This window comes from Centropristis striata, chromosome 12 (genome assembly GCF_030273125.1).
Source record: "Centropristis striata isolate RG_2023a ecotype Rhode Island chromosome 12, C.striata_1.0, whole genome shotgun sequence".
Lineage (NCBI taxonomy): Eukaryota > Metazoa > Chordata > Actinopteri > Perciformes > Serranidae > Centropristis > Centropristis striata.
The window spans coordinates 21,283,231-21,354,893 of record NC_081528.1 but is presented as its reverse complement, the minus strand read 5'-3'; the positions used below and the strand labels follow the sequence as shown (position 1 = coordinate 21,354,893).

Genomic DNA, 71,663 nt, shown 5'->3' with positions numbered 1-71,663 from the left:
TATTATTGCCAATTAACTTATTAATTAATCGATTAAAACTTAAAACTGCGGGAAATGAGCAAATCATTTCAGCTACAAAATGAACTACAATAGATGAGATATGAAGATAATATGATAATAGAACTTAAATATTATTTCATTTCACAACAGGAAATCCACATCAGCACAATGATAGTAACAGTAACACATAGAGGCTGTTATGTTATATAACTAATAGTTTAACTTTTTTTAAATGTGCTATTCAAAATAAACAAACTAAATAAAAAAACTTACAAAACATTAAATATAATTAAATGGGTGCATCAAACTAATTAAAAATTTCCCATTCTAGGGGAATTGATGCGACTTTAATTTGAAATATCTTTAAAAATGAAATAATATACTATCATCTGTAAGATTTATTTCTCAAAATTAAATTTTTCCATCTATAATGTTGCTTTTGTGCTGCATTACTATTCTCATTTTTCTTCTTTTTAAAAAATAAACAGTTAAAGAAAAAATAAATTAAATTACATAATTTAACAGCTCTGAAGTTGCAAAATCTAAAATTTTCCTCTTTACCTGTAACAGGAGAAGCGAAATATAAATATATACAGTCATATAATTTATGGTTTCACAAGAGAAAGCAGGTTTTCCATACACAACATACACAAAGCTAATACTTTATAATGCCACACAGCTTCAGAAGAACAATATTCATGTTAAAGTATAATATGTTACAGAGTTTCAAAGAGGCCATATAAGAAGATATTTTGAACACAACAACATCAGGGATTATGAGACTGTTTCTGGTTTCATTCCCTCATTTTATACCAGAATAATGAATCCCCAAACACACCGACTCCAGGGTGATTTTATAAACACGAGGATCAAGAGAAAAGCCACCTACAGCCTCCACAGTTACCACATCTGTCACATCTTTACATCACTGAACCTTTACAGGAAGTCCAAGAGCTGAGGAGGATTTCCACTTCCTTTATCCCTAAAACACATCCAGGATTTCCTTCCTGACCAACAGTCCGCTATTAGACGAGACCAGCTTCAATACGTGTGTGAGAGCAATGAGAGCTGGAGTGAAGCTGCCAAGCTGTTAAACACACACACTCATCATGCGATCTCTCTCTGGTCAGTCTAGAAAGATATAGAAATTATCTGTTTTTTACATATCCTATTACAGGTCTACGGAAGAGAATTCAAGTTCTGACTTTAAACTCATAATTTCTGACTTTATTCTTATAATATCTGACTTTATTCTCAGAAATCTGACCTTAAACTCAGATCTCAAATACTTTTTTCATGTGTGGCCCTAATCCTCTTCCGTACAGGTAAAAAAAAAAACGAGTAAGAAATAAAAACATCTCCCCTGTGGGCCGACTGGTTCTTTATCAGAGCAGAAAGAGGAAACTGCGCATGCTCAGATGGGTTACCTACATGTCCCTTATCGTCCATCTCGTTGTTGGTGAGTTTGACCCGGTCGAAGCTGATGACCTGACGCATCCACGTCTCTCCTGCGCACGGTGAGTCCGGGTGCACGTAGAGCCGGGGGGAGATGCAGGAGTGATCCGTGTTTCCAGCCACCATCCACTGCGAGCTGTGGTACACATACCTGCAGCGGTGTGTGCATGTCAGTAAATACACTGAGAGATAAATAACACGCGTGTGATTAATATAATGCACACCTGTAGCGTTTGGAGTCCACTGGCATGACGTCCATTGCGATGTAGTACTGCTGGCACGGGTCCAGATTGCGCACTTTTACGCGCACAGAAGGAAACATCCTCCTAACGAGGGAGGGGAGAATAAGCACTTTTATCATGCTGTATCCCTTATGAATTTAATATATATTTTAAACTTTGCAGCAATCTGGTATAAAAGTGTGTTTAGTCGTCCTGGATTTGACTTCCTAGAACCCCACAGAACCAGATCAGGTACAACTATCCCGAGCAGAAACTCTGCTGCCTGCAGCGGCCAAGTTCAGAGGGAGGTTCAGGGTCCTCCAGGGGCCACGGGGGCACATTCACTGCCGAGATTTATAGCGCCTGTTCTCCGTCATTGAATAAACGGAACCTAGATTTCAGCAGGTAGTTATGTCCCAATAACTCATTTTTCGGGAGAAAAAATAAATCAGAACGCACATGACCATCAGAGCACATTTATTCCAAAGCTGGAAGATAGAGTTAATTATGAACCTCTGTCACAACGTTTCATTATGTGATTGATCGATGGTGAATCATACTTAATAGGTTTTCTTTTGTTTTTAATTTGTTAACCTCGACTGGAAAATTGGATTTAAATTTATCGGACAAAATGTAGCTAATAATTCAGACAAACTTATAAATCTACACCACGATACATGACGTGTGTACTAAGTTTTTTTTAATTCAAAAATATCATTCAATCAAAACGCATTAAATTATAAGTATTACTACAACTTAACCCAATCGCTGGACAAAGTAAATACAGCTTGTATCTTTATCAAACTGCAGCGCGTTCAGAGCCGTTATACACCTGATAAACGCGCACCTGTGACCGCAGAACAATTAATGTAAGTGTATCATGTATCATACCAGTGATATCCAGCTTGTATTTTATGCATAACTGACATTAGAACACGGAAACTAACATGTAATTATACCGGCTTGAGAATAAAAATAATATTTATTTTAAATGTAAAAAATAAGGTTTATAGGTGGTCCCTAAATAGGCAGTGAAGCCAGTGCTGCAGAGTGTGGGGCCTGATCATATTTAATGTGATTAAAGTGACTTGTTATTATATTGAGAGTATTAGACCATATGAGTATTTAGATTTTTTTTGTTTGTTGTTGAAATAGTAAAGGACTCGATTCCAAATCTCGTCAAATTAAAGCAGACTATTTTTGGTTTTAGCTTATGTGTTTCCATTTTAGAATAAAATCTTGCAAACAGGCCATATATATTATTATGAATAGATTCAATAACCGCCTTTAAATTTGGTCCTCCTGTCCCCGGTTAAGTCTGTAGTTTTTGCAGGATACATGATGCATAAAGTGTTTAAAGAAGAAGCTAAAGGCCAGAGTTTACAGTATCGTAAACTCCAGAAAAGAAACTGTCTCCTCCAGGTTTCGTACCTGCCAGCTTTGGTGATGATCATCTCGGTGCCGATCTCATAGAATCTCTTCCACAGCTCGGAGCCCTGCAGATCGACCCGGACCTCTCTGTCCAGGCGGCAGTCGCTCTCCTTCGGCTTGCTCTCCTCTCCGCTGGGTTCAGACTCTTCAGTCCCGGATCTGACTTTCTGTCTGTCCGGGTCACAAGAAGTGTCCTCTGCCCTCCTCGGTGTTGAACCTGCTTTCTTCATCCGGCTGACTGGATACTCGTTCAGGCCTATGAAGGGGCAAACGCTGGGATCAGTGAGCTGCTGAGAAAACAAGTCTGGTAGGTAATAAATGCATTTATGTTAACATTTTGTTTTTAACAACATTTACAAGTATTTTTTATTTATTTAAAGAGGCTGTAAATGTTGCCAATGATTAAAAAGAACAAAAAGGTTGCTCCAGTGTGACAACTGACAGAATATTTGCAGGTTTTTCCCCCTTAAAAATAATTATATTTGATAGATCTGAAAAAAATATTAAGACAACATGTAAAGGGAATAAATTGATTAAATTTAAGTCTGATGAAGCAAAAATAACTTGCAAACGGCCAATTCTGCCATTGGTGTTATTGTTCCATCTTGTGCGTAAAATGCGTAAAATCAGTAATGTGTTCTCCAAAGTCCAGCAGTCCCTGTGCCTCACCGGTGAAGATGCTCGTCTCGCTGCCGGTGTCTCCAGCTGAACTTGACTCGTGTCCTTCGGACACTTTCATCCTCTTGCACGGTTTCCCGACCAGCGCCTCCACAGAAAACGCATGAGCCCTGGAACTCAGACCCTGCATCTTGCCGCAAGGTCCCGTCTTTCTGCGCGTCGTATATCCGCCTGAACTTTGACTTTGTCCCGCACAGAGTTCAGTGTCCCGGCGCATTCAGGGCAGGACGGGGTAGAACAGGCAGCAGCAGCACCTCAGGAAGCCCTTCTGCTCTCACGGCGGCTCCGTGACGCTGCGTAATTGATCCGGTGTCTTTCCATGTGTTCCCCGAGTCGCGCGCCCTCATCCAAAATCCTTGATTACTGGCACGCCTCTCCTCCTCACTACAATAGTTCCCTCTCTCTCCCTTTATCCGTGTGTTTCCCCTTTCCTGTCTGCCTCACAGAGGGCTTGTTCCTCTAGTTCCCCTCTGCGCGTCACGGAGAGGGCGTGCATTCCTTCACATGGGCCTGCGCTGCAAAAAATATCCATCCTCGTACTTATCCAGGCCTAAGATATAGTTTCCGGAAGCAAATCATAGATAAATGTTGCAACAAAAGTGAAATAAAAGCGCATTCTCTCCTAAAGCAATTGCTTTTTGTTCCCAACACTTTGCAACAATGCCAAATCAGGAAAATCATCAGAATCAACAGGTGTTTGATTCGATTCAATACAGTTCTTTAATTTGGTTTATTTGCATGAAAACTCGTTGAAGTGTCCAATCAACTAACATTTTTTACACTTACTGAAGTAAATTAATGAGACTCAGTAAATAACTACACTTTTTTTTTTTGCAGTGTGCGCTGTTTCAATGGACTTTGCGCATCCAGAACAACAGCAGCAGCATCTTTACGCACGGTGCCATGGTGGGATCATGATACCGTTTAGGCTGAACGATACAAGTTGGGTTTAGTTGGTGGCATTCTGTAATATAATGCCGTTCAGAAGATTTAATTAATATTAATTAATTAATAATAACAAAAACATCAATAATAATAATAACAATAATAATAATAATAAACACCGTACATCTTAAGGAAACACCATAAAGCCATATGAAAAGTGATTTATATCAAATCTGTGGAGCACTTCTCAATTTTTTGGACAAACGCGCTCTTTGATTAATCTGCGTGTTGTCCATGTTGCTTCCCTCCATTCAGACATCCGATAGATAAATAGAATGAACATTTTAGAGCTGGCGGGGGAGTCCAGGCACAAATATTTAAGTCTTTTAATTCGGACCATCTGGAAGGTAAAATATCTCCCTGCTGCATTTTCTGTTGAAGCTAACATTTCCTATATTAATTTGAAGGCTTTCCTTAAAGCCTCTCTTGTCTCCCGTTCCTCCGGTACTGAAGTGGGATTTTTTTCTTCTTTGCGGTGCCCGGTGAGGGTGTGCGCCAGTCTGGTTCTCATAAGTGCGGAGATCAGATGGAGTTCGGCGCACAAGGGGGGGAAACTGGGCCGTAATGACAGCTCAGGATTATTACATTACTGCTCGACATGAAATAGATCCGCTTTACACAAATAAAAGTCAGCGAAGGCTCTATTTAAAATGTTTTTTAATCACATGATATAATTGCTGTGAGGAGAAAACAAATGAGGGCTGTGTTTACGGCACGGTTGGTTTGGTTGGTGATGGAAATCTCTGACAACAGCCGGGAAATGGATAACTATGACCAACCGGAATCACATGCGCTCTGTCATCATAACCTGTTTCAGGACTGCGGCTTGGATTTATGTTTATTCTTTCCTAACTTGTCGTTTTCTCTCGATACTGTGCATTCCAAACACACGGGCCGGAGGGAAGAGCGCAGCAGAAATAACTGTGTGCGCTCAGGCCTGCACTGGAATAAAAGACAGTCTTTCCATCCACTCAAATCCAAGAGATTATTTTCCATGTTGACTTCAGCCATCAACTCATAAATCTTCGTCACGGGATTATGGGATGTCAGCCGAAGTGACGGCGGGCGTGCAGGCCGGTGACGCCTGGCTGAGCTCAACACAACAGGAAGCTGCGGACTATACTTGTTTTATGATTCCTGATCCAGTGCAAATCTGCATTTGTCCCGTCCAGGGATGTTTGGCACACGTGTTTCCTCTTATTAGGCACAACACGCACGCTCGGCGGAAACAAGAGACTCAAATCCAATTTAGCACAGGCTTCAGGTTTCCATTAATGCGGAAGTTTGATGACTAGCTGCAATTAGGCTTTCCGATAATTTTTGCGCCTGCAGGCCCGAGAGCGTGCTGTTGATTTGCGTGTCCACACGCTCTGATTAATAATCATTGGTGAATAATTGGTTTGCAATTGAAGCTTAGTGGAAGACCTTTAAATGCAGCCGCAGACTGAGAGTGCAACATTAATCATGATAGGAATTTAAGATTTAGTTTCTTAAAGGGACAGTAGGCCTACATCTCCAAATAATCAAAAATACATATTGGTCCTTTTACCTGTGGTACTATTTATCACTCTAGATTGTTGTGGTGTAAGTTGCTGAGTCTTTGGATATCAGTCATATAGATGTTGACACCTCTCATATAATGGAAGTAGATGGCACTTTGCTTGTGATACGGAAAGTACCAAAAAAAAAACTATTTTCCTTCTAGAATAGTTAAAAGGCAATCTAGATGAATAAATAACACATAAGTAATAGAAACAAATATGTGTTTTTGACTTTACGGTGAACTGTCGCTTTAAATGGTAATTTTGCTATTTATAAAATATAACTTTAATGGATTAAAAAGAATACTTTGTTTATTGCTTGATGATTGACACTTAGGCTGAAGTTTACGTGTGTGTGTGTGTGTGTGTGTGTGTGTGTGTGTGTGTGTGTCTGTGTGTGTTGCTGAATGCTGGTGCCCAACAAGTAATCACGACCAGCCGCACACTCATGGTAGGCGTCTGTCTGTACTGTATATGTGCACACTCTCACAAATGAGTGTGTGTGTGTGTGTGTGTGTGTGTGTGTGTGTGTGTTTGTGTGCGTTTATAAACAGGCCTGTCTGTCTGTTGCTCAGCGCTGAGTGGATGTGACGGGGCCCCCTGATGGTTTGTTTTAAGTTGGATCCTGATGCTAAGTTTGTGTGTGTGTATGCGTGTGTGTGAGTGTGTGTGTGTGTGTATGAGGAGCTTATTCTGGGCATGGGCAGCTGGAGCGGATGCCCACTCACTGCCAAACGTCAAACTTGCACCACCCGTCTGCCGTGACATATGTAGAGTGTTTGAGTATGAGACGCTGTAAACACTTTGTGTATTGTGGCACTAATGGGATGTGAATGCTCTGTATTGGACATGAATGGAGGCATACCTGGAAAACACAGTCTATATACCAGGACAATGATGTGCTAATTGTTTCCAACACTGGTTACATAAATATGATCTTGGATTTCAAGTAGCATGTGGGCTGTTTGTTATTTACTTGTGACTGTTTCTACTAGTTTCACTCTAAATTCAGTGCAAAACATCCTCAGCTGATGTGAAGGAAAGTCGAAGAAGAGAGCAACCAGTCAAGCTTTTTACATGACCGATTACAGAGTGACAAATTCCTATGACCCTGACATGTCATCAGCTCCATGGTGTGTGTGTGTGTGTGTGTGTGTGTGTGTGTGTGGTGTCACATCTGCTACTCATAACCCCCTCCTTGTCCCTCTCTGGGGGGGTACAGCTGTCTGAGGTCCAGAGCGTCTCTCAGACTGTCGAGTCCCTGCAGGGATCCTCTCTGTGCAGAATCAGAGTCTTCTCATGGCTTCTGCTTCTGCAGCAGCTCTAATGGGAGAGTCAGTGACACCGTGATCACGTCCATCCTTCTCCACCTGTTGGGTATTGATAGTGTCTGTCCACACAGTTGCATCTTGCCTCTTGATTTGCTGTTGAAAAGCATCCAGATTCTCCCCTCCAATCAGCTATTACTGAGAGAACTGTACATTTGATCTGATTTGGCTGCTGACGACAAAGAGGAAAATCGAACCTTGTGAACTGCACAAGAGTCAAGATGGTTTCTGCAGCGTGATTGTGATGTAATCACTTTGATTGAAGTATTTCTTAGTCCCCATCCCAGATGGTATGGTTTTATGTGTCATGTTTGTATCTTATATATTGGAGAAGCCAAAGACAAATTTCCACCATGGTGGACAATAAAGTCTAATCTATCTATCTATCTATCTATCTATCTATCTATCTATCTGTCTATCTGTCTGTCTGTCTGTCTGTCTGTCTGTCTGTCTGTCCGTCCGTCCGTCCGTCCGTCCGTCCGTCCATCCATCTCAGCTTCTGCAAGCCTGCTTTATTACCACACTCCTCTATTTCACAATCTATCAAACTGTTTGTTTATCATCTTTATGAATGCAGGTTAGTGCAGCTTAAAATGCTTCGCAGATTATTATTTTATAACAGCATATGATACCAGAACCTGTGGGTAAAGAAGCCTTCTAGCGTTCATTTGTAGTCTTTTGTAGTGCGAGTAGTATCGAACAATCACATTTGAGCTGGCTTTGGTTGCATGTAGGTCAGTGGTGGAAGAAGTATTAGATCTCTTACTTCAGTAAAAGTACTAATACCACACTGTGAAATTACTCCACTAGAAGTAAAAGTCCTGCATTCAAAACTTATTGAAGTAAAAGTACAAAAATATCAGCATCAAATGTACTTAAAGTATCAAAAGTAGAAGTACTCTGACTGTTTTATATATTCTAGATATATTATTGGATTATTTTATTTATGTAAGCAGCATTTTAATTTCCTCAGGATAGGACTCATTTTAACTACATAATATACTGTTATGAGGTTTAATAAAAAATCACTTTAAATTTATTATGATTTTATGTCAAAAGTAACTAAAGCTGTCAGCTAAATGTAGTGGAGTAAAAAGTACAATATTATTTATCTTAAAATGTAGTGGAGTAGCAGTATAAAGTTACATAAAATGGAAACACTCAAGTAAAGTACAAGTAGCTCAAAATGTTATTTAACTACAGTGAGTATATGTACTTAGTAACATTCCACCACTGTTTATATGAATGCTATATTTAGAATATGTCCACTGATTTTTGTTGCTATCCACAGCTGTTTCATTTGGCACTACTTTTACTCAACCGTAGAACTCAACTGTATTCTTACACCATAGCACACCTCCTCTACCAATCTGCAGCAGTGCAAAAAACATATAGGTGCTTAAGTGTAGGAACAGGAAGTTCAGCTCAGCTGCTCTCTGGTCCTCATAAATTTTGTGTAAAGTGTGCAATGAGTTTCCGATTAATTGCAGCTAATTTATAACATTAGGAGCATTTCAATAATGAAAGTGTTAGTTTTCCGTGTAACTGCCCAGCACCACTCCTCTCCCTCCGTGCAGCACCTCTGCTCTCTGCTCTCTGGGTCTCTCGGCTGGCAGCGTGTGAGGAGCCTGGGCACGAGGCCTGGTACTCCCGCCTTCCTCCCTGCCCACAGTGTAGGAAGATTTAATGGCTCATGTGCCACGGCATCCAGCCTTTACTGGCTCCTTCTGCCTCAGCTGGGTAACGAGGGATGAGGGCAGGAGGAAAACAGGAGAAGAGAGTAACATCTCTGCCAAGACGCAGCCTCCTCCTCTCACCACAAGTGTGTTGTGAATTATCCCCCCCCTTCCCCTCCCTCTTTCTCTCTCTCTTGCTCTTCCTAAGCCTTTAGTTATCCCTTGCTACTCACCCTCTTCCTATTAAACACATATAGATCTTCATCTGTCTGCAGTGCTTTCATGAGGCCCGCTGTGAATCCGGCTCCATGGCACATTCATCTCACTTGTTTGGATAGCTAATTCTTTTTGATGAAAATTGCCCTTTCTCTATCTCTCTCTGCCTCGCTCTCTCTCTCTGACTGCCAGTAACTGTGTGGTTAATGGTTGTGGTAAAAAGAAACAAAAACAGGCGTAATTGATAATGAGAATCAGACTCTGCATGTGAGGATCTCAGTCAAGCGCCTTTTTTCTCTCCTCTCCTCCCCGTCTCGTCAGCTCCTCAGAGTGATGGCCCAGAAGGCAGCTCTGCCAAGCAGGACCCTTCCCAGAAGGATGTCAAGGGGTGGAAAACTAATCCGCAGGGTGTTAGAGTGCAATTTCCTAATACCATAATGTGTAACTCGCACATTATGTTGGAGTGAAAGTCTACAATGCAGATCAAGCATAAAGACACTTGCAGATTGTTAGCTGACTCAAGCGAGAGTTTGAAATGTGTTGAGGGCTCCTTTCGGTTGTTGTTAACATGCATGGTGAGGGGAAGTAGTAATTATTTAAGGGGAAACCATCGTTTGTGCCTGTATGTGGTGGGAGGTTGTCGAGGAACCCCACAGCTGAACACGTCTTTATCTGTTTTTGTCCCACTGAGTGCAATCATTCTGAACACAAATATTTTTTATCAAAGCCTCGCCACAGTGGAGGGGAATTATTTTTAGAATGCCCTGATAAATGATGGGTTTCATATATCTGGATGTGGTCGGGGGGGAAGAAGAGTGAAAATTTAGGAGAAAAGAGAGAAAAGAGTTGGGGGAAAAAAATCTGGCAGAGCCACAAAAGCTTTAAAACAACATGTGAAAAATGTGCAGTACTTTAACAGTTAGCTTGTCATTTTTATTTGCCTCTTCAGATGGTGGCAGCGGTTGTCTTTCAGGCCGTGCCAGCTGGGATTGGCTGCTGGCTGGAAGGCGCAGGCCTGGCCCCGGGTAGCACTCTTATTATCATCACCACACACTGTAATTCACATGTCAATCACAACTCGGAGCAGCGCAGTGCCGAGGGGAGAGGGGCTGGTTAGAAGGGGCCGCTGGCTGGGGTGATGGGCTGGGCGGGGCGGGGGCTGCATGCTGAATACTTCCAGCAGGCCCTAATCGGACCTTTCATTCCCTCATCTCTGCAGAATGGGCCTGGATAGCGGTATGATTGGTTATACAGGGCTGGCCTGAGCTGGACTGGCTGCTGTAAGAATAGGAGCGACCTTTGCGGAAGGTTAAACTGTCAGAGTTTGGCCCGTCTGGCCTGGCCCGAGCTCGACTGTAGCCGGTAGACAGGATGAACTGAGCGAAGAATAAGAATAGAGGAAACATTGTTAATCTCGCAGGAATTCCATGTTTTTAAGCCAACAGTTACAAAGATGAAAATGTCTGTTTAGGCTGAGGAGCAGTTGGTCAGACTGTGGTTTTAAGACAAAGACTTATACTGTAAGACCGTGTATCCGCCTGAAATGATTTGGTTTAAAAGTGAACTGTTGATTTTGTATTAGATATCCTTTTATTCCAGAGTTTTGCCCCAATAGAAACCCTGAAACCTACTCCAGATTGCACCAGTTGAATGAGAATCAGTTTGAATGATTGATACTGTTTATCATGCTTCTTTGAGCTTCATTACTAACTGTAAGATGTCCACTCACCATTGTGAATTATACTCTCGGGTAGGATGGCCTGCTCTGGCCACTCGAAGGGCTAGTCATTGGTATACTTTCATTTATAAGGCAATATTGGGACTGCTGCCTTCGTACATTTGCACCTTAATTACTGTGAGAAATGCTGGATCTTATTATCTTCGTTCACAAGATCAATTGTTGCTTCCTGTCCCTTCTGCTCGTACAGAGTTGTTAAAAGGGCATTTGTTTACTCTGCACCTTATGCTGGAATATGCTGCAGAAAGACTGGAAACTAACTGACTTCATTTCTTTGAGCACTTTTAAATCCAAACTAAGAGTTATTGAGGCCAATTCCACAACATGCACTTGTTTCTCATAACACGTTTAAGGTCTGTATCTTATGTAAATATGTAACTGTATTTTTTGTTTGCTGCCTCTTGGCCAGGGTTCCCTTGAAAAAGAGGTTCTTAATCTCAATGGGATATTCCCTGGTTAAATAAAGGTTAAATAAAAAAAAATAAACCAGTTGCACCAGCTCTACTTTAAACTTATTCTATTCATAACAGAGTTGAGAATTATGTATCATTAAATAAAAACATTTTTACCCCCTTAAATGCATCCTTATACACAGATTAGTTGTGACTGAACATTTGCACCCATTACCTGGGTTACTATCATGCAGCCTGCAAAACTAACCTAAACTTTTTAATGTACCTGTCCGACTCTGCCGCTGATCGGCTAGTACTCAGTGCCTTTGTTGGTTTAAGTTTTAGGTTCGGTGAAGGCCTGAGGAGTGAGATTGGTTAGGGTGAGAAAATCAGGGAAAACCAATCAGAGGAAGAATATCCTTTGTCATCTTCTATAATATTGCGATTTATTGTGTGTTTAAGGCAGGCTAAAAGAGGTTATATGGACACAGCTGACACTTGATAAAATGCTGCTTTATAATGATGTAAACTAGGAATACTCTAACTTGTATTTCACCAAGTAACACAACACAACCAACAAAACCTAACTGGATTAATTTATTCTAAACTGAATCAATTCTACTAACACTGTAACAAACAGTCCTATTCATCTAGATGTTGTAAAAATACCACCTACATTTACAAATGATTAGCAGTTAGCAACTGTAATGTGATGAACTGGGAAGGATTTTATGATGCATTTTCCAAAATTGTCACTACATAACTAAAATTAAGAACATTTTGCGACATGACTAAATGACCTGGTTAATAATGCTAGTTAGATTATCATCATTTTATATTTTCCACTCATTCTTAAGTGCTTCAATTCAACTAACTGTTACTACTGCTTAGTCTAACTAATTTAAAAATGAGTCCTTCCCTGACTTCATTGATTGCCTGTGGACTGATTTCTTTGTGAAGGACTTGAAACGATTTTGCCGGGAAAATCCAAATGATGTGGAGTTAATGCACACTCCAGAGTGTCTTGCCTCTTTTCAGCTTCCCTCCATCAACAGTGTAGCACAAGCTAACGATAGCTTAGAAATGAAGTCCGCTAATGTCAACAAACAACTGGCCTCCACAACAACACAAAAAGCACAAAAAAGACAAGTCAGCTATCAACATGTTGTCAGTTTGTCAGGATCAGTCTCGTGTCTGGCAAATCACTGATGCTGACTGCAGTTCACTGAATGGCCACTAGTGTCATTAATGGGCTTTCTGGAAATTTCACATAGCACCTTTAGCTTGTATCTTTAGCCCCCTAAAATGTTATTCTTGGAAGTTATTTTGTGCTACAGATGTTTCAACCAATTTACACAGTTTAAATCCGTATTAGCTACAACAATCCAGAAGTTTAAATGGTGCAACACAATTCAGTAAATATTAAAGGGACAGTTCAGATTTTTTTGAAGTGAGGTTGCATGAGGTACTTAGCCACAGTCAGTGTATTCTGTGTAGTAGATGATGCTCTGAGCGTTGTCAGTTTGGAGATCCAGGCAGCCCACCTGAAAAATATTATTCCAATTTATACCAATTTCTGTTGCTATCCACAGCCGTTTCATTTGGATCTTCATTATCTCTACCGTAGAACTTCCATGTTCCTAAAACTCTAAACTACAATTCTACAATGTCATTTAGCAGACGCATTTATCCAAAGCAGCGTACATTTGAGAGTTAATACAACACAAGCAAAGATAAAGTTGGGAAACAACACAAGAGTGCCATTTATTAAGTCTGAGTCCATTAGGACTTTTCAGTGCGGTCAATGCAGTTTGTTTTATTTTATTAATTTATCATTGTTATCTGTGAAGATTAAGTGTGAAGGTGTTCAATAAAGAGCTGGGTCTTCAGCCTCTTCTTAGAGATTGATAAGGACTCAGCAGATCGGATGGATCCTATGCATAAGCGCTGCAGATTGGCTATAAAAAAAACCCTGGTGGACATATCGAATATAGCTTGCACATAAACGGGTATAATAAACATTTTTAGGGCGATCTTTGTTTAGGGGGCAGGCCCCGTCTGCAGTCTGTTTCCTGCCTGGAGCACGCTTTTGGTTCTCCAAACTGCACCATCAACTTCTACACAAAATACATTGACTCTGGGTAAGTACCTCATACAACCTCAATTAAAAAAATCTGTACTATCCCTTTAAGTTTGAAACTAGTTAGTACGTAGAAAAGACTTTACAGAAAAGGGAATGCATTTCCGAGTACCTGGAACTGAAGCCTCTTTCACTCCCTCTGAGTGCCATCACCAGTGATAGACTGTGACACAACACCTGTGGGCATGAAAATCCACATTCACGTCTTTGACACTGATATCTGTAGAAACTAATTGATCCTGCTACTGCAGCATTTAAGTCAAACTTCGGAAGAAAAATCTGAGTCATCCAACATCTCTTCAGCCTGCTCCAGATTGTCCTCACTTGTATAGAAAAACATTTTCACTTTTCTGACTTTATTCCCACCCCGAGAGACTTTCTGCAGCTCTGCAGAGACACTATAATTTAAACGCTGCCGAAATGGGAACTCAAAAGACAACATGCTATTTCAATCAAAAGCCTAGTTCTAGCCCCATCATCCTGCCTGCCAAAGCGTGGTGTACAGTAACTCACACACACATACACAAACACACACACACAGAACTCGCCTGCCAACGTGTGGTTTGCATTCACGATGCCTTAATGCCTTGTGGTTAGTGCTCTATCAGGGCCATGAGAAATGATTTATTAGTGGCTCCCGCCTGTATTTATAGATAATGAGCCTCCGTCAGTGTTAATAAAGAGATCCATTCTCAGCCTGGAAACACGGTACCTCTTTAAGGGATTACTGTCACTGCTAAACAATAGCTGGTCCTCCAAAGATAGCCTTGTAGTGTGTGTCTTTAGCAGTGTGTAAAAGTGTGTTCATGTATGTGGTAGGAGGGGGGTTAAAATAGCGCCAGACCGGAGCAGAAGAAACAGTCCCTCTGTCTTTGTTAGCACAGGCTCATTCATTAAGACACACATTGATGTTCACTCCTAACTTTCCCATTATTGTTGTAGTCAAACTTCTCTGCAGGCTCTCCGCTGATCCGCTTTTATGGAAGCCGGTGTTGGCAGCTCAGTATTTGGTGTGGCTCAGATGTTTGAGAAGAATCATGAGTGAGTGTTTCTCTTGAAGGTCTAAGTTTGCACTTTTATCTGTCTATGTGTCAGTCATATGTACAAGTGTGTGTCTGTGTGTGTGTGTTGATGATGAGGATGAAAGGGAGACGTGGAGACACATGAGCACTCTGGCAGTGAAGTGTGTTTGTGTGACATCATTCTGTCTCCCTCTGGTTCCAATCAGTCTCTCCTCCTCTGTTAATGACACCTGATAGATTAATGACTGATAAAGAGTGTGTGTGTCCGCGTGTGTCCGTGTGTGTTTTGTAGGGGCCCAACTGAAAGCCCGCAATCAGACAGCTCTCAAATTAGCGCTCCATAACTACATCCTGAGCAGGGCTTAGACTTCTGAAGCGCAGGAAAAGTCCTTCCAGACAATTACACACACACACAGAAACACACACACACACACACACACACACACACACACACAGGCTATCACTTTCATCCACAGTGCATCACATCACATTTGTCTTCCTTCTAGCATGGTGAACTTTGACATGGTGAGAAACAGGGGTGGTGTTGGGGATGTCATCAATTTTAGCAGCTTACTCTTATATCCTCCAGCCCTCGCACACACACACACACACACAAACGCACGCACGCACGCACACACACACACACACACACACACACACACACACAGTATTACTATACCAATAAACAATGGGGATTTTAGGTATAATGGATTAACACTTTTTGTTTCACTCACCCAAGATCTTAATCTTTAAGTAGAAGCGGTAGTAGTCATAATTATATAATAAATATAATATACATGATATAATAATACATGTTTGTTGGTATATGTTATGTATATGCATATATAGATTTATATGTATGTATGTATATATATATGTATGTATGTATGTATGTATGTATAGATTTAATACATGACAGCTATTTTTCACAGTTTTATATTTTATATTCATATTTATACTTTATTTATCTGACATTCCATGGTATCATTTCGTTCAATGTGATTATCTTATGTTTAACTGAATGACAATAAAGTCTGTCTAAGTCTATCTATTACAAATAAAGTTTAAAAAATGAATAGATAAAACAAACAGAGGGAACGCGTAACAATTATAAATCCGGAAGTTAATATAAAAAATATAACAATTTAAGATCAAGTAGCAAGGATAAAGACAAAAAAAATTGACCAAATGCAATAAAAAAAATAAGAAAAAATAAAAAATGTCATTCACTTTAAGAAGAAGTAATCATCATTTTCAAAAAGTTTAAGTTCAAGTTTAGGTGGACGGTGAAGTCCCATGCTTTCTACTGTACGTCATGATTTATTCACTAAATCTGTTTCATTGCATTTTCTAACATTTTGCTTTTATTGATAGGAAACTTTTGTTCCTCAGCCAAATATTGAAACTTTTCTGTGGTACTGTTTTTTTTCCCTTCTTCTAACTTTTGGTGTAACCACTCGTTTTTGTTTTTCCCACAATTTGAAAATGCTCATTAAAATAGCTGGATGGAGACGCACCTCCAGTCTCCTACTCTTGACCCCTTGGAGGCGTTGTTAGAGTGTAAAGTGCATTGCTTCAGCAATAGCTGCTGAAGTAAACGTCTGTGTCAGTTTTCCCTTATTGTCCCAGCCTGGGGGAGTGAACCAACAGCCTTCTCCCTAACCTCTGCAGACTACTAAAACCTTTTTTATAGGCCTTTAGAGTCCAGGTGGGACTGTAGCCTCGTGGCTTGTAGCCATAAGAGTTTGAGTCTGTCGGTCCTGTGCAGTGCCCTCTGTGTGATGTGAAGATAGTTTCTCTCTGAGTTCAATAAAGAAGCTGGAATAAAAAGCCTGGAAATGACCTCTGTGTCATAATTGAAGAAAAAATACAGATCAGGGCATCATCCTCTGGTGGAAAGGTGGTGTGTGTGTGTGTGTGTGTGTGTGTTGTTTCTGCTCCTCCTGTGAACCTGACAGAGATGACGTCACTGAATCTGGAAGTGATTCGACCAGGCTATGATGCTATTGGCCACGATTCAGAAGAGTGTGTGTGTGTGTGTGTGTGTGTGTGTGTGTGTGTGTGCTCTACTGACGCAAAGTCAACATGGCCGGAGCCTCCATGTAGCGCTGTGGAGCAGCCTCATGATGAGGTAATTTCCCCAGAGTTTAACCCTCAGGAATATAACAGACATGCGTCCATTTCTATCCCTCCATTCTCCTCTGTGCTCTTTCATCCTTCTTCATCCTATTTGATTCTTCCATTTTCCCTTTCTACGTGCGCCAGTTACTTACCTTGAGTCGTCCTTCATTACACACACGTGTGACCCAACATTTTTCTTTCTTTTGGTAGTAACTTTTGTCCTCTCCTTCACTCCCGTACTTCAAAAATCCTTCCAACCATCTCTTCTTCTTTTGGCTTTTCACCACGACTTTGATACTTCAAACAGACAGACGTGATGTGATGGCAACATTAGGTCACAAGTTTAGAGAAAAACAGCCATTCCTCTCAAATATAGTCATATAAACTTATATTGCATGTTACGTCATATATTATTTTAGCCCCAATAAATGACTCCAACAGCTCTTACAGAAGTGTGTTCAAATCCAATGTGTTAGGAAGTGATAGAGAGAGTTTAGCTTCATTGTTTAACCAGGTCTTTGTGAGTTCAAACTTACCTTAGCTATACCATAAGAGTTTACAGTTGTACCACACACATTTCTGATGTAGAGATTAGTTGTTATTAATTATTTACACCCAGTAACAGCCGTATGTAGCATTTAACAAGCTAACTGAAGCTGGCAAAGCTGGAAAAGCTGGAAAAGCTAGCCTTAGCCAGTGGTGGAAAAAGTATTCAGATCTCTTACTTCAGTAAAAGTACTAATACCACACTGTGAATTTACTCCACTACAAGTAAAAGTCCTGCATTCAAAACTTACTGAAGTAAAAGTACAAAAGTATCAGCATCAAAATGTACTTAAAGTACCAAAAGTAAAAGTACTCATTATGCAGAATGGACCCACTCAGATTGTTATATATTCCAAATATATTATTTGTATTGATGCTTTTATGTAAGCAGAGTTTTAATTTTGTAAAGACTGTTCTCAATAAAAAAAAGTCTAATCTCTTTAAATATATCATGTTTTTATGTTAAATCTCGACCTGAAAAGTAACTAAAGCTGTCAGCTATAGCTGATATCTAGACATTTGTGTGAATGTCTAGATATCAGCTCTTCAATTAAACTCTCATGAGCTGTTTTTGTTGTTGTCATTATATTTGTCTAAACAAATGTAGGCTATTTCTAGTTGTTCCAGGCATTAAAATTAACAAAGAATTAAGAAAACAATGGTCTAATATTTTTTTCCATGACTGTATATACTTAGAGGTTATACCATAAAATGGAGTGTAGGGGTAATGTTGTAAATATACTGTCAGCTGATACATCGATACCAGAATTTTTTACTCCCTAGTATCTGTATCAGCCCCATAAGTCCAATATTAGTCTACTAAAAACTAGCTAGCAGTAACAAAGAACTTTAAGCTTTACACGCATGCTGTGTCTCAATTCAGATTCACTGAACACTGTACACTGTGTACACTACTTACCTGCATAGTGCGTGAGTTGTCAAATCATGCACGGCCAATATGCACTTACCAGAATGCTGTCCACGAACATCACGGTGTATCGCAGCGATTAAATTCAGACTGGTAAATTAACCCAGAAATGGCTTAATGGGAAAAAACATGATATAACTTAGAATTGAATCGCAAAATCTGCAGCTTCCTGTCAGCTATTTTAAGTTTTAAATAGGTTGTTGGTCCCATAGTGCACTGTATTCTTCAGTTATGATGAATAGCTGGCACAATCCAATCCTGACATTTATTGTGACGTTACCACCCCAGCTTCCCCCTGCAGAGCACCTTCAGCATGAAATTATTACATTTCCCCTAGGTGAGCTGAGCTGAGAGGACGAAGACAGACAGACAGGCGGTGCTATGGGAGACTGGAGGTAGCTTTAGAAGCTGATACTCACAGGAAAGACTCATTTGTCACCCTTGTCTCAAAGCCATATGTGTTTGCCAAAAGTGTGTGTGTGGTGGGGCAAGGATCACCAGAGTGTGATGCACGCTGATTTTTGGGAGGGAATCTGAAAAAAGGCTTTGAAGCAGCATCACTGCTCTCCGCCACATGTACTATATACCCATGAGATCTGCGCTTCAATTTCTCTCTTATATTTTCTCTCTCTCTCTCTCTCTCTCTCTCTCTCTCTCTCTCTCTCTCACTCTTTGACCACTAAATGTTCTCCCACTCGAGGCACATGGTGATTATGGTGGGTCCACATGAAGACATGTCAGTGACGTTATGAAGCACTGAGCAGTGTCTAACTTTTTGGTTCAACGCAGATCTGTGGCCAGCTGTTACCATAGCAGTTTCTGGGACTATGTGTGTGTGTGTGTGTGTGTGTGTGTGTGTGTGTGTGTGTGTGTGTGTGTGTGTGTGTGTGTGTGTCTGTACTGTAAGTATGGCTTGGGAGCAGTGAAAGGGACAAAGTCATTTGTCACTTGCGGCTTCACATGTCTGGTATTGAAATTGATGACAAATCTATGAGGTGTGTGTGTTCATATTTGTTGGCTGGTGTGGGGGTGATGTCATGCATGAGAGCTTCTTTTTCTCACACTTCATGAAGCCAGCTCTGCCCCTGCAGACCTTCTCACTTTGCTGACATTGCAGGCGAGCTGTGTGTGTTTGCGTCTCCATGTGCGTGTGTATTTTTATTGCTTTTATTGGACGTTCGCTGCAGACCACAGGGAAACACTGGCATTCAAACTCCATCATACATGCCTGCCATCCAACATTATGACGCCTGCTGCCTCTGTGTGCCTGCGCATGAAAAACATGGGTGTCCATTTGTGTATGTTTTGCTCTTTTGAGCCTTGAGAGGCAAAGAAATTCTACCTAGCAGTCTCGTTAGGAAGTTTGAGATGTAAACTGGATGGACGGCGGGTTTAATCTGCCGTTAATCAGCTCCTCGGAAAACTCACTCAAGCATCAGACACTGCAGATTGCTCTGCCTCTCCCTGTAACTCCCTCTCCGTGTTTTTCCCAGTCATCACTTTACTCTCCCCCAGAATCAGTCCATTTCACCCCCACCTGCCTCCACGCTTCTCCCCCCCAATCATCCCCTGTTTCCCTCTGGAACGAAAGTGCGGTCGCCTCCTGGCTCCCTCCTCGACTTTTTTCTCTTCCTCTGTTGTGTGTGATGCTGAGAAGCCCTCAGGATTAAATCTAAGTCTTTTGTTTATCATCTCAGCTATTACTGCTAATGCTGGCTCTCCCTCTCTCATGCTGCGTGTGTGTGCGTGTGTGTCCACGCATGCATGTGTGGGCAAGCTCTCAGATCAAACACAGCGTAAGACGAGCCCATAAACAAGCCTTCAGGACCACTTAGGGTTTTCATGCAGAGTCAGTTTGGGGGGGTAGGCGGAGGGAGAGTTAGGTACAGAAATCAGCTGCTCTGTTTATGTACCTTTCAGTGGTGATTACCGGTCCAATCTGTCTGTTTAACAGAGGAAATATCATAGCCTCGCAGAGTGCGTGTGTGCTTATGTGTGTGTTTGTGAGACTGGGAGATGCATATGGTACAGTTGCAGTGCAGAGAGCTGGAGAGATGCCACAGAGTTGCGTGGAATTAGAGCGCTGGTGCAGCAGTAAGTGTTTATTTACTCATACATACAACCTTAACCGAGTCAGGAGAGTGAAAGCAGAGGAAGCAGAGGACCACCACAGACCAGAGGATTGAGGATATGTGTCAGACATACAGTATGGCCTTGGCACTGGCCCGAGTTTCCACACAGTGCAGTGAAGGCGGTGTACTGTGTGTGTCAGTGTGAGTGGGCAGACGCACTGGCAGGTAGTACCCGGCCTGTAGGAGGGGATATATTTACAGAATCACTTTACAGAGTGGAATATTCACAGAGATGAATGGGCTACTTTATACACTCTAAATATAATTTTCATTACATTACAGTGCATTCAGTGCAAAATTGAGTCATTTTTGTGTAATGTGCTGCAGAGCAGAGGTTCTCCGTCTTCTTTCAGCCAAGGGCCCCATGAAATATATAATATAATAGAATATACAGGGGACCCCTCAGGTAGTTTGTCTCATAGACTTTATGAATAGTAAAGGATGTAGTCACCATGAGGTCCCTCTTGATTTGTGGACTCCCATCTCACCATCTTGGTATATGGCTGTCACCATATTGATATTTTGCAACCAAAAACTGAACAAGACATTTAAAAATAGTGCACTGTGGTAGAGACTTTTGTCAATCAAAAGGTAGCCATGCCACAAAGCATACTATTTTTCTCTAGTTTGGATCATAATGTACAAAATTATCATCTTGCTGTATTGAAGAAGACTTGAAACTATCGATTGACACCATAAACTCATTAGGAAAATGATAACTGAGGTAATAAACGAGAAGTAAGAAGTAGGGTCATTTTTTCATAGCCTTCTATACAGTCTGACTTTTCTCTTTGTCCCCTGCTGGGCTTAAAAAGAATACAGGTTTAGGACAATTCAGCATTGGCTTCAGTTTTCAGGCCCAGATGTTGCCGCTTTGTTTGACCCTTGGAATAATTTGACGCCTTTTTTAAAATTAAATAAAATGTGTCTTCTGATTAATTTAAAATATATATAATGTATTGAATATAAAACATGTAAAAATAATGAATAACATAAACAAGAACAATAATTGGCCTATCCTGGAACTTGTGTATAATATGTCTACAAAATAGTTTAATTCATACAGGTCATCAGTGGTGGAAAAAAAGTATTCAGATAAAGTAAGTAAAAGTACTAATATCACACTGTGAAATTACTTCACGGCAAGTAATGTAATGTAATTTCCCAGCTTGGGATAAATAAAGTATATCTTTCTATCTATCTATCTATCTATCTATCTATCTATCTATCTATCTATCTATCTATCTATCTATCTATCTATCTATCTATCTATCTATCTAAAAGTCCTGCATTCAAAACTTACTGAAGTAAAAGTACAAAAGTAGCAGCATCAAAATATACATAAAGTATAAGTAAAAGTACTTTTTATGCAGAATGGACCCACTCAGATTGTTTTATATATTCTTAATATATTATGACATAATTTGTATTGATGCTTTTATGTAAGCAGTGTTAGGACAGGGTTCATTTAATTACTTTCAATACTGTTATAAGATTTAATTAAAAATAAGTCTAATCACTTTGAATTGATCATATATTTTATGTTAAATCTCGACTAAAGCTGTCAGCTAAATGCAATGGAATAAATGGACAATATTTGCCTAAAAATGTAGTGGAATAGAAGTAAAAAGTTACATAAAATGTAAATACTCAAGTAAAGTACAAGTACCTCAAAATTGTACTTAAGTAGGCTATAGTACTTGAGTAAATGTACTTACTTAGTTGCTTTCCACCACTGCAGGTTTTTCATTTTTCAGGAACCATCAGAGAGCCATGGACCCTTGAGGGTGACTTTGAGGTAAAGGGACACAAGTTAAACTGAAAGTGTAAATAGTCTTGTGGTAGGTTTCAGTCTAATGCAGGGATGGGCAACTTAAATGCTGGAGGGGGCCATAATTTTTCATGGACACTACCACAGGGCCACATATAGGAGCATGCACTTAACCAGATATGACAAAACTGCAATTTTAAATATGTTTACAGTGCAGTAACTTAACATATCTCATGCTGAAATGCATGTATAACAGTATAAATAGGAATAAAAAAGGTTTGAAGCAGATAAAAAATAACCTTACTGTGATTTCTTTTTTTTTTCAGTGCAAGAACAGCAGACCAACATTAATTGCAAGAAGTAATTTTATGCATTTTACAGTGCACTTTTAAGATTTCATGCTCAAATGCATGTAGTTGTACTGAGGGCCACTTCAAGTGAGGGTGTGGGCCGTATGCGGCCCCCAGGCCTCCAGTTGCCCATCCCTGGTCTAATAAATGGAAGCGGATTTTTCCTGATGGGAAGCATTTCCATTACACTAAAATATGGGTGACTTCCAGCTGTGACCACTAGATGACGCCAAAGCTGCATAAATTAACTCCAGAGAGGATGCTGGAGGAAATAAATGACTTGAGGCAATAAATGGTTTCAGTGGTTTCTGTCTAACCAGCAGTAACAGTTACGTCTAAATCATCCGGATGTTTATATATTTAATGCTGCTTGAAGTTTCAGTAGTTTTTCCCAGCTTCCGTTTCGGTTGCCATCTTAATCCCCTCCAGCCACCGGAAGCTCTGGATAAAGCCGAGGTTGCAAAGTGCGTCACAGAGCGGAGCTGCAGCAGCACAGACACACACGCACACACGCTCTCTCCTCTCTTCTGTTTGCACAAGAAAGCCGAGCTGACGGTTCCTCTCCAGCATGGTGAAGATCGCTTTTAACTCTGCTCTGGCGCAGAAGGCGCTGGGCAAAGAGGTGCCAGCCGCTGTGAAGGTGAGCTATCGGGCTTCAGGGCGCCGTGTGATCCCGGTGTCCGTGTTGAGGCTGGTAGCAGGCCTGCACCGGCCGCACACACTCAGCCGGGACCGTGGACATAGTCTCTGTGTGTTTCATATGCTTGTTATGTATTCTCTTGTATCTTGCAATTGTTACATTAAGAGGTTTCAGTGTTTCTTTGCATAATGCATGAAGAGCCACAGTGCACCTGATGCAGCAGTAGGACCGCCCATCTTCTCACATCAGCACAGCTGTTCTGCACAGGCCAAACATTCAATGGGATTAGAGATTGTTGAGTCAAAGCTGTATGTGCTGAATGTTGATATTAAATGCATGCATTATTATGATTTGCAGCAGATTTGTTGACAGTATTGTGTACATGTATGTGTGTGTGTTTAGGACCCTGAGCTGGGCTCTGCTCCTGCGGGCAGTGAGGGCTCCACAGGTCGCTGTCTGCTCACCCTGCTGGGCATCGCCTTCATCCTAAGCGGGCTCATCGTTGGGGGAGCATGTCTCTATCGATATTTCACCCCAAAGGTAAATATGTGTGTGTTTTCTTTAAGGCTGCAGTACTTTAGTAGATGGGCAGAAAATCATCTGAACATTTTTGATTATTAATTGGTAAAGTAGCCTACCTGATTTCTCTATGCAAAAAATGTTGAAAAGGCTGCTTTCAGCATCTCACATGTGGAGATTTCCTGCATTTTCTCTGTTTTAGATCATATTTTTTTCAAACTTTGCTTTTTATTGATTTTTGCATATATAAATGAAACACATAATAGCATAACTAATTACACTGCAAAAAGGTGTGTCTAACAGATAATTTCACTTGACAAGATGTCTTAAATTAAGATTGTTAAATCTAGAAATAAGCATGTTGAACGCTTAAAATAAGAAATAACTCTTAAAACAAGTTAAATTATCTAACACTTCTAAATCTAAAGTTGTTTTTTTTTTAATCTTGGTAATAAATGAATAATTTTAACCTTGAGCCAATTTCTTTTGATAGCTTTTCTGCTAGCTGTGAGCAACACTTTGGCTAAGTCATTATCTTCCTTTAACACCGCATCAGTTATATTCCCTAGGTATCAAACTAAACATTTTTTGGGAACTACATACCCTTATACCTCATTAGATACTGCATTCACTCTTTCCCAGAATGGCTCTGTTTTTGGGCAGCTTCAGATGATATGTGAATGGTTTGCATCCATATGCCCACATTTCCTCCAACATGTTTGCTGTCTTGAGCGTTATTTACTTTTTATGCAGGTCACCTGACATGTAAACTCTGTCACACCCCCATGTGCTGCAGAGTTTATGAAACACTTACAAACACATGTATGTATGTTTTAGGACAGTGGTTCTCAACCCCTGTGAAATATTTTTTCAGCCAAGTACTCCCTAACCAGGGCAAAGCATTTTGGTTGAAAAAAAGAAGACTTAAAAACAGAGCGCTGTGCCATCAGTGTCTGATTTATTAAACTTTGAAACTGATAAACACATACAAAATTCAAACATTTGAAAAAAAAATATTTCAAACATTTTAAATGTTAATGATCCATGACTAAATTAATTGCAAATATTTCTCATCACTAAAATGTAGTGATTCAAACTAATGTAGTAAAAACAGTGAGCATATAACCATTTAAAACTATAACTGCTACGCTTCAACCACGACTCCATCTTTGAGTTTTCAAGTGATTGACAGGTGATGTCAGGTGGCATATGACGGGTTGGGTCAATCCATTTTATGAACTTATACTTATATTTTCCTAAAATATTTATTAGATAATTATTTTTACAGGATTTTTGCATGGATGTTACTTTTTAAATGTATATTTAAAATCTCACGTACCCCCTGGAGTGCCTTCACGTACCCCCAGGGGTACGCGCACCCCCATTTGAGAACTATTGTGTTAGGTTATGTGTCATACACAGTCACTGCAATCTGCCTTGACTCTGCTTTGATTTATTCTGGGGAATTTGCCCTTTATTTCCTTCCTGTATCTAAACTGTCTAAGCTGTCTCATCCAGGCAAATATGTTGAAACTTAATCTTTAAAAAAAGCCATGTTGTGCGATGACTGTAAATATTTTTAAACTGATGTTTATCTGATGTTGTTCCTCTTCTATATATTGAAAATAGCACGATTGAAAGTATGTATAAATGTTGACATGTTGGCTTCATTCTTGAGGGGTTTTTTTCTAAAATCATATCCCCAGTGAGACTGTGTGAGCAGAGCCGTGTTATGTGGGTTTGGGAGGGTTATTAAAGCTCCCTGTGACTGCTGATGGGACACTCTTGTCTTAGTGGGAAACCAGAATGCTGACTCTTGCTCACTTCCGTCTTGAGAGAAAGTGCAGACTAAACCTTTTTAAATCTTGCAGTGTTGTCAGCGAGAGTGCCTCACGTTTAATAAACTATCTCTGAGCCTTCAGGGGGTTTCCACTCTTATGCAAATGAAGCAGTTTTGAAGTAGGTTATTAAACTATTAATACAGTGCATAAACACTTCTCATATCAAAAGAAATTCAGCCTTGTTTGAGAGTTCCACCTTCCTTATTTTAAACACTGAACCTTAACTTGCCATAATGGATTTCTTTCTGGTTTATAGCTAAATATTGTATCTTGCTGTTTAAGGTTCCTTTCAGCACTTATCAGTTTTGATATTTTTCTTAACATATCATATCACAGATACAGATTGACTGCAGCATATCATTTTATTTTTTGTCTCCAGATAGGGTTCGTTGCAACTACTCCAATTCCCAAAAGTTTGGAAGGATTTGCAAATCATTGCATTATATTTTTATTTTCATTTTCAGTGTGCCAACTTTTTTGGAATCAGGGTTGTAAAACTTTCTACATAACACACTGTAGCTGAAAAAATGTACACAGCAACAACAAAAGAGTACAGATATCTTCTTAAAAAGTTACGAACTTCGATGGAATAGTGAGGTAATTTCTTGCCCTCTAGTGGTCAAAAATCATTCAGTCCTGATGTAGATGCACTGAGCTGTTGTCACTCATGAGGAAACCTTACTGCTGCAGGATGTTGTTTCTTAAGTAAGGCTAGTGCAGTTTGTTTGCAGGTAGACACTGGAGCTGAGCTGTTTGTGGTTACAGAGGTTAAGACCCAGCTCACCACATGTACCTTGGTTGCACGTGTTGTTTTTCCTATCACATATATAAACAAATATGTGTCGCAATGCAACACCTCAATAAAATACCTTTCGTGTGGACCAAGGTTATTATAGTTAATGAAATAACGAAAACTAGATGTGAAAAACATTTTCATTTAAAAAAAAAAAAAAGATAACTTACTGAAACTGTATTGTTTGGTTAGAAAACAAACTAAATCTAACTAAAAGTGAAATTGTCCTTCGTTTTCACTTTTATCAACTTTTTCACACAGGAACACATTGGTAAATCTGTTTATTGAGACTGGGATGTTACACGACTATATGAGTCGATTGTCTTCAAAAAGTTCAGCTCTTCACTTGAACCAAAATTCAAAACAACCGCAGCTGCGGGAGTTAATCACCTTATGAGATGAGATGAGATTCAAATTTATTGTCATTGATCAGAGTAACAAGTACTATGACAACGAAATGAGCCATCATCCCGTCCAAACGTATACAACACACACAAACAATAAGACAGAGGTGAACAGGACAGGAAGACGGAGGAAGAGAGGGAAATACAGCACACGTGAGGAGAGGAAAGGAGGAAAAAAATTGGGAGCTGCTCTGATTTTCTTTTTTTTAATAAAAGCCTCCTTCAAATAATAGCCTGCCCCTATTATTAGCCGGGTCCCAAACTGATTTTTTATTAATAGAAGCCCCGGCTACTATTTGAGGAAACACGGTGATCTAATTCCATATTACATTTAAAAATATATCGATATATCTTTCATATGGATATATGACTCATCAGAGTGATTCACTCTGCTTGCGTGTCTCCAGAGGCTGTATCACGGTGCCATGCAGTTCAGCGACGTGTCACCTGGAGCTGGAGGGGAGAACCAGCCGTACTACCTGCCCCGGGTGGAGGAGGAGATGGAGATCTCCGACAGCATGGCCGTCATCAGCGTCCCTCCTCCCCGTTTCAGACCCGGGGACCCCGCTTACATCCTGCATGACTTCAACAGGGTAACACTCACTGAGAACTCCCACTACTGTGGATGCTGCTGCTGCTGTTCTAAATCTGCTCTAAATCCTGTCCTCATTACTTCACGTGTGTGTGAGTAGAAGCTGACGGCGTACCTGGACCTGACCCTGAGGACCTGCTTCGTGATCCCTCTGAACACCTCGGTGGTGCTGCCCCCTCAGGACCTGGTCGACCTCTTCTCACAGCTCATGGTGAGTAGTGATCAGAGGCAGAGAAGAGGCCTAGATTTAATGATGGAGGAGAAACTATACCTAGGCCTGTCTCCATAATTACTATATCGACTTATTGTTCGATATATGAAAACGGACACGATAGTTTTTTCTGGACTCAATATATTGACTTTTTGTGCTTTTTTGGGGTTGTGTTTAAAGTAATGGTGCAAATGTTTGACAGGCAGAACAAATTGCCGAAAAAAACCCTATATTTCCCAAGCAGCCATTCCAGCTTTTTATATGTTATTTTAATAATAATAAAAATAATACATAATGTTTATCTCAGTGCCTGACAGTCTATTTTATTTGTTTTGGTTGAAATTTATTTATTTATGCTTTATTTATCTAGGATATTTTAATATTTCTTTTCAACATTTCAATACCAATGTTTAATATTCTCCAGGTTTTAAAAATTCATTGAAAACTAAATTCATTCATTGATTCAAACTAAAACAACATCGATACAACGATACTATCACTTATCTTGTTAGTTTCTGAGAAAATATATCGTCCTAAAAAATGTGTTCTCGTGACAGGCCTAACTATACCGACTCCAAACGCTCACATGTATAGGTCCTGATATGAAGGGCTAAATATTACCTGGGGAAATCCAGGGGTTTAAAATAATCTGTGCTTTAATCCTGTGCAAGTCTGTAATTTGTAGAGTAAAAATTTCCAGCACACATCATCATCTCCCCCTGAGACATTCTGTATTAGTAACACTGTATGAGTAATCACCACCAGAATTAAGTACTGGCGTTAAATATGTGATGTGCAAAAAATGTTATTAAATATATAGCAGAAGGCTTTAAATGCCATTAAATCATAAAGTTAACCAGACTAAAAAGATCAGAGCCATGTTGTAAATGGACTAAGACACAGCAGTGACTGAGGTAAAAGATAACACTAGCATGCTAAAATACACATACAGTTAAAATTAGAGCTGCAACAATAAATTAAATTAATCGAACAATAATCGATTATTGAATTAATCGTCAACTATTTTGATAATCAAATAATTGGTTTGAGCAGTTTTTTAAAGACAATAAATCCAAATTCTCTGATTGCAGCTTCTTCAATGTGAATATTTCTGGTTTCTTTGTTCCTTTATGACAATAAACTGAATATCTCTTTGGTTTGTGGACAAAACAAGAGTTTTGAGGACGTCATCTTGTGGTTTGGGAAACACTGATTGATATTTTTCAACGTTTTATTGACCAAACAACTAATCGATTAATCGTCGAAATAATTGACAGATTAATCGATAATGAAAATAATCATTAGTTGCAGCCCTAGTTAAAATGCTAACAAGCTGATGTCTGGAAGTTATAAAGTTTACCATTCTAAGGATGGAATGATGACACTCAACTCACGATTCGATACGATTTCTGATACAGGGTTATTGATATGATTTTTCTAACAGTTTTTTTAAGAGCTTGCAGACAAATTATGACTGACAAAAAAAGATTCCTTTAATTATTTCTCACATTTTTTTTTAAAATTAAACCTCATAACAATATATTAAGAAGATAAAATGAGCCCTACCTTGAAAAAATTAAAACACTGCTTACATAAATGCATCAATAATAATAATGTAATAATATATTTGGGGGCCGTTCTGCATAACAAGTGCTTTTACTTTTGATACTTGAAGTACATTTTGATGCTGATACTTTTGTACTTTTACTTCAGTAAGTTTTGAATGCAGGACTTTTACTTGTAGCGAAGTAATTCTGCAGTGTGGTATTAGTACTTCTACTGAAGTAAGAGATCTGAATAGATTTTCCACCACTGCTTATGATGCATCATTTCATCCTTTCCACGCTCACTTTTAGTTTAGCGTTGTAGCGTGCTAACATTTGTGCTGATAGTGGTAGTGGATGAAAAGTTAAGGGACCATTCATTGAGTGTGCTTACATGCAGTAATACCCCAACACAACACTATTATTCTAGAGTCTCTAAGTGCCATTCAATTAGGACATTCGGAGTTTCAGGCACATTGTTTGGAGATGTTTGGAACAAATTTGTAATTGTCTCATTTTGGGTTTTTAGTGTTGTCGCAAACCGTTTGCAGGGCTGCAGTAGAGATGCATGCCCAAAAGTAAAGCCCACATTTCTGGTGGGAGGGAGAAACTTTTAAACATTATGAAAGACCTGGATAACTACAGGTTTTTAGATATGCGCAAATATATCAACGCCAACTTTTTCAAGAAGGTGGCTACAGGAATGAAAGAGGTAGGTTGGTTTTTTTGCAAAGTCAAACAAGGCTGCCACTGGTGGAAAATCCTATTTGGACACAAAAAGGCAAAACGGCACAAGCAGCTTCAGACGTTCCACTCTTCCATATTACCATGTTATAAATGTATGATGTTAATCAGAGCATGCACAGCTGCATGTAAATGGGGATAAAAGTGGAATATTCATTTTCATTTGCCATCTAAACAGCTTAGTAGGAACACGTATACTTTATGTACAATATATGTTTGTTTTTTAAAGAATGGAAAATAAACAAAATATTTTGTGCCTTTTTGTCTTATCAGGAAAATGAATCAACCAAAAATAGTACTTTTTTTAAAAAAAACATCACTTTTTATTCAACACATTCAGACAACAATACATACACCAGATATAACAAGACGGAGATGCATTAACATTTATTCTTAATAATTTATTCTTTATCCTTAAGATAAATAAATAAAGAGATGACTATAGTTCTGGCATTGTTCTTATTTATGGTGCCCATCTTTCAGTAAACCTGCCAGCTGTAATCTTGCTGTGATTTTTTCCCCATGGTATAGACATTTTTTAGTCTCTCTCTCCATTCTAATATTGTTGGGGGATATCACCTTTTTGGCTACTAAAAGCCTAATCCTCAATAAGGAAATACAGCCTCAATCTGTAAGATTCTCCTGAATTATACCCCAAATAAATAGTGCTGGGTCTACAAAATAATACTTGTTGTATCAGTCTGAACAAAATGTATTTTAAAAATGTTGTGCTGGTTCAGATTATTCCATGTAAAAGTTTTTTTTGGGAAGTTTAAGCAGGAGAGGAACAGCAAGACTAAGTTTTAGGACAGTGTGAGTTCTCCATCAAGACATGCTGAACAGCATTTGGTGTTTGGTGGGTGGTGAAGCAGTCAGTGAATTTCATTATCCGATGTGGAAGTGTTTCATAAAATGCAGAAGTTTGATGATGATTCATTAATTAGACAAAGTCCTGCCCACTCTTCGTTTCACGCTTGGCTGCAGTCCTGTTTCCTGAGCTGAGTAAAAAAGTGATTCATTAAAAGATGCATTATGATTCCTTCGTGATTGTCTCTCTTCCAGTCTGGCTCCTACCGCAGCTACCTGGTGCACGAGGACCTGGTGGTGACGGAGCGTATTGATGACATCAAGCCTCTGGGCTTCTACATCCGCCGGCTGTGTGATGGAAAAGAAACGTACAGAATGCAGCGCCGCTCCAGCCTGGCAGGTCAGGATGTGACAGTCAACCCTGTTTGTTTAGCTTCATTCATATTTAAAAAAAAAAAAGTGCTTAAAATGGTTGTTAAATAAAAACCATTTTTGTAGACATAGTGTCTAAAGTTCAAGCCACAAGGCAGCCTTTTCCATAGACTGTGGTCATTTCACATTTAAATAAAACCAGTTAACACTATAGATAGAATATGTAATGGATTAATCAATTAGTCAATCAACTGATATTTAATTGGCAAATATTTTGATAATCAGATAATGCATTTTGGATTTTTTTAAAGCAAAACAGACAAACGTGCTAGATTCATGCTTCTTAAATGTGATAATATGATGTTTTTCTCTGAACAGCTTTTAATTTTTGGACCATTTGTGGGATAAACAAATATTTAAAAGATGTCAGCTTCGGCTCTGAGAAATGACACAGGGCATTTATTACTATTTTCCCACATTTTATTGACAAACTGATTAATGTAGAAAATAATGGGCAGATTAAGAGATAATGAAAATAATTGTTTGTTTCAGCCCTAATTAACACTATTAAAATCGATTCAGCTCATTTAAAAGGAGCTAACACAGGCTGTTTGTATCTAGTTTCACTTGTAATGTGCTGCTTCCTCTATATAACACCACAGAAATAGCTCATTTAAATTTGAAATAGATATAAATAGATAGACAATTTTAGTGCCTTTTTATACAAATAGTGCTCTAACTAAATGACCAGTGTCTGCATTGTCAGTTAGAAACACAAATGAATAACATTAATAATAAAGATGTGTCTGTCAGTAAAATTTTAAATAAAACTTATTTTTTATCTTTAAAGTTTTGACCAATAAGTACACACATCATAGCAACCTCTAAGAATATATGTAGTGATTTCTGTGAAAAATATATTTTAATTTTACTTGAAAAGGAATTATATTTGACATACAATCACTTTAATATTTAAAGGGGACATGTTCTTCTCATTTTCAGGTTCATAATTGTATTTTGGGTTTCTACTAAAACATGTTTACAAGCTTTAAGCTTCAATAAACACTTGTTTGTTTGTTTTCCTCACACTGTCGGAATAAACCTGTTTTTACCCTCTGTCTGAAACGCTCAATTTAAGTGACTGTCTCTTTAAGGCCCCCTTCTGAAAAAGCCCAATCTGCTCTGATTGATGAGTGTTTATGGATCTTTCGTATCTGTGCTCTGTGTCTCTGCACCATCATTGCAGCCTGGTTATTCCCCGGCTGCAATGATGGTGCAGAGAGAAACACTGACCAAACAGAGCAGACTGGGGGGCACCCTGAATGCCCTGATTAGCCTGCTGCCCCCACGACCCGGCCCCAGATAAGTGGACGAGAATGGATGGATGGATGGATGGATGGATGGTTCTTAAAGAGACAGCACCTGTTTTTTGAACATTAAAGCATTCAAAGGTGTCATAGAAATCCAAAACACAAGTATGAGCCTGAAAATGAACCCAATATGTCCCATCAGTATTAATTAATGTCAGCAGTAGAGGATAAACCACTACAGATAACGTTTGTGTGTCTTGTGTGTGTCAGGTGGAGGCATCCAGAAACGCTCTGCGGACGAATGTTTCACCATCCACCACTTTGAGAACAAGTTTGTCACGGAGACGCGCATCTGCAAGGCTTGATGGGAAAGCACAGGCATGGGTCAGGGAGCGAGTGAGAGTAGAGAGTGATAGAGAGCGCCAGAGTGACAGAGAGAGAGTAGGAGGGAGTAGGCGAAGGAGGGAACAGCTTTCAGCAGAAAGTTACTTTTGTACAAAACTCCAGTTTCTGCCTCCCCTGCTTTAACCCCAGTGATAAGTGAATTTAAGTTCCAGCGTTATCTAGCCTAACCCCCCACCTCTGCTGTACGCCCCTCAACCTGTAGTGGGGCGAAGTCCTAGCTCTCTTGCTCAAATATTCACTAGATAGTCTCGTACTAATAACCAGCGTCAGCCTGCTTACTGAGAATATACTAAGTTTCATTTGTTATGTTGGTTTCTGTTCTGTTGCCGTAGCTTCCTGCTGAATTATCTTATCGTTGTTACTGTAGTACAACATCCACTCAGCTCCGGACAAGAGTGGTTAGTCCTTCTACTGATTATCTTAGTGATACTGAGAAGTCAATCATATCAGACCTGTCTGTCAGACTGTTCCCACGTTTTATGAAAAGATCCACTACATGTTATAGTGTGATACGGCACAAGTCACCCAGGAAATGTATGGTACAGTACAGTTACAGTACAATGTAACATGGTTGTCCTTGTCAGTTATGGATGTACCAGAGCCCCAAGCACATTTTTTGTAGATATTTGTGCCCCGCTGCTCCCAGGGGCCTCTGCTGTCCTGCTGTGTGATAATTTTATTATGTAATTAATGGTTATGTCAAACCTGATGGTGAGCAGTCCAGCACCCTATATGACCAGTGTTTGTGTTTGTGTAGAAACCTCATTTTGTGACAATAAACTTGAAGGATGGTCAATAAGCGAAAGGGAAATTTCACTACATTTGAAAAACACCCATTCTTTCTGTCAGAATTTTTCCAATTTTTATTTATGAATTTGTAGTCCCATAATGTGAGAATACTTAGCTGTTATAAGCAGCTGACTATAGGAGGCTCTTAGTTTTGCAGAACTCTGTATATTTAAAGTTAACACAGGAGCGACATGTTTGTAAAAAAAAATCCTTCAATTGCATAAAACAATTGCACTTGATTTGGAAAGCCCTTATGGAGAAGCTTGAAAGTTTGAAAAAAAAAAGGCCTTTTGCCAAATAATTTCAAGTCATTTTCAGTGGTTTCCCACTCGATGCCTGCACAGAAAGACAATCAGACAGGAAGTGTGTGTAAAAGTGTTTCTGTGTCAGCTTTTTAACAATACTAGAAGATTAGATAAAAACCAATGTTGTGTGCAGCTACTGAAATGAATTCACTTTGTTGCTGAATAAAGTTGCATTTCTTTACCTATTTAATATTTGTCTGTTTGTTTATTATTCAGCATGTCCCCATACCTTAATGACAGGAGAGGGAAACTCCCAAAACAACATAATATGACCGCTCTATGTAAAGATGTGGTTGGAACTACCTGGTTACGAGAACATCATTGTCCTAAAAATCAAGACTCGTACAACAATAACTTGTGACCCACTAGAAATGTGTGGCTGTGTCCGTATCTGACCCTGTCCTTTGCCTTTATTTGTCTTTTCTTATTGAGATTATTCAGATTTTATTTAATTTAGGGCATTTGGGCCCCCCATATGGTGTGTAGCGCCCAGCCACTAACAGGGTGTGTAGCCCGTTCTCCAGTGGTGGAAGAAGTATTCAGATCTCTTACTTCAGTAAAAGTACTAATACCACACTGTGAAATTACTCCACTACAAGTAAAAGTCCTGCATTCAAAACTTACTGAAGTAAAAGTACAAAAGTATCTGCATCAAAATGTACTGAAAGTATCAAAAGTAAAGTACTTGTTATGCAGAATGGACCCACTCAGATTGTTTTATATATTCCATATTGGATGATTATTATTGATGCATTATGTAAGCATAACAGCATTATAATTTTAACATCTTGTTTTGAGGTTTAGTTCAAACAAATGACACTTTAATCACCTGTAAAGTAACTAAAGCTGTCAGCTAAATGTAGTGGAGTAAAAAATAAAGTATTTACCTCAAAATGTAGTGAAGTAGAAGTTTAAAGTTACATAAAATGAGAATACTCAAGTAAAAGTGTCAGCATCAAAATGTACTTAAAGTATCAAATGTAAAAGTACTCGTTATGCAGAATGGACCCACTCAGACTGTTTTATATATATTCTAAATATATTATTTTATTATTATTATTGTATATATATGTAAGCAGTGTTTTATTTTTCTCAAGGTAGGATTCATTTTAACTACTTGATATACTGTTATGAGGTTTAATAATAATGAAAAAAGTCAAATCATTTTAAATTAATCATGTTTTTTATCAAATCTCGACCTGAAAAGTAACTAAAGCTGTCAGTCAAATGTAGTGGAGTAAAAAGTACAATATTTACCTCTAAATGTAGTGGAGTAGAAGTATAAAGTTAAAATACTCAAGTAAAGTACAAGTACCTCAAAATTATACTTAAGTACAGTACTTGAGTAAATGTACTTTCCCCCATTGCCGTTCTCTTTGAATCACACCTCAGCATCTCATACCGACATACAAGAGTGCTGCTGTGTCTGTTTGACTGACATGCACCCGCAGTAACAGAATGAAACTCTATTGACACAAAGTCTGACAATGCGACTCCTTCCTACAGAGGTGTGAGTGTGTTATTTTGTGCTTTAGATAGCAACCACCAACACCAGTTGACAAAGTAACATATTATACCTTTAAAATAAGTTGTGTAAGTAGTTATGTCTGTGGCGTACTTAGTAATGTACGTGGGTTAAATTAGCTCAATAATGACTTCTGGTTTCACACAGGACACGACCAACAGTCTCCTCAGTGACAGTCCTGTGTTTGTTGTTGTTGTATTAGAGATCACAGGTTAGCAACCAATGCAAATAAGGCTCCTAATAAGCTGCTTGCACTGACTTCTATATGGCTATTTTGGGGGGGGGGGGGGGGGAGCAATGAGAGCTGCACCAACACATCCTCTGCAACCTGTTAGCTTATCATGACATTTTTGTTTGAGGAAGCTGGTTTAGGACTTTGTCTATATTCTGTATTTCCTGATGCTTATTAGAGATGTTGGCACCGGTGGCAGGCTCATCCTGCAGAACAGGAACTCACTCACTCTTCACCATTCAGATTTAGAAAGAACGGACACAGCTTTTATTGAAATATAAATAGAAAAAAAAAGGCACATTTGAAACTTGCTTCCATAGTTTCACGTACTAGTTTGCATGTAAATGATATTTCCCTAGTTTTTAAACAGTCTTTATCTCAGGGTTTAGTGCTAGAGATTTAACTCTTGGTCCTTCAACAAGAGACTGGCTGCAGTCTAGTCCTCCTCAGCATCCTCTCCTCCAGTTATACAGGACAGGCGCCTGCCAAAAGACATGCTCTCTGGTATCTCTGGCTTGCTCAGTCGCCTCCAGAATTCATGGGTTGTGAAATAGTACATGAGGGGGTCCAGGCTGCAGTTGAGACTGGCCAGGCAGAGCGTGACGGGGTGACATCTCAGAATGAGGTCCCTGAAGGTGCAGCTGCTCAAGGCGTCGGCCTTCACCAGGAAGTCCAGGGGCATGGTGATGTGGTAAGGAGCAAAGCACACTAGGAAGACTACAGCACAGCTGAGCACCATCTTAAACGCCCTCCGCTTCTCCCCTCGGTCAGTAATAGCCCCCCCTGTCGGGTCCCGAAGGCTCCCAGCAGTCAGACAGCTGCAGGCTAACACCATGACGAGGGGGATGATGAAGCCCAGCAGCTCCGCGAGGATCAGGAGCGCCCAGGCTGCTGGAATACTCACAGTCCTCATGGGCAGCTCTGAGAAACACACCAGCTCTGAGCTTGAATTAGAGTTTGGTACACTGCTGGGGTTCCTCAGCAGAGGGAAGGGCAGGCAGCCCAGGCACACCAACAGCCAGCCAAGGACACAGATAACCAAGTCTCCTTTCCTCCTGGAGGATTGGTACCTCAGCGGACGCATGATGAGCTCACAGCGACGCACGCTGACACACACCAGGAAGTAGATGGAGGCGTACATGTTGACGTACTTCAGGTAGAAGCAGATCATGCACAGAGGATGACCGAAGGGCCAGGTGTTGTTCAGGTAGTAGTAGATGCGCAGAGGCAGAGAGAGCACCTGAGGAGAGACGAGAGCGTCAAGATGGTTGTAGAACAAACAAGGTGATAGATGCCCACTTGGTCTGAGTGACTCTTTGAGCTTCAACTGTGGGATGCATTATTGCACAGATTCTCATAAGGAAGTAATTGGTGCTTTGTTTTATACTATTGGCCATTAAATAACTCTTGTTTGAGCTCTTAGTGGGTCTTTATTTTTTATGTTTCATTGTGTTTTAATTGTGTTTTAACTGTGTTTTAATTGTCTTATGTTCCCCTATCTTATTTCTTTCTTTTTATCTTCTGTAAACCACTTTGTGATTTTATATGTGAAAAGTGCTATATAAATAAACTTTACTTACTTACTTACTTACTTTATTTCACTCGCTTCAAGAACAAATGCACATGTTAGCCAGACATCGTTAACACACGAGGTGGTTGTGCTCATGGATGCATTACCATTTTGTCCACAGAGGGCGCCAATATCAACCAAAAATGAAAGTTTCTAATAATTATTATCTTTCATGAGGCTGCCCACTACTTTGTGAATTTTACAACTGTATTTTACATTTAATAGGTTAAACAGTATCAATTTATTTCATCCCCTCTTTTTTAACAGAATCTAAACAGTCTAAAAAACTTTTATAGCAAAACATGAATGACAATATAGTACAGTTATATTGACAATAATCAAATATATTTTAACTTAAATATATAAATAATAATTATAATATCTTTATATTAAATATGTTCTATAATTAAGTTCAAATGTATGTGGGTTTTTTGTTTGTTTTATTATATAAATATTTTGTCCTCTCCTGCTGATGAAGGCCTTGAATTTAATATGTGCACCTTTTTCTTAAAGATGTCTTCATATTCACATGTGTATGAACAGTTGAAAGATGTTTTAATATACAAATGAAAGAAGTGTGTTTGTTCATATGTCATTAAATGCCATTACAGCTGTATTATAAATCATTCATTAACTCTTTATAAATTAGTTATGGGTGCTTTATTGGAAAAACAATTGACATTATTACATTTAACACTTAAAAATGTTGTGATATCTGCTTACAACTACACCAAAATGTGTTATAAGCGATATAGGAAGTATTATTTTGAAATGCTTAATAGGGCAGTGGTGGAAGAAGTATTCAGATTTCTTACTTAAGTAAAAGTACTAATACCACATTGTGAAATTACTCCACTACAAGTAAAAGTCCTGCATTCAAAACTTACTGAAGAAAAAGTACAAAAGTATCAGCATCAAATGTACTCAAAGTATCAAAAGTACTCGTTATGCACAATGCACCAACTCAGAATTTTTTATATGTTCTAAATATATTTTTGGATTTTTATTATTGATGCTTTTGTGTAAGCAGCATTTTAATTTTCTCAAGACAGGGCTCATTTTAACTACTTAATAAATTGTTGTAAGGTTTAATTAAACAAAAAGTCTAATCATTTTAAAAGTATCATGCTTTTTATGTTAAATCTCGACCTGTAAGTGGATCAAAAAGTGTAATCAAAATGTAATGGAGTAGAAGTATTAAGTTACATAAAATGGAAATAAATATATAAATAAAAAAGTACAAGTACCTCAAAATTGTACAGTACAGTACTTGAGAAAGGTACTTAGTTACATTCTACCACTGTTAATGAGTTAAAGTAAACAGTTAATTGACACAATTAGTTTAGTCAGTAATGAAAATAATCATTATTTGCAGCCCTACCATCCACACATAAAATCATTTATGTAAACAGGAAATATGAATGATAAAAAGTTATTTCTAGTCAAACTGCATGATGTTAAACAATCAAACGGGAAGTAAGAGACACGTAGAGTGATGTTTACCTGCAGCAGGTCGGCTACAGCCAGGTTCATCATAAACACCACCGCCTTCTTGGTCTCCCTGATATAAATCTTGAACACCCAGAGCGCCAGCACATTTCCCAGCAGGCCGGGCGCTAAGATCACACTGTACACTATTGCATACACCTGGTGCTGGTACTTGCGTAGATCTTCTTCACTGCTTTGACAGCTGTGGTTGGCAAAGTTCATCTTAAGCCTGTGACTGTTAGGACAAGTTGCCTTGTGCACCAACAGGAAGCTGGAATCAGGAGAGCTGCTTGTATACGGTTGACGGGTGTGTTTGAGCGTCCATTATGGCGAGGAGGAGTTCAGGCTCCTTCTGAGTCAAGTGAAAGTGTGTTCCAGCTGTGTTGATGTTTCAATCCCAAGAACATAACATCCTGATGGGGGGAAAGAGAAAGGTTCAACTGGATGATTTTAGTGTTGATGTAAATATTCTTATAGCTGTTTTGCATGTTGCACAGATAACAGCAGGTTTAAAGACACGCATCACATTGTGCAGCCTTTAGTCTCACACTAACACATGCAAACACTCGTTCCTGTTAATGAGGGCTGCAGCTTGTTACACCATGTGTTTATGACATTAAAAGTAACCTGTGCGTGCAGCCTTTTGTATTTACAGTAAATATGCAAACCCACAGAGAAGCTGAGGCTACAATCTCCCACATAGTGTTCACTGTTAGCGTCCCCACCTGCAGGGCAGCCTACAATAAGCCAGTGTGAAAGGCATCAGTGAAACCCGCGTGGTTAACAGGTCGGACCGAGTCATGATGAAGAGCAGCACGTTTGTGGTGAATTCAGTTTCTACCACCTACATTATGCTTTTTGCCATTTCCAAACAACAGAAAAATGAAAGTACTTCTTATCAACTTTTAATTCAAATACATTTTTAAAAAGGTTTTCTAAACGTTTAGGTTGCCTTAAACTCGGAGCTCTTGAGATATTGATTTGAACCTGAAATGGAAATACACAGTCATGTCTGGAGCTGAGCTTGAAGGTGTCTTCCACCCACTGCAGTAAACATCAGTAGGTGTAAGCTGCTTCGCCACGGGTTTCCTTGCTCTTTGCTTCAACACATAAGAACTGCTTAAGAAGATAATGAAGAGCTGTGAAGATTTATCCGTGATTTTTACAGTTTGTCTTGTATTTATAATCTGATTTGGACTGAACTGATCCTCCTTTAGTATAGATGCCCGTATATCAATGAATTTATCTCCTTTGTTTATGACGTATATAAGAACTTATGTAATTGTCAAATTTGTAAATGCCTAAAAGTGCTTAAAATACAGGAATGACAGAAAAACACCATACAGTGAAATGTCCAGAAACTGAAAAAAAAAAATCATAGTATAGTATATCGAAAATGTAAAGAAAAAAGTCATAAAATCTGAATGCTCTAAAATTTATTTTATCTTTAAATTTATTGGTCTTATTATACTCTGCTGATACATGTAGTAGTATAGTTTGTCCAAAAGTGACAGAGAAACACCATCATATGAGATATCCAAAAAGTGAAAAAAAGCCATACTATAGCATGACGATTTTTCATCAAAAATGGTCAAATATTAAAATGCCTAAAATGCTTAAAATTGGCCAATTATAGTCTGTTGATATAGGAGCATCATATGGCAAGAAATGACAGAAAAGCACCATATTATGGGATGTCAAAAAATGACCCCCCCCGAAAAAAAATCATATATAGTATGTCGATTTTTGTCAAAAACTGTCAAATTTTAAAATGCCTAAAATGCTAGAAATGGTCTAATTATACCCTGTTGATACATGTAGTACTGTAGTTTGTCCAAAAAACAGCGAAAAAACACCATATTATGGGATGTCCAAAAATGACCCCCCTAAAAAAAAAGTCACAGTCATATGTCAATTTTTGTCAAAAATGGTTTAATTTGAAAATGCCCTAAAAATGCTTTAAATGGGTCAATTATAATCTGTTGATACATATTAGTTCACAATATGGCAATAAATTAAAGAAAAACACCAACAGTCGAAAGGTTTTGTCAGGATAATTGCTAGTTTTATGTCTTCTTCAATACAGCACCATTATAAATGATGGTCCCATTCAGTTTAAAACAGACAGTTAAGCAGTGGAGGCTTTAGGGGCGTGGCTACCTTGTGGTTGACAGGTCTCTGCCACAGTGACCCTGTGTGTTTTCATCTAAGAACTGTGACCGTTTCCCAGCTTGTTTTCAGTTCATGAAAGTTTACGGTAACATTTTGGCGCCTTAAAATGTCTTCTGTAGTGTTAAGTTGGACTAAAAGACACTTTAAGGAGTTGACTTTTCGTTTTTAACCTGGGAAAATGCAAGTTAGCTGGCTAGAGTAAAGATCTGCTCATGACTTAAGGCTAATACATTCTCCTCAAGAATAGAGAAATTTGTGAGAGAACAAATTTCTCTATTCTTGACACATCAGCTGGGCAGAACTTTGTTCTTGTGTGGTGTCCAAGAGCTACTGTGTGATTGGTCAGAAATGAGGTGTGCTGCAGTGGGAGGGCCCTGTGACGGCTTCCCAGGAGTTCTGCAGTGGAGTTTCTTGTGAAGTATGAAATGTCCTGGCCAGAAATATTTTTTTTCTTGTTCTTTTTTCTTGACAACTAGAAAATGTATGTATGTAAAGGGCTTTAGCTTTCTCCTCCCTGGCTCTTATCCAAATATGGTCACTTCTTGTTACAAAAAAACAAAAAATAGTGACAGGCAAAGTTCCTAAAACAAATTGTCATTGATTGTGACTTATTTAATTTATTTAATTTTCATCTGTGAAAGCAGGATAAGTTTTGCTGGGTAAAACCTTTTTTTTGTTTTGTTTTCATCAGGATCATTTTTCTAAGAGTTTGCTGTTATAATAATCATTCAGTATAATCATTCATCAATAATTATTTTCACTTAAAGAGGCTGAAGTGAACCACAACCTCATGTTCTAAATACAACCCATATTCCAAAGAAGGTACACTGTTATTTTGTAAAATGTCATAAAAACAGAGTGCAATAATTTGTAAATCCTTTAAAACCTATGTTCAATTGAATATAATTTAAAGACACAGTATCTAATGCTCAAACTGGGATACTTTTGTTTGTTTTTAGTAAGTAGAAATGATCATTCTGAATTTGAAGCATTTTAGGGTTTATTTTTATGTTTTACGCAGCATCCCAACTTTTTTGGAGTCTGGGTTGTAGGACTAAGAAACTGAAAATAATCATGTCCTCACTTTCCTCTCAGGGCCTCCATATAAAAGTTAATTATATCAAAGAAAAAATATTAATGATGACCAATAATACACTATTTTTTCAGATGAGACTTCTGAACTGATGAGTTCACTGACCATGTGTCTTCTCTCATCACAGGACAGTTACTCTAACATGTTCACTATTTAGAACATCATTATTTAAGGAAGTTTGACGGTCAGCAAGGAAACAATATGACATAAAGAGTGCTGATGGTGCACATCTGTTCAACATCTGCCTAAACTGTTGCAGGATGTATTCTAAATATACTCAGTCATGTTACTGTTTTAAGTAATTAAGGGAACTGACAGTGACTACACATAACACTCCCCATCCTCCGTACCAGTACAACCATGTAAAGAAACAAGTAATGAAAGGTCAACATGCAGAAGTATTATAAGCAAAATATTCTGCAGAGTGATGTAGTATTGTATATTATTAGATTGTTTATTCTGAGGCATCATCATTAACTGAGAGGTAGTTGAATCAGTGTTTTCCAACCGAGGGGTCTGGTCCCTCTGAAGGGTCACAAGATTAATCTATGGGGTTGTGAGATGATTTATGAGAGAGGAAATAAGAAAAAAAAGTTATGCTGATTTCATATGAACTTTGTGAAAGACACAATCCTGTTAATTGTGGATTCATTTTCATTTTGACATGTTTGGAAGAAATTGATGAATAAAGTTTTGAAGATTTACACTTTATCTGTCAAGAATAAATCACACAATATTGTCACAATCATTTCATGGAAAGAGGTAAAAAATATTTTATTCCAACTTTATGAGTAATCGTGAGGACACAATGGTACCAATTATGTCCTGATTCCTTGCCGGTAAAGGAGATTAATTAATGCTTTGATGCTGGGCCAAATGTCAGTTTGTGGCCATTGAGAAGCTTCTAAGATATCTTGGATTGCCTGCATTGAATATTTATTTATTCCATTTAATCTCTAAAAGTTCTGTGCAGCACTTAATTCAAGATGTATTATTTAATTAGCTGTTTATCATGTTTTTAGCTTGTTTTGTAGCTACAGGTTTAGTGTGGCAGGTTTATGTTGCTCTCATTTGTGGTGTGGAAATCTGTTGTTGTTTTTTTTATTTTTTTATTTTGTTATTGTTGTCAGTATTTCATGTTTCTCATGGTCCTTGATGTGATGTGATGTGATGTGATGCCATCTGCAGATAAAATTTCCTTCAGGATAATAGAGTCAAAGTTGAAGTTGAAGTTTATAAAAGGGGCCCCTTGACCTCTGACCTCTGAGTGATATGTTCTGAGTTCTATGGGAACCCACAGGTCTCAGTTTGGTGCAAAAACCATGCATTTTTTTTCTCATGCAGAACAAATGTATTATTTTCAGTTAATATTTCTGCATACTGGGGCATAAACAGTCTGGGAATCGTATAAATTGGATATCATTGGAAAGCTGAGTCTCTTGTGGATTCATTCATTCATTCATCATCCTTAACCACTTATCCGAACTTAGGTGGTTGGGGGGCTGGAGGTGATCCCAGCTGACATTGGGCGAGAGGCGGGGTACACCCTGGACAGGTCACCAGAGTATCACAGGGCTGACACAGACAGACAATCACACTCTCATTCACTCCTACGGGCAATTTAGAGTCACCTAAGTGCATGTTTTTGGACATACCTGGAGAGAACCCAGCTAACCACTCCTTAGGTTTACACTCCAGTTTAATTATATTCATGTGGTGATGTTAGTCTCCTCAGTAGCCATTTCATTACAGTGAGACCATTCTCTGAAGCTTGACCTCACTGAATAAAATGAGCTGCTGTGACCTCTATGATGAAACTTTACAACCACAAACTAGACACCTACAGCATTCAGAGTATGTGCAGCTTTCCTATGAATATTCATAATAAGGGTTTTTTTAAATCAGTTTACAGAACAGAAATGCTCACTATCAAACCACTGAACAATGACATGTGTCTTACTGTTGTATTTTGGAGGGGATTTTTGACCAGTTCAACCAGTCGTCAAGAATGGTCAAAATTAAGAACCAGATCTGTTCACACATCATAGCTACGTCAGCTTGCTTAAAAAAGATGTGAGTTGATTTATTGAAGCATCAAAAAGTTGTGGAAATTGTATTTTGTAAAATTATACATTTCTGGCTACTTGTTCTCATGGTCATAACTTGCATAATAGATTTTCCACAAAGTAACCCTCTGGCACGATAGTTTAACTTTCTGCCCATCTGGCAACGATGGTCCTCAACACCACTTCCAACCATCTGAACTATCCCCACTGGTGGAATGTAACTAAGTACATTTACTCAAGTACTGTACTCAAGTACAATTTTGAGGCACTTGTACTTTACTTGAATATTTCCACATTTGTAACTTTATACTTCTACTTCACTACATTTTGAGGCAAATATTAAACTTCTTACTCCACTACGTTTAGCTGACAGCTTTAGTTACTTTTCAGGTCGAGACTTAACATGAAAAACATGATCAATTTAAAGTGATTACACAGGTTTATAAATTAAACCACATAAAGTATATTAAATAGTTAAAATGAGCCCTACATTGACAGCAGTAAAACGCTGCTTACATAAATGCATCAATAATAATAATCAAATAATATATTTAAAATACATAAAACAATCTGAGTGGGTCCATTCTGCATAATGAGTACTTTTACTTTTGATACTTTAAGTACATTTTGATGCTGATACGTTTGTACTTTTACTTCAGTAAGTTGTTAATGCAGGACTTGTAGTGGAGTAATTTACAGTGTGGTATTAGTACTTTAACTTAATGTAAATACTTCTTCCACCATGACTGTGCCTTTAGGAACAGTTCTTCCCATGGAGGTCATTAACAAGCAGGGGAACTTTGGATAGTAAAGAGGGTTTTTAAACAGAGATGTGTGTTCCTCAGCTCTCTGGCCTCTGCCTCTGCCTGCCTTTTATCCTACTTCACAGCACTGAGAAAGATCCCTCAGTGGGCCGTCAGTCCCCAGTCCTCCTTTTAGTCTCACTGACCTTTGACCTATGTGCGACTGTTTTGGTGTGATTCTCCTCTCATTACTCTCACTTCAGCACGTACAGTATTCTTCTCTCTGAGACCATCTATAAGATCAGAATGGACTTTTTAGCGATGACAAATCACTATTCTTTCATTTCCTTCTTGCGGCTTAAGTTACGTTCAACATGTTGACCAGTTTAGGGCGTTATCCACTTCGTTTTGTGTCTTTGGATCTTGTTGATAATAGAGTTTTGTGAAATTCGCCTTCTAAAAAGAGCCCCTATCTAAGGATTCAGCAGTTTTACTCATCAGATCTTGCCAATGGAAACACATTATTTTATCCACTATGATTCATCCCTCCGTGGGTTTGTTGGCGCCTTATAGCTTTTCCGCTCAGACACGACATCTCGCCTCGTGTATCAGCACCCAAAAATGTTAGTGGCCGGCACCCAGGTCCCTCCACGTGTGCTGTCCCAACACACAAAACATGTCATGATCCACCATCCCAGATACGGATACAGAAAGCACCCTGACACTGGCCTACAGACACACATTCACACCCTCATCATAACACACATTCCTCACATTGGAGAAACATGTGAGGTCCCCCATGACTCCACACTGAAGGCATCCAGCTGTTAAAAGCCTCTCACACAAAAGCTTAAGCTCGCTGTCTATTAAAAAGGAATCAACCATTAACATCTCACCTCTGTCGTCAAGCTGCGTCGCATCAAAAAGCAGGCGGATGAAGCATCAGCCGACACGCATGCCATCCCCTCCCTCCTCCTGCTGTAACACTATTTACTTTCTCTGTCCCGCCTTCACACTCTTCTATCACTTCTATCTCTTTTTCTGCTCTCCTATCCACTTTCCACTGTCCTTTTCTTCTTCTCATCTGAAGTTATTTCCTGTTTTGACTTCTCACTGTATGTCTTTCTCTCTCTCTGAGTCTCTGGTGAACTGGGGGTTTCAGCACACATAGAGCTTCCTGTGAATGTGGGGGTGTGGTTTACAAGAATTTTTGACACCATGACTTCTGCTATTATGGCTACTTTTTCCCTTGTTAGTGGTGCAGAGCCGGCATGTGCGTCCTTTCAGTGACTGAGAATCAAAAGTAGAAGTAGAGACAGAAAACATTTTTTTGGTCTTTTTTTTTTTTTTTAAAGCTGCTGTTAGTTTTCTTATCATCACATATTTCTCAGCTACTAAGAAGCAGAGAAATAGCAGAATTCAATGCACTGCTGGAGCATGACAGTAAGAAGTGGGCACATTTTGGTGGGTGACTCAGACAGCTCGCAGCTCGTCCCGAGGTGGGCTGCATACATCTGCCTGGGGGTGGGGGCAGCCTCAGATTTGGCTCAGACTTGGCTTCAGCAGATGCAAGAGGAGGTGGGTGGAAGAGGGGGGCTGACCTCAGAGCTTGGCAGTTACTGGGTTTCAAAGCTGCTGCAACTGCTGCCAACTGTCTTCACCACTTTGCATTGTGAGAGGAAGTGCAGCCAAAATGATTTGGCACCTGTTTTCCCTTGCTGTCAGCCTCATTATGAAGCAAACATCACAGCACCAGATAGAACAGACAGCGCTTTTATTTACAGAACATTTACATGTAGCTTATTTGAAGTTGTTGCATTAGTAACACTGTTGGGTAAAGGTACCTGATCGTAAATACATGCATGACTCAATGCTTGAATTAATCCACGTAGTTATATCAGGAATGAATACTTTCTCATGCAAGAACAACACAATATGCAATGCAAAAACTCAGGTATGTAAGTTATTAATGATGCTCATAACTAGGGGAGTAACAACTGATTAGTCACAGAAGTGCACATGTATTCAGTTGAATTCCAGATTCTGAGTTTCTTCATGACTTCATCGTGTTTGTGGCCTTTCAAATAAAGCTCCAATTTTAACACTGATAAATAGCATATGATTCCAACAGTGTGCAAACCGTTTGTTGCTTATGAATCAACTAGTGAGGAGAATGCATCACACAGTATCAACTTAAAGCTCACAAACCATTAAAGATTACTAATTCATAATACTTACAAACATGAATTGATTCATTAGCTTTTAATTATTATTATTATTACTATTATTTAGAAATGACAGTTTATTTTGGCAAAGACACAAGATATATAAAACTTTCAGACACTGCCAAGTAGTTAATCAATCCATGTTTATATTGTTAAGTTATTTCTAAGAGGGGTCACAAAGAAAATAAGCACCACCATTAATCATATTAGTCATCTCAGTAATTCTTCCAGGGACCTTCGGGGCTCTGTGGCAGCCTCCAGGGAGTCCCTGAAAAGTTTTCAGATTAGATCATCTAAATGATTGTGAAACAAATGTATTTATTGCCTAATGTGCTCATTCATGCACACTTCTTTAATACTGGCTGGAGACTCTGTGACTCTTGTGAGTGACTAGTTCATATCAACTGGACATGATATGAAGATGCAAATTTGCACTGAAAGTGAAACTAACATGAATGTTCAGCAATGGTTATTTTAGGCATGTGTGATCGCCTCCTAATACATTTATCTAAGTGATATCTAAGTGTCTGTCAGCTCTGTCAAATTATTCTAAGGGACATCCTGTATATACAGTCATGGAAAAAAAATATTAGACCACCCTTGTTTTCTTCAATTTATTGTTCATTATAAAAATAGCCAAATTTACCTTTAGTTGTACCAGGCATTAAAATGAACAATAAATTGAAGAAAACAAGGGTGGTCTAATATTTTTTTTCCATCACTGCATGTATTTTAAGGGGTCGTTCGGTGGAAAAAGATTAGAGAACTTCTGTGTTATTTTTCAGTGATGGACCAGGTCACCACTTAATTTGAAGGGCCACAAACATGATGAAGTCTTGAAAAAGTTGCTAGAAGTTAATTCATTCATTCATTCATTCTTCACCGCTTATCCGCACTCGGGTCGTGGGGGGCTGGAGCTGATCCCAGCTACATTGGGCGAGAGGCAGGTACACCCTGGACAGGTCTCTCACAGGGCTGACACATAGAGACTGACAATCACGCTGTCATTCACTCCTACGGGCAATTTAGAGTCACTAATTAAACCTGAAAGTGCATGTTTTTGGACTGTGGGAGGAAGCTGGAGTACCCACGCTGACAACAGGCAAACTCCACAAAGAAGAGCTGCAGGCCAGAGTCAAACTGGCGACCCTCTTGCTGTGAGCCAACCACTACACGACTGTGTAGCCTCTAGCTAGAAGTTGAACATCATTAATTACTCATAAATCACGATGATTGAGATATCTCAGTTGTAACTAATGCATGATATACTTTTCATTCTTGTACATTCCTGATTGTTGCATTTGCAATTTTTCTGAAGTTAAACAACAAGCTGTAGCTTATGCATAAGGCGACTGAGATGATATTCACATTGATATTGTTTACAATATTTAACACAGACATCATATCATCAGCTGGTGATTGAAGATGTGTTTGTTCCTCTGGGAGCTTCTTCACATTGAGGTTAAAACTCTTTGGGTCAGTTTGTGTTCAGACAGCTGCAGCATGTGAACTCATCTCGTTATCAGTCTGTTTATGAGTTGAGCAGGATGCATCATCTGTCATGTTTAGCCGTGTCATTCCCTGAGCCTCTGAACGATGCTACTCCCTGTCTGAGCAGCTACTCTCCATGCTCGTCATTCTCTGCTGTGCGGGACGGTTTATCGGGGAGCTGATCGGGGAGGAGAGCAGCGAGGCGGTGAAGGAGGAGGTGCGCCTGGTGAGGTGCAACCTGAACTCAGCAGTTAGAAAGTAATAAAGCAGAGGGTTGAGGCAGCAGCTCAGGCTGGCCAGGCACAGAGACACCGGGTGGAACTGACGCACAGCCAGCACCGTGACACAGTTGGTCACTATCTTCTGCGACACCATCAGGTAGAGCAGGAAGTTGACGTGATAGGGGACGAAGCAGAACAAGAAGAGGGCAGAGCAGCTCAGCACCATCAGTAGAGCTCGCCGCTTCTCAGCGTTGGTCTGCCTCTCGTGATGTTTATCTGTCTGGCAGGTGGAGCTGACCGACTGGATTCGGCCGCGTGCTGAGGAGTTGAATGTCTGATCCTTGTGTCTTTGGTTCAGAGAATAGACGATGCGGATGGAGCTGAAACTGACGCACGCCAAAGGGATTAAGAAGCCAAACAGCTCAGCTAGAGCCATCATGGCGACCGCCAGCGGGAGGGGCAGGGGACGCATGGGCAGGTCCTTGAAGCAGCCCGCTTTGGTCGAGCCGGGACTGGAGACCAGACTGCTGAGGGTCGTACTCAAAGGTGGCACCGTAAGCTTGTTGTAGCCTAAAGGATTCTGGGTAGAAGTGACATCCAGGATGCTGTTGTCGGGGCTGCTGCTGCTGCTGCTGCTGCTGCTCCGCATCAGGATGAAAGGCGAGCAGCCCAGACCCACCACCACCCACACTATGATGCTGATCAACAGGTCGTAGCGCCGCCTCCACCGGCGAGCTGCGAACGGGTCGAGCAGGAACACACACCTCTGCACGCTGATACACACCTGGAAACAGAAAAAAATATAGTCACAGAAAGCCAGATACATGCATACAGATAGGACATATCACATCAGAACATGGGGCCTTGAACCTTCACCCTTTGGCTTGGAAAAAAATATTAGACCACCTTGTTTTCTTCAATTTCTTGTTCATTTTAATGCCTGGTACAACTAAAGGTACATTTGTTTGCACGGATTTTATCATAACAACAAAAATAGTTCATAAGACTTTAATTTAAGAGCTGATATCTAGACATTTCCATGGTTTTCTTGATGATGATTTTGGTTAATATGAAGAAAACCATGGAACAATGGTCTAATATGTTTTTCTATGACAGTATATGCTGTACATTAGGGATGGGAATAATTATTCGTTGATCTATTAATGGTCGTTAAGAATTTGGTTGATCATGTGAAATTTTTAATCAATCTGTGTATTTTATTATTTTTATTTTATCTCTGACTGCGTATCAGTATCACTGAACTGAAACACGGCCGAGCGTTCAGTTCTGCAGCCGTACGTCAATAAACTGAGAATTAAGTTGGATAAAGCTACAGTTTGCAAACTGAAAGTTGCAATAACAATAACAACACAGAAATACAAGAGGATTCATTTGAGCAAAACTATCTTACTGTATCAAACCTTGCTAGCATGAATTACTAGTTTAATTTGATCCAAAACTTATTTAAACACAAAACACATTTAAATATGAAGATTAGTGTGAAAACTAACCTCATGTCTCTTCGAGGACTTAAACATAAAACATTGAACTCCTTGAGTTATCTTTACAGTATCATCTCACGTGAGTTAGTTTCACGATTGTCAGGAAGTCGATTATACGATTAATTGATCGTTAACGTTATAGATAATCAAGTTGGCAGGTTTCTTCCAAAAGCCCATCCCTAATGTACATCCTGGTATGTCTTTGCATACTCCCTGTGACATAGTAAATCTCTTTCTGGCTTATTTAATTATATGACAGTGTGGATATTGGAAAGCACAGCACATTTAGAGCCAGGAAGTAAATTTGTTCCGAGAAGTGAAGAGAAGGGAGGCTCACACTTGAATGACTTCCTGTTATGTATTGGCATTTAACTCCCTTCAAATAAATTACAAATGCTTAAACTGTCATTTGACTCCCCATGCTCCTTTTAGTATCCTCACAATGTTCCAGGATTATTTTTAGTTTATGGATTTCCCAATTTCATTCAATTTCCAATTCCATTTATGCAAGGTACTTTTGTTACAACGCCAATTTTTCTTGCATATGAAAGAGATTCTGAGCGGTCAAATGTGATAAATTGGAAAAGAAAGCCTTCAGGTGCATAATTAGAAACATTACCGTTTTATATTATGAATTAAGATACAAATTAATTCTGGATGTCCAACTTTCACAAGTTTGGGCAACTCTCTGCCAATTTAAGTGAAGTTGTAATGCTGAGTTTCCTTTGTGCACAGATAAACAGTGTTAAAGCTTCACACAATACATATGTTAAAGGAGAGATCTTGGGATTTTATGAATGAATATCAGAGATTTAACCCTCCTGTTATGTTTGTTTCTCAGGAACAGCAATAATGTTTGTGGGTCAATTTGACCCGGGCCATGTTTAATTATCCAAAAGTGTCAAAAAACTAAAAAAATCCCAATAAACATTGTTTATATTTCTTTAATAACTCCATTACTAACCATTTCAATCAATATGTAATGCAATGGTGTTCTTTACCTCTCACAGATCATGACTCAATGAGGATAAATCATAAAAAATCCATGTTAAAAATTTTTTTTATGGACATTCAGAGACCTACATATAACATACAGTGGTTTTACATGACATTGATTTTGATTTTGACATAACAGGAGGGTTAAACAAAGATGGATTCGAACTGGAAAATGTATTTATTAAACCCAGATGGCTTACCAGGAACCCTATGGCGGCGTACATGTTGAGGTATTTGAGGTAGAAGCAGAACAAGCAGAGGCCTCGTCCAAAAGGCCAGGTGTGTGTGAAGTAATAATAAATCCTGAGGGGGAGAGAGAGGATGTGGGCCAGGTCTGCGAACGCCAGGTTAATCATGAAGATCACCGCCTTGGTCTTCTTACTGTGGAGAAACATGCAGAGGAGTTAAGGCTAATACATACAATAAATGACAACAGAATGGCATCATTCTGTTCTTGCAGCCCTGGGAGAGAGAGCACATTTCTCTGTTCTTGACCCATCATCTGGGCAGAACTTTGTTCTCGTGTGGTGTCCGAGAACTACTGTGTGATTGGTCAGAAATGATGTGTGCTGCAGTGGAAGGGCCCTGTGACGACTTCCCAGGAGTTCTGCAGTGGAGTTTGAAGTATGAAATGTTTCAGTGACTCAGAAAGAACTTTTTTCTTGTTCTTGCCACCTCAAGAACAAGAACAAATTTCTCTGTTCTTGTGAAGTATGTAAAGGGCTTAAGTCATGAGCAGATCTTTGCGCTAGCCAGCTAGCTTGCAATTTCCCAAGTTCAAAACAAACAGCCGACTTCCTTAAGTGTCTTTTAGTCCAACTTAACAACATAGAAGACATTTTAGGTCACCAAAGGGTTACGATTATCTTTCATGATTATCTTTCTTTCATGAGTTCTTAAATTAAATCACACAGGGTCACTGTGGTAGCGACCTGTCAACCACAAGGTAGCCACGCCTCTAAAGCCTCCACTGCTTTATTGTGTATTTAACACTAAATGGGACCATCATTTATAATGGTGCTGTACTGAAGAAGACTTAAAACTAGCGATTATCCTGACAAAACCTTTCACCTGTTCTTATATATATATATATATATATATAGTGTGTGTGTGTGTGTGTGTGTGTGTGTACCTGATGTGTCTGCAGAGGACCCAGAGAGCGGTGGTGTTGAGCAGCAGTCCGGGGATGAAGAGCAGCAGGTAGAAGTACGTGTACATCTTCTCCATGCGGTGGTCCCAGCTGGTCATGTTGTGTCCACATGAGGAGGAGTTGGTCAGGGACTCCTCCCACGCTCCAGAAGCATTCATGGTCATTTCCTCTCTCACACAGACAATGGTGGCATCACTCACAACCCTGTGCTATGATCAGTCCTTCATCATGTCACTTACACACCCTGAACACCTGCAATGGAAAAAAAAGTTGACAGGTGATGGAAGTGATGCTATAAACATTGTTGTCTAGCTTAATGTCCAGAAAATCACAAATGAATGCTACCATTAAAAAATAAAACTTTTATAAAGACTTTTGTTACTTTGTAAAATTTTAATTAATGTCCTTTACCTAACTTAATGATGATCTATAGATCTGTCAAGGAATATGAAAAGAGTGAAAAGTGAAAAAGTGAAAAGAATATCACAAGAAAATGCATTTATTAATACTTGTCTATTAAAAATTGTATATAATATTTTAGTAATTTCCCTTTATATTTCCATATATTTTCCAGTTTTTATTATTATTATTATTATTATAAGTCTTTTTAATTACATTTTTAATTAACTTATTTTTTTCTTTTTATTTCTGTAATAGAATTGTATAGTGTAAAGATGAAAATTTTTCGTATCATTTTAAAGACTTATCCATAATTTTTAGCTCAACTTTGCTTTTAACATATGAAACGGTGCTTGGCTGTTGTGATTGTTTAGTCAACTCCTGTTTCCAGTTTCATCTTTAGGTCATCACAAAAACCCTTCCCTTCTGAAAAAGGCTGCAAGGCTTCTGGACCATAAAAAGCGGAAAAAACTAAATGTTTTTTGGTCCCTTACTATGTACAAAGCTCAAGTCATATCAGAAGTTTCAAATGATATGCAGCCGGAGTCATGAGTTTCACTGTTATAGATTCAGTCACAGTTACATATATAAAATCACAACTAGTCAGCCCTCAGTAAAGGACTTTTTGCACAACCAGTGGTGAAAAGTATTCAGATCTCTTACTTCAGTAAAAGTGCTAATACCACAATGGAAATGACTCTACTACAAGTAAAAGTCCTGCATTCAAAACTTACTGAGGTGAAAGTACAAAAGCATCAACATAAAAATGTATTTAAAGTATTAAAAGTAAAAGTAGTCTTTATGCAGAATGACCCACTCAGATTGCTTATATATTCTAAATATATTATAGTATTATTATTATTATTATTATTATTGATGCATTTATGTTAGCAGTGTTTTAGTTTTTGGCGGTAGGGCTCCTTTAAACTTCTTAATATATTGTTATGTGGTTTCATTTATAAAAATGCAAAATCGCTTTAAATGTATCACATTTTTTAATGTTAAATCTCTACCTGTAAAGTGACTAAAGCTGTCAGCTGTCAGATTGTTTTATATACTCCATATTGGATGATTATTTTTGATGCATTATGTAAGCATAAAAGCATTATATTTTTAACATACGTAACATAACCTCATGTTATGAGGTTTAATCTAAACAAATGTCACTTTAATCACTTCACTTTCATGTTTTTTTATGTTAAATCCCAACAAGTAACTAAAGTTGTCAGCTAAATGTAGTGGAGTAAAAAGTTCAATATTTGCCTCAAAATGTAGTGAAATAGAAGTATAAAGTTACATAAGATGGTAATACTTATTACATTCTATTGGAGTAGTCTTCCTAACTAAAAAGGCAGGTGGTCGTGCTTGTGGAGGATAAACAGCAGCCTTTTTTAAAAGATTTTTCACAACCTGGCAACCCAAAAGTTGTGTAGTGAAATTAGTGATGATTGTCAAACACTTATAAACCTGTCTTTTCAGAAAGTATTGCTCAAATATTACAAGAAATTTCACAGAAAACAAACAAAAAATGTATTTAGTTAACAAATCGTGTAGGAAATCTGTGTAAAACTGACGGGACACTATTTTTTTTAATGAAACCAAGTGTGGTTTTCTTTAGATAAGAAAATGTTTGCTTTCGCCTGTGCAATGTATTCGCTGGATGCCAAATGAAACAGCGTTGTGAAAAATACTGATAGAAAGTATGATAAATAAGAGATGTGTGAGACATCGTGTCTGACCAGAGCCAAGATTGCAACAGGAAATGTGTAGAAGCACAGCAGAGCATTTACTCTGCTTATCACAGCAGCATCGCCTTTCCTTCTGCCATCAAGACGACACCACACCCTTCCTCTGCCGGCCCCAGAGACAGAACAGAAAAACGGTGACAGGTTTTTGCTGTTTCACTGTAATTTTTCACCAGTTTTGACTCTTTGACCGCAGGCTGCTGCAGTGAACCAGCAGACACCCTCACATTACCTGTACAGTTAGGAGTTGTGCAACAAGACGTAACTTTGAGGAAGTGGTACGCAGGTTTGTGGGAACTTGAGAAGAAAAATAGGTGACTTGCAGTTTCTGTGTATTGTTGTGCAAACTTCTTACAATTTGTCAATTTTTAAAAAACAAGTTTCTCAAACTGTCTTATGTTTCCGTCTTTAAATCAAATGCCCAGGCAGTGACATTAAAATCATTAAATTGTGATATACTATAGCCTGCAGATGAGAAAAAGATCCCAAGTTTAATTATATGTTACTCCTAATTTCACTTATAATAATAATAATAATAATAATTAATAATATGTGTAACATTACATGTTCATACTGATACATTCTAACTGGAGCAAAAGAGGATTTATTACCAAACCGCTGTCGTCAGCAAAGCATGAAGCATGACTCTGACCACAAATGTTCAGACAAAACAGTGTGACGCCCAAACAAAAACTGTGTGATTACCTTTTTTGCTCCTTGTTGTCTCCCTAAACAATCAGCGTGCAGGGGACTTGTGATGAAAGGTCAGAACCAGGAGCGACCAGGAGCGACCGCATGCTCCAGCAGCTTCACACGTCTCTGTAAACAGCAGACTGACACACACACGCTCTCCTCCTCGAGCTGTGTAGTGGCAAGCGGGGTCAGCAGTAAACCTTCCTGTTGCAGCAGTAGAGTCCTAACTATCAGCATGTGCATGTGAGCAAGTTTGCATCAATGTGGTTTGTTTGAGTGTGTTTGCATGAGTTGGTAGCGTCTGGTGTGGTGTGGTGTTCTGGGTAGGTATTGTGATGAAGGGAAGGGGAAGTTCTGCCCTCATGCATGTGTTTCTACCGCTTGTGATGTCACTCAGCCCCTATCGACGCAGACAAAACTTGAAAATAACACAGTTGACGTGAGAGAGTGCTTCGGAACACTATTTATAAATGACAGCACTTACTAGTAAAGACAATAGTATAAAATAATACAGTCAGTAGGGGAAGCACATGCTACTTCCCCTTAACTATATAAAATAAAAATAAATGTCTTATAGCATTGATACAGACTGTAGATCTATACTACTGTAGTGTATTGCATTAAGTAAATGTCGAAATTTGCATCCTGCAACGTTTACAGATAAAAATGCAATCATCTGCTTCCCCTATCAGATGCTACACTTCCTTTTTTTTTTTTTTTTTAAATCTGTTGTTTATTACAGCACTAAAAGTGTCCTCTGAAACTTAAAAAAAAGGCCTGACTTTTTTGACTATTTTTCTGGGGTTACCGATTACGAGAAATGGCCATATACAGTTTCATAACTAACGGTTTCAGTTGTGTGGAAGCTAGAAAAAAACTTGTTTTCACGTGCATCTGGAGTGCAACACCATAGTTCAATGAAATGAAAGTGGTTTTTACCATGTTAGTTTCACACCACTCTGCCTACATACCCACACCCAGAGGCTGACTAAAGGTTCCCAGGCTCAGTGAGTGAAGGTGTGTGACAGGGATGCTTCCTGTGCTGCTACTGTGTGGTTTCACCTCAACATATGCAGGTCAATAAGGGTCCAGGACAGGCTGGTAATCAGCAAACATACTGAAGGCAAACAAGCATGGAAGTCAACGGTCATTGAAATGTTTGTTCTAACTTGTGACCACTAGAGGTCAGTAGAGGCCATTTCTCTCACTACACTGAGCTGCAGTGTTTTTCCTCTACAGTGACAAGGAAACATTTCAGGGGTCGAATGTCTTCTGCTGCAAAATTTCGACACATTCTTGACATGAAACACTCCAGGCCAGTGTTTGCATATTTTTCTACACTCCCACTCTAATTTCCTGCTAGACAGCACTTCAACTCTGGCATATCTGCTACCCTTGACCCCAAGTCCCAAATGAGTCCATCTACTGTTGTCCCTCAGTGACACTACCAGAGAGCCCTGCTAGGGTTACTACATCTTCCTTCCCTTTCACACTCTGTGCATACTGCTGCTGCACGTATAGAGACATTCCCAAGTAAGGCAATGAATCTCTAACTCTGCATGGCGCTATGAAAGAATGGATATACAACTTATACTAACATCTTCTATAATGTCCCAGACAGAAATGGTTCCCCCCTCTCCAGCAGCAGCCTGTCACATGCACACATCCCGACTGTGTCACTGTCTGAACTCTTACTTTAGTGAAAGTACTAATACCACAAAGTGAAATTACTCCACTACAAGTAAAAGTCCTGCATTCAAAACTTACTGAAGTCAAAGTACAAAAGTATCAGCATCAAAATGTACTTAAAGTATCAAAAGTCAAAGTACTTGTTATGCAGAATGAACCAACTTAGATTGTAATATATATTCCAAATATATAATTAGATTATTTGTATTGATGCATTTATGTAAGTGCTTAAATTTCGTAAAGACAGGGACCATTTAACTATTCAATATCCTGTTATGAGGTTTAATTTTAAAAAAAGTCTAATCACTTTTTAATTGATGATGTTTTTATGTTAAATCTCGACCTGAAAAGTAACTAAATGTAGTGGAGTAAAAAGTACATTATTTGCCTAAAAATGTAGTGGAGTAAAAGTCTAAAGCTACATAAAATGAAAATACTCAAGTAAAGTAGCCTGGGTATACCCAGACTGCCTTGCGCACTCGGATTTCATTTTGAACCTCCAGGCAGTCTGGCAACCAGAGAGGTTTCTTAGCCCTGTTTTAGGGATCCAATCACAGAACGGGGAGGGACGGCAAGACGATGACGCGTACTACTCGGCAGACGGAAGCTTGTAGTTTTCTTACGGATCCAACATGGCTGCAGTAGACGCAAAACTTTCTTTAGCTGTAGATGGTGTTTTAAATAGAAAGGCGAAAGGTGTCTCGGCGGCTCCGCTGTCCCCCGGCTCGTAGCGAGATCACCGGCGTTACGGTAGCGGGGCTAATAGCGGTAGTGTTACGCTACCGTAACGCTGTAACGGTAGCTATTAGCCTATTAGCTATTAGCCCCGCTACCGTAACGCCGGTGATCTCGCTACGAGCCGGGGGACAGCAGAGCTGCCGAGAGACCCGCAGCAGCTTGTTTATTGCCCATAAAATCAGTGGATGTTTGTGGCTGAATGATATGAGGGGGAATAAAGCGTGAAAATAAATAATCTTGCAGAAAGCGAGAACTGGAGAAGCAAAGCAGCAAGCAACACTCTCTCTCTCACACACACACACACACACACACACATACGGAAGCGCATTGCATTCACTGGATAAAAAAAAATTGACACCTTTTCTCGTAATTGCGAGATCCTGATCTCGTAATTACGAGATCTTTTCACGTAATTATGAGATCCTGATCTCGTAATTACGAGATCCTGATCTCATAATTACGAGAAAAGGTGTCAATTTTTTTTTATCCAGTGAATGCAATGCGCTTCCGTAATTCCATAATTACGAGATCAGGATCTCATAATTACGAGAAAAGATCTCGTAATTATGAGATCAGGATCTCGTAATTACGAGAAAAGAGCTCGTAATTATGAGATAAGGAGTCTATTTTTTTTTTTATCCAGTGAATGCAATGCGCTTCCGTACACACACACACACAACAAACATCAATTTCTGTCGCTCTACATACGTCATCTGGTATAACTGATACGATTGGCTAAGAGCTATGTACAGACGCTTTTGATAGACATTCTAAGCGCCCAATAAACGGCTCCGGAGGATCGTAAACCACGCCTCCTCTACGGAGTCTCATTTGTGATTAGTCTGGTGTTAGCAAGGCTACAAGTAAAGTACAAATACCTAAAAATTGTACTTTAGTACAGTACTTCAGTAAATGTACTTAGTTACTTTAAACCACTGTATATAGGCGACCCTGCTGCTGGTCCTTATAGCAGCTCAGGCCAGGAACATGCTTCTCCTTATTATGCTGTTGGCTATATTTCAGTTAGCAAGCTTACTAACTAGGTTGCTAATGGGAAAGTTCATAGTTTATTTTTTAAAAAGTGTTTGTATCATGGACTCCTGCCTCACAATGTTTGCAATTAATTGTTTCTTGTTTGTCTTTTACTTTGACAGAGGAAGGTCAAATACAGGTAGATGGTGCAAGACGGCTAAAAAGTTATGAAAGCTTTCTCCATTCTCGAGTCTCTAGCTCTCTTCCCCTAAAGCATGCTCAAGACATGGTCTATCTGTCAGTGAAGCAAATTGAAAAGCAGAAGATTTACCAATGCCCACTTTAATGAAATTAAAGAAGTCCCTATAACCTGCATTCTTTCTGATGGCCACCAGAGGTAACGAAAAGACCACTTGCATAGAATTCTATGAGAAAATCACCCTACTTTTCATCTAAGAACTTTATTGTAAGTCTGTATTGAGAGACACTCTAGAGTAGGCTGTTCATACTGAATAATGGATGCACCTTGCTAATCAAGATAGCCTGCTAGCACTAGCTGATAACTTAGCATCGTCCAAGTATGGTCACTTTTGGTTCAAAAAGACGGAGCTGGTGATGGCCAAAATGCCAAACTGAAGGCTCAGGTCCATAAGCCAATGGGTGACATCACAATGACTACGTCCACTTCTTTTAAAAAGTGTCAATGTGTGAAGAGAATGTACTGTATGTAGTGATGGTACACTCAAGGCCTTAATATTCACCAAATCGCCCGGAAATTCATACATGCAGGCTCCTGGATCTGCTGACATGACTGTTTTTCTCTACGTGCAGTGTAACACAATGATTTGGGGTACTTAGTCGACAGTGTTCACCCGTACTTTGGAGTGTGTGCACATTGCTGTGTGTAAGAGACTTTGAGCAGATCTGCAGTCTCAGGCCAGATTAAGACAGAGAGACCTCATTCAGAAGCAAACAATGGACCATTGCTCCAGTCATAATAAGCATTTGGCCTGTGACACAGCACACAGGCCAAGGTCCTCGACTGGATCAGAGCTGCCCTCTGCTCCGAGAGCAAGATGAAAATAAAGACCCAGAGGAGAAAAACTCCTCGATGATTTCAAACCTACAGTCACGGTGACAAAGGCCAGCTCAGAATATGTTTGATTGAACCAACAGGCATGACGCGGGTGACAGAAATAATAAATGCAGCCATGATAGCAATTCAAAACAGACATTTAATGGCCTCAAACCTCAACATGAGACACATTTAACTCAGTAGGTCAGCGCGCTGCTGTGTTATAGTGACAATGGGTCTCACAACACTAAAGAGTGTCACAACATTAAAGTCTAAAATTATGTAATGTGCTGTGGAAGCTCGAACTTTACAACAATACAACTTAAGGGCTCAGTGTGTTACAAAAGTACTAAACAGCATATTTCAACAATGTGGACGGAAATGTCCATTCTGTCCACAATCCAGTGCATTTGTGAGTGTTTGTGTGTGTTAAGCCTGAGTGATGATGCATTGCAGTCTCTTTTAGAGGCGCTGCGTGTCTCTGGACAATAGTCCTGGTGTGGCTGGGTCTCTGATCCCTGTAGTGTTCTCTCATAATAAACACACACAGATACATTCCTCTGCTCTCCAGTGGTGGATTAATCCGTAAAGCCCAGGCCATACCTCAGGACTTACCTCAGGACTTAACTAATCTGCTGAGTTATGTGTTTGTCACTTCCAGGACCAAACAGCTGATTGCATTAATTTTTAAAATTCAGGGCTCCTGTCAAACCCCCACTGTCCTTCTCTTCCTTCCTTCTTCCGTGCTGAGTCAGAACTGACTCTCAGACGTCTTTGACTCTTTGCCATTGCTGGCCTGAGTGTGTGTGTCTGTGGGGAGAGCGTTTGCTGTGTCCTGGGTCTCAGTGTCGCTGCGGGGGATGCTCTCGGGCCGGGAGCCTGGCCCTTTGCCCCCCATGGTCAAGCTTTTCTGGAAGCTTTCTGAGGTGAAGTAGTACACCACAGGGTCCAGGCAGCAGTTGAGGCTGGCCAGGCACAGAGTGATGGGGTACAGGGTTCGTGCAAAGCGCTCCACGGCGCAGTTAGCCAGGGCCTGGGTCCGCACCAGGGCGTACAGGAAGAGGATAGAGTTATAAGGGACAAAGCAGACGATGAAGATGCCCAGATGGACCAAAATCATCCGAAGGACTCGTCTCTTGCTGTTACAGCCGTGACCGACAGTCATCGGGCGCCGCAGCGTCCGCAGGACAAGCGAGGAACATACCAAGTTGGCCAGAAGGGGGAGAAGAAAGCCCACAATCTGGGAATTAAGAAGCAAAACAACATGGAACATTACTGTTGTCACTGTTGTTGGAACATAACATGTCTTTGGTTAGCTAAATTTAAAAAAATGTTTGTTAAAATGTGCCATCTAGAGCTGTCAACGGATATTCCAAATATATATTGCATATTCAAATTGTTTAAAAGAAAAACAGACATTCAATTATGAATTTAATATCTGTAGACTAGATTGTCCACTTGACGGACCGTTACACTGGAGTAACTTGTGTAGCATTTAAGCATGATGGTATTAGCATTAGCTAGCAGCTACCTGACAGCTGTCTAGTTAGATAACTTGTTAATCTCACCATGCTTAAACAATACACTAGTTACAGAAAATTAGCCAAACCATGTTGTTGTATCTGGTGATAGTAATGTGCTTTCCTACGTTGTGAAAAGAGCGCGTAGATAAAGCATTAAATTGTTGTTGGCTGGCTAGTTAGCTAGCTTGCTCGGGGACTCAGCTCTCACTCTAACATGGTGCAGGGAGAGGCATGTGGTCCTTAAATTGAGTTTTATGACATCGGACATTATTTTATTTGTTTATTTTGTAATGTACGGATATGTTAATATTTTGAAAGACAAGTTTATGTTGAAATAAATATACCCTCACAAGAAGGAATGTCTCTCGTTGTATTAGTTTTCCCTCTTAGGGACATCGTGTGATCTGAGTCTGTCTGTCGTCACTCACCTCGATGAAGATGGTGATTTTGGACAGGTAGGTCTTCCAGGTGCTCTTGGAGAAGCCCTCGAAACACGTGGTCTTTGCTCTGGTTGTGCTGTTGATGGTGGAGAAGAAGGTCACTGATATTCCTCCTCCTACAATAGTCAGCCACACAGCGGCACAAACCAGCGCCGCGTTCCTGCGTGTGCGGATGGAGCGAGAGCGGAAAGGGTAGACGATTGCCAGGAAGCGGTCCACGCTGATGCAGGTGAGGAAGAGCATGCTGCCGTAGATGTTGGTAATGAAGGCTGTTCCTGACACCTTACACAGTCCGTCTCCAAACGGCCAATGGCGGTTAACATTGTAGAAGACCTTGAACGGCAGCGTAAAGACAAATACTAAATCGGATAATGCTAAATTAGTCATAAACATTGTGGTCTCGTTTCGCATCTTCATCCGGAAGCAGAACACAAAGAGGGCGGCACAGTTGGTGATCAGGCCCAAGACAAAGACCACGCTGTACACCACCGAGTACAAGTTGTACTTGAAGGAGTCGTCAATGCCGCAGTCCTCCATTCCGGTCTCGTTGAGCACCAGGCTCGCCATGGTGACAGCTCGGACAGAGAGGGGAGCTCCACAGAATAAAAGGGAACACCAAAGGCGTCAGGAAAGGAGGGAGCCGGGGCGGATATCTGGGGACAGGAGGTGTCAGCAGGGGATCCACCAGTCGAGACTCCTCCAAGTCATCGTGGACATTCAGACAGTCAGACAGTCAGGATGCACGGCTGCACGGCTGGTCAGTCATCCTGTGGAGAGAAAAGGAAAAGCACACAGTCACTTCCTCGCTATAAAAGTTACAGACTGAGAAGCAAACAACTCAAGTTCTCCATAAGATGAAGCATACGGTGCACCCATAAATCTTGAGCTATTTGTAGTATTTTAAGTGTATTAAAGTGTATAGAAGGCAGACATTTATTCCATGTTATACCAATTTCACTGTACTTAACTTAATTTTATCTTAAATGTATAATGGATGTTATATAGTCATAGATAAGAAAAAATTACTAAATATTACAAATGTTTAAAAACCAACATACAGGTGCAACTCAATAGATTAAAATGTCATATAAAAGTGGATTTATGTCAGTCATTCAATTCAAGAAGTGGAAATAACACATTATATAGATCCATTACACACAGAATGAAACATTTCTTAATTTATTGAATTTCTTTTAATTGTAAAGATTATGGCTTACATTTAATGAAGACCTAAAATTCAGCGTCTCAAACAATTTGAATATCACAAAAGACCAATTTTCAAAAGTATGTTTAATATGGAAATGTTGGCCTCTGAAAAGTATGTAATCTATATGACTCAATACTTGGTTGGGGCAGTTTGACTTGAACTACTGGAAATGGACTTTTACATGATATTCTAATTTATTTAGATGCACCTGTATAACTTATTTAGTCAATTTTCAGTGTTGGCAAAGCTGTAACATTCAGTTAAATGCATGTGTGTCAGTTTGTGTATGGCTTCATGCAGTGCATGTGTTATCCGTCAGTATAAATAAAGTCTCATCTGTCCACAGGGTTTCTGTTCACATGGCAGTGTGGCATGCGGCCCTCAGGCTGTCATCAGGTCTGTGAGAGGTAAACAGTTGCCAGATACAGCATTATGTACTGTCGATTAGGAGCTACATTCATTCTAGCTAAAGGGCCCCGTTTAAAGCCCACTACCAACCACAAATTACACAAAGTATCTGAGGCTGAGCTCCAACTGGAGGAAGTAAATAAGTCGGCATGTTGGCAGCGCTGAGCTGCTCCCACCATCACAGAGCAGTGTTGTCATGATACACAATAGTTTTGTTGTCAAACATGAACAATGAAAATGATTTGACATTGTGGAAGACAATGTATTTTCTAGTCCTTTCCTCAAAGCAAAATCTTTGTGTGATGTCAGAACAGGAACTAGATTGTTGGGAATGTAATGTGTTGGATTTGCAGAGCGCCAACTATGTTATCTCTATCACAGTGGGCTGTTATATGAAGTCAATTGATTTCTACAGCCACAATAAACTTAATTTCTGAATTGCGGAAGTGATGACCAAAAAGTTGTCGATCCAATCAAAAATGTACATTGTACGGTTCATAATGGCCAATTCTGCATGATTCTAATAAGTGTAAAGGTTCAGGTTTGTAGATTGGAAGCCCAAGAGTAAACATAACTGGAGAAAAAAGACTGGTCTCAATGCAGCAGGCATTTATTTAGGTCACAGGTAAAGTTATGCAGTGCTGGACATCACTCTCGCAGGACTCCAGTCAGAATGAGTCCCGATCTCTGTAATAATTCACATTTCATCTTCTACAGAAGTTGGACTTACACTTAAACCTAGTTCTATTGGCCACTTACCAATGACATGGACAGACCAACAGCTGTCCAAGTCTTGTTAGATTATTCTGATACACAATGTGTGTGTGTTGTTCTTACAGGCACGTATCTATGATCTACAAAGCCTAAACATGATTATAGTCACATCTTACTGCTGTGAGAACACAAACTGTCTGTGCTCCCACAGGCAAAATCTGTGGGAAACAGTGGAGCTGAACACAATTGCTGTCTGAGCTATCGGCCTTCTTATAATTATTCAAATATAACAGAATAATCTGAATAAATATATGATTATTGTGTGTATTGTTGTGTTACACTACAACTAAGTCTTTGCAGATTTGAGTTTATATAAGGCAGCACATAACATATATATTAATCTATATTTTTTAGGATTATAGTATCTTTTGAAATTATTAAATGTTTGTGGTGAAAATGAAAGTTGGACCAATAGCGTATCTTTGCAGGCTGATGTCATGATGAGAGTTTGGAGCTAGGGCTGGGCGATATATCGATATAAAAAATATATTGATATATTTTTAAATGTGATATGGACTTAGACCAAATCCCATATATCAATATAGTTTAAAAAATATATTTATACAGAAATGCTGCTCTTAATAGGGTTTATCATATTTAGTTATTTTGTGATGTTCGTTATTCTTTTCTCACATAAGTATATTTATTTCAGAAAAAGATTGGCCTATTTTATTTCATAGGCTATTTTTATTTAAGATATTTTTTTAATTTAAATGTGCACTTTATGGAAAAAAACATTTTTACTCCTGTTGTTATACAGTATTTATGTTCACTTAAATAAGCAGTTTCAATATAACTACTTGTGACATGTCATATTTGGCTTTAATTTCACTGAACATTTGCTCTCACTTTGCAACAAAAATATCAGGATATATATCGTATATAGATATTCAGCCTAAATATATCAGGATATGACTTTTGGTCCATATTGCCCAGCCCTATTTGGAGCAGGAAAACACTGCAAGTAATCCTCAAATTACAACATCAAACATTACAGAACATCTCAAAGTACGACAACAAACACACCCACTTGATCCCCATCTGTATATAACGTAGTGTTTTCCTGTATGCCTCTAGAATTATTAGATACTCGGTACAAGCATGTTGCATGCTTATTTGCTCACTGATGCTGATGAGATTTACTTAGTTATCAAAATCTGGTATTGAATGACAAGATATTGATCCATACTCATAGAGGCCATCCAGCTGGAGCCTAAAAGTATCAAAGTTTGGTACCCAGCCCCACCTACTGTCCAATGTACTCTTTCACAAACACTGACACACTGTACAATCTCAGTAGTTTCTGCTTCAAAATAAATATTGCATAATGTCTGTACCATGAAGCCCCGTGCCAAACAACTGATACAGTGTCAAGGCTACTCCATGTTGACTGTCATATAAACACTTCCGCAGTAATGTTAGACGCTTACAGTACGAGCGGTGGAGGGGAGGTGGATGGGTCAAACAAACCCTGGACTTTGAACTCGTAGAGTTTTGTGTCCCATGTGAAACAAGAAAGTGTTGTTATTTTGAGTCAATATGTGTAACAGCATACAGTAAAGTTCAGAAGCCAACCCTGCACTTTGACCCTAACATTAGTCAAGTGCAGAGGTGGAATGCAACAAAGTACATTTACTCAAGTACTGTACTTAAGTACAATTTGCAGGTACTTGTACTTTACTTGAGTATTTCCATTTTATGCAACTTTATACTTCTACCTCACTACATTTTGAGGCAACGTACTTTTTACTCCACAACTTTAGTTACTTTTCAGGTTGAGATTTAACATAAATAAACATGATTAATCTAAAGTCATTAGACTTTTTTTTTAAATTAAACCTCATAAGTCTATTAAGTAGCTAAAACGAGCCCTACCTTGAGAAAAATAAAACAGTGCTTGCATAAATGTACCAATAATTACAATAACAATCTACTAATATATTTGGAATATATAAAACAATCTGAGTGGGTTCATTCTGCATAATGAGTACTTATACTTTTGATACTTACTAGTGGAGTAATCTCAGTCTGGTGTTAGTACTTTTACTTAAGTAAGAGATCTGAATACTTTTTCCACCACTGGTCAGTGGTTTTATTGCAATAAATTAAGTTTCCTGTGAACATCCACCATGAATGTAATGAGCAGAATGTGACCAACTGTCAACAACACGTCCAAAACTGAAGCATTACATATTTGGCTTTTCGATATATTTAGGCTGAATATCGATATACGATATATATCCTGATATTTTTATCGCAAAGTGAGAGCAAATGTTCAGTCAAAGTCAAATATGACATGCTTCAGTTTTGGACGGGTTCTGTATGCATCTGTATCTGAATCTGCTAACTGATTCAAGCAGTTATTACTTTATGTCACATTTTCAATATTACGCTAATATCTATCTCCATAGACATTCCGAATATACGGTGACTAAAATGCAAACATATTCTCAGCTTCAGCCACCAAAAGCTGACTTTAGTGTTTGAGTGTTGGATTGAATTGGCGAATATGTAAGTGACTCAGGCAAAACAAGGTGGAGGTCATTTTCCTCTCTAACTTCATCTCTATCTCAATCTAAAAAGGAAACTCCACCATGTATTTCATCTCACTGGTTGGGGAAAATAACTATGCAGCAGGTAATGTTTTCTGTGGCTCCAGAATGTGTTTCCAAAATCTGTCATTGTGGTTATAACGCATTGAGATTAGAGACTACGGGTTTTGTAGCACATCCTGTGTAAAAAGCTGAAGAGTTTGAAAGTTAACCAGGCAGGGAAAGGGTTTTTGGAGCTTTGCCTATGCTTTGGACTAAAACATCAGGAGATATCGGCTTGCCTTTGATCATTCTTTCATCTTTCTTTAAATCATCTCCTTCCCAGCTCCTCCAGCTTCATGGGAATGTAATTCTGAATCGCTACAGCGCCCAATTTAGCAAGCCAAACCAGCCTTATCTTGTGTTATGCAACAGGGCTGAAGCAGCAGCGAGGTGGTCGGCCTTCTGGCATCCAGTGTAAAAAATCCTGAGTGTCTCTGGAAAGATTCACTCTGTCGGTCTTTTCACCACACACTCGCAGTCGCACACAGACACACACACACACACACACACACACACACAAAGGCGACGCTGTGAGTGTAAGCAGTCCATCAGCCCTGTCCTGTGCCAGCTGCAGTGTGACATCTTTACTGCGTTTTCACACGCCTCCCAGAAAGCCCCCAGCGGTCCCCACAATACCCTCACTGTACCCGTCTGCACCAAACACACACTTACATATGCACAAGTCTCCACACGTGCATACACAAGCAGGCAAACACTTACATGTGCCAGTCCACACACACACACACACACACACACACACACACACACACACACTGTTGGGCTCTGTGTACCGTGGCTCCGTCCCAGGACCTCTGACAGTGCCGGCTTCATATTCAGCTGATGTTGTTTCTGCAGGGAGCCAAGTCTATAGAACATTGAATTTGGCTGCTATACAGTTTATGTGGAAGGGAAACAAGAACCACCTCCACCACAGGGACACATTCAAAGCATGTTGTGGATTTCTAGGAGTCCTGCCGAGGGATTTCAGACCCGAGAGTGTGTGTGGGTTTCATGTACAGGTCGTGGACAGCTGCACATTAAAAGGGTTTCCCCCCGTGGTCGGCCGTGGCAGTGACAGGAACAGGCCTCTGGGACCCGCTGATCTGAACGGATCGAGTTCAGGCTCAGCTCACATCCAGCTGTTCCTTTCTCTCACATGCTCAGAGGAAGAAGGCAAGGAGAGTTGAAGGTGGAGGACAAAAGGAGGACATCACTGCTTGGTAGAGCTAATGGAGTTATGTACAGAGTATGTTTTTAATCAGAGAGGTATTGGAATTATGTCTCATACACCAATTTCATGAATACATGAATATGAAGTCCTCCACATACTTCTTTATAAGGCAGGTTTTTCTGGCGGCCGCATTCCACTTTATGATGAATAATGCACAAGTTGAATGAGCTGACAGGAAACATCTCACTGAAGTTGTACTTTACCCATTATTGTGATTTTAAGCATTTTGCGATATGGTGAGTATAGCAATACATTATATTGCGATTAAACTGTTTAACTGCATTTATTTTTGTCAAATAAGAGAAAATTCTCACTCTATTCATCTCACCTCACACTTTTTATTTCTCCACAATGAGAGTCAAACCCACAGACTGACCAACAAAGTATTCAGTCAAACTGAACTGATATCAAACATGTATGGACGACAACAACTGCAGCATTTTATCAAACTTTCAAAAACTTTAGGTTTCACTTCTATCAATTGTTTTGAATGAAACATAAAAAAGCCTAACTTTGCAGCGTTATTTCGACAATTTCCCAACACAGTATCCTGACGCACATGGTGCCTATAGATTTAGGATAAAAATGGTGAAAATACTGACGCCAAATAAACTATAAATATCAATACTTGGTGGCCATGAATCGATATAATATTGTGAAACTATGCTGTACAGATTTTTCCCAACCTCTAGTACCTTCTTTTTTTTTAAGTTATTTTTTCCGCCTTTTCGATATTGGCAGAGATCCAGAGTGAAAGGGAGAGACATGGAGGAAAGGGCTCCGAACTGTTTATATATGTATATATATATATATATATATATATATATATATATATATATATATATATATATATATATATATATATAATACGGTTGCCCATGAAGTTGGAAAATTTTGTTTCAGACACAATTTTTCAATTTTGTTTCAGACACAAAAAAAACTAAGACACAATTAGTGGTTTCATTCTCAATGTGATATGTTTGGAGATTGATTAATAACGTTTGAGAAGATATAAACTTTATAGAGAATAAATGTCACAATTATTTGGAAAGAGGTAAAAAAATATATATTTTACTCCAACTTTATGAGAAACTGTGTACGTATACAGTACTGTGCAAAAGTCTTAGTCAGGTGAAAAAAAGTTTGAAGGCAAAGGGTGGTCACAGCAAATATTTGATTTACATTTTTCTGCTGTTCACTCATTGTGTTAATTCATCAAAATAAACTATTAACATTTCTTTTTTTTGAAAGCATTCTTATTTTACAGCATTCACCTGCCTAAAACTTAGCTGCCTATTAGGTACTGGCTGCAACAGAAGAACAATTACTCAAGTACTGTACTTCAGCTCAGCAGGTATTTGTACTTTACTTGAGAGTTTTCATTTAAACTATTGTATACTTCTACTCCGCTACAAATTGTAAGAAGAAATTGTACTTCTTACTCCATTACATTTATTTCACACAAGTAACTATGGAGTTAATTACATTAGCCTGTATTAAAAGGTGTTTATGTTGTGTGTGTTGATACTAATGTAACTAATGTAACTAAGTACATTTACTCAAGTATAAATTCAAGGTACAGTATATGTAGTCGCACTTTATGCGACTTCATACTTCTACTCCACTAAATCTCAGATGTAGGAAAATATTCCTACTTTTAACTCAGCTACACTTGATTGGCAGCTTTAGTTGCATTAAAAATTAAGATTTTTGCGCACAAAACTTAAAAAATATGTTTCATTCCAAATTTAACTGCCCAACAAATTATACAAGAACAGCTGACGAGGTAATTAAAATGAGTTTTTCACAAAATAAATGCAAACATGAGTAACTCTAATCGATAATAAGAAAATATATTATATTATATTATATTATATTCACAATGGGCATTATTCTGTGTTGATTAATTTTCCTTTTGAATGCGTTCAGTTAATATGTATGTTTATACTTATATACTTTTAAAATTAATTTTCAATGCAGGACTTTTACTTGAACTACTTTTACTGTGCTTTTTTTGCATCAATGTTGCATTAGTGCTTTACTGAAGTAAAGAATATGAATACTGAATACTCCATCAGTGTGTACTTTAAGATTAAGATTAAGATTTCCTTTTTTTAGTCCCACAACAGGGAAATGTCCAGAGTTACAGCAACAAATTGGATACCAAAATAACAATAAATAGTTAACAACAGTATAAACTAGAAATACAAGAAAGGTATTAGTAAAACATATACATAATAATAACATATGTAAAAAATGATTAATAATTTACAATTTAAACAAGTAGAAATACAGTCATGGAAAAATGATTAGACCACACTTGTTTTCTTCAATTTCTTGTTCATTTTAATGCCTGGTACAATTAAAACTATATTTGTTTGGACAAATATAATGATAACAACAAAAATAGCTCGTAAAAACATGGAAAATGTCTAGATATCAGCTCTTAAATTAAACTCTTATCAGCTATTTTTGTTGTTGTCATAATATTTGTCCAAACAACAGTTGTACCAGGCATTAACATGGACAAGAACTTGAAGAAAAAGGGGTGGTCTAATACTGTTTTCCATGACTGTATAGAAATATTAACAATTCAACAAAAATACAATAATAATAATGAATCAACAATAGTTTCTAGCCTTGTCAATCAGCTAGTCTGAGCTCTTTCGCTGCACAGCTTTACACAGCTGCTGTAATTGCAGTAAATGAGTTCCCTTGTGAGTAAAGCAGCTACCTACAGTTTTTCCCAACTAAAGACACAACATGTTTTTGTGAACTTGTTGTGTGAAGACAAAGCAGAGTGGACTTACTGGCAGCTGAATGGATGGTGACAGCTCACCTCCTGCTCACTGATGTTTGTCAGTGTGGCAGCAGTGCAGCGGCGCAGCTGTCAAAAGAAAAACTCCATACTTTGTCCTCCCAAAAGTTTCCCTGCTGCTCAGTGTGTGTGTGTGTGTCCGAGTGTCCCGAGTCAAACTGCACCAAACTCACACGAACAAGTCTTGAAACTACTTTTAAAGCTAATTAGCGAGTGTGAGGTCTCTCCAATTTATCCCGACGACTCGCTCCGTCCGTCCGTCCGCTACTAACGGGACCTCATCACATCCACACCGCGCCTGCTCACCCGGGGGGTTGGCTGTGCGCGAGCCGTGTATGCGCGTGCATGTGCGTGAAGGGGGGCTGCTTGCACGGCCACAGGAAACAGGACAATAGCACCTCGGCTGGGCAGCAGGGGGGGGGGGGGGGGGGGGGGGGCAGGGTGAATAGGGGATTGTGGAGAAGGAGGGAAGGACAGAGGGAGAGAGGGAGAGAGGGGGGAGACAGGCTGGTGTCATCAGCTGGAAGGAGGGCTGGCTGCCTATTAAGACCAGAAACATGCCTTAATTATGTAATATAGACTGAACAGAGTTTTTATAGTATATTAACAGTGGTGGGGAAAAAAGTATTCAGATCTGTTACAAACAAACAAACAAAAATGACAAAAAACACACATAAAAAACACAACAAATTACAAGAAAACATATATAAAAACACAAAGAAACACAAAAAAATACACAAAAACATACAAAAACACATAAAAACACACACACAAAAAAAAAAACCTCACAGAATTACAAAAAACAGAAAAAACACACAGAAAAATAGAAGTATAAAGTTACATAAAATGGAAACACTCAAGTAAAGCACAAGTACCTTAAAATTGTACTTAAGTACAATACTTGAGTAAATGTACTTTGTTATATTCCGCCACTGTATATTAATGTGATAACAAACAGTGTCCAGTTGTGGGGAAG

General features: G+C 39.1%; 5 protein-coding genes across 6 annotated transcripts in view; 1 reads left to right on the top strand and 4 right to left on the bottom strand.

Annotated features, from left to right (window-relative positions):
* The window catches only part of tbx22 (T-box transcription factor 22), a 6,922-nt gene extending 2,920 nt beyond the window's left edge, over positions 1–4,002 (bottom strand). Inside the window, exons 1-4 of the mRNA XM_059346568.1 lie at positions 3,777–4,002; positions 3,108–3,363; positions 1,680–1,781; positions 1,432–1,606 (exon numbers count right to left, since the gene is read on the bottom strand). Of these exons, the coding sequence (XP_059202551.1) occupies positions 1,432–1,606; positions 1,680–1,781; positions 3,108–3,363; positions 3,777–4,002 (759 nt within the window). The remainder of the gene's footprint in view (positions 1–1,431; positions 1,607–1,679; positions 1,782–3,107; positions 3,364–3,776) is intronic.
* An 18,968-nt stretch (positions 4,003–22,970) lies between these two features.
* On the top strand, positions 22,971–33,792 carry LOC131981970 (integral membrane protein 2A-like). Its single transcript, XM_059346516.1, has 6 exons — positions 22,971–23,271; positions 23,674–23,811; positions 27,236–27,421; positions 27,521–27,631; positions 30,982–31,126; positions 32,679–33,792. The coding sequence occupies exons 1-6, from the start codon at positions 23,200–23,202 to the stop codon at positions 32,771–32,773; spliced, it is 747 nt and encodes a 248-aa protein (XP_059202499.1). The 5' UTR covers positions 22,971–23,199; the 3' UTR covers positions 32,774–33,792.
* Positions 33,793–35,908: 2,116 nt separating this feature from the next.
* On the bottom strand, positions 35,909–46,081 carry gpr174 (G protein-coupled receptor 174). 2 transcript variants are annotated; one of them, XM_059346544.1, is made up of 3 exons: positions 45,693–46,081; positions 38,738–39,135; positions 35,909–36,904 (listed from the first exon to the last, which is right to left on the bottom strand). In XM_059346544.1, exons 2-3 carry the CDS (start codon positions 38,942–38,944, stop codon positions 36,101–36,103), a joined length of 1,011 nt encoding a protein of 336 aa, XP_059202527.1. In that variant the 5' UTR covers positions 38,945–39,135; positions 45,693–46,081; the 3' UTR covers positions 35,909–36,100. The 2 variants fall into 2 exon arrangements, with proteins under 2 accessions (XP_059202527.1, XP_059202528.1); XM_059346545.1 differs by lacking the exon at positions 45,693–46,081 and having other exon boundaries at positions 38,738–39,256.
* Positions 46,082–47,758: 1,677 nt separating this feature from the next.
* On the bottom strand, positions 47,759–55,925 carry p2ry10 (P2Y receptor family member 10). The gene is made up of 4 exons (XM_059346533.1): positions 55,231–55,925; positions 52,364–52,633; positions 51,432–51,612; positions 47,759–49,517 (listed from the first exon to the last, which is right to left on the bottom strand). Exons 2-4 carry the CDS (start codon positions 52,543–52,545, stop codon positions 48,621–48,623), a joined length of 1,260 nt encoding a protein of 419 aa, XP_059202516.1. The 5' UTR covers positions 52,546–52,633; positions 55,231–55,925; the 3' UTR covers positions 47,759–48,620.
* A 3,847-nt stretch (positions 55,926–59,772) lies between these two features.
* On the bottom strand, positions 59,773–70,960 carry lpar4 (lysophosphatidic acid receptor 4). Its single transcript, XM_059345468.1, has 3 exons — positions 70,680–70,960; positions 61,644–62,422; positions 59,773–60,932 (listed from the first exon to the last, which is right to left on the bottom strand). The coding sequence occupies exons 2-3, from the start codon at positions 62,220–62,222 to the stop codon at positions 60,444–60,446; spliced, it is 1,068 nt and encodes a 355-aa protein (XP_059201451.1). The 5' UTR covers positions 62,223–62,422; positions 70,680–70,960; the 3' UTR covers positions 59,773–60,443.
* Between the last annotated feature and the right edge of the window lie 703 nt (positions 70,961–71,663).

Excerpts from the sequence above, each read along its gene's own strand:
- LOC131981970 (XM_059346516.1), top strand. The coding sequence starts at position 23,200 with ATGGTGAAGATCGCTTTTAACTCTGCTCTGGCGCAGAAGGCGCTGGGC. Across the intron at positions 23,272-23,673 it reads AGGTGCCAGCCGCTGTGAAG|GACCCTGAGCTGGGCTCTGC; the intron begins GTGAGCTATCGG and ends GTGTGTGTTTAG. Across the intron at positions 27,422-27,520 it reads TCCTGCATGACTTCAACAGG|AAGCTGACGGCGTACCTGGA; the intron begins GTAACACTCACT and ends GTGTGTGAGTAG.
- gpr174 (XM_059346544.1), bottom strand. The coding sequence starts at position 38,944 with ATGAACTTTGCCAACCACAGCTGTCAAAGCAGTGAAGAAGATCTACGC. Across the intron at positions 36,905-38,737 it reads CTGTAGCCGACCTGCTGCAG|GTGCTCTCTCTGCCTCTGCG; the intron begins GTAAACATCACT and ends GTCTCTCCTCAG.
- p2ry10 (XM_059346533.1), bottom strand. The coding sequence starts at position 52,545 with ATGACCATGAATGCTTCTGGAGCGTGGGAGGAGTCCCTGACCAACTCC. Across the intron at positions 51,613-52,363 it reads GTCCTCTGCAGACACATCAG|TAAGAAGACCAAGGCGGTGA; the intron begins GTACACACACAC and ends GTTTCTCCACAG. Across the intron at positions 49,518-51,431 it reads ACGCCGCCATAGGGTTCCTG|GTGTGTATCAGCGTGCAGAG; the intron begins GTAAGCCATCTG and ends TTCTGTTTCCAG.
- lpar4 (XM_059345468.1), bottom strand. The coding sequence starts at position 62,222 with ATGGCGAGCCTGGTGCTCAACGAGACCGGAATGGAGGACTGCGGCATT. Across the intron at positions 60,933-61,643 it reads AAATCACCATCTTCATCGAG|ATTGTGGGCTTTCTTCTCCC; the intron begins GTGAGTGACGAC and ends CTTAATTCCCAG.